Genomic DNA, 66,525 nt, shown 5'->3' with positions numbered 1-66,525 from the left:
AATCAAATTTCAAAACAACATTGAAGCATATAAGATATGGCTATGTCCTGGAAAGTTGGCTGAAACTTGCAACGTCATTCTAGTCACTGTCATGACGTTGGCCTGGGGGATAGGTTTATGACAGTCAGAAATTCCTCTTCCCCCCTTTTTCCTCTCTCTACTCTACTGATGTGAAATTTGAAAACCCCTTGGTTAACATAGAGATTCTGGGAACATCAGAAGGTGGGGGGAAATGAACTATATTCGGGTAATCCGACCAAATCGATATGATGTCAGTTCGGTTGTCATCTGGGACATTCTGGTCAATGATAGGATGACATAAACTCTACCGTGGAAAGTCTGCACATTGTAGTTATTGGAGTCACATGGAATTGTTGTTCAATTGAAATGCTTGAATATAAAATTATTGGTGAAGAGATTAAATGTAATTTTAGCTTCCAAATGAGAGATTGTGGTTTTCATAAGGTTAGGGCTCTGCTCAATCAGTAGCCCGCCCCTGTGAAGAGACATGGGTTATAAAACTTTTCAGAAACACCCTTCTCGCTCCACTATATAAAGCCTTGACGAAAATGTAACCTCCTGTTCCAAGTACGTGAGGTCTGCAACCTCTGCGTTAAAAGAACTAACATGTCAACTACAGAACTAAGCCAACCTCAACGTGAGCTTTGGTTGCGAATGGTATAAACTTTGAACTCTTATTCACTACAGAAGTGATACCTCATAGCCGTTGAGTTAGCAACAGCAAACTCGGGCTAGGATAGAACAGACAGAGTATCCCGTCTACTACACAACGACGTTACTACAACTTATCCAATTGACCACCAGAGACATTCTTCAAAGGACTCGGTTTGACAACACGGCCTTCCATCTACCACCAACCTACCGAAGCACAGCTCAGAGTAAATATTTATTGCATTTTCCTTTTCCAAATGGGCGGTAATTTAGAATGCATAAGATGCTGTATGTAATTCTGTGTGATTAGTTAGGTATTTAGTAAATAAATAATTAAACACAATTTTGTATTGCTGATTCAACTTGTTAGCCAGGGTTCGTGAAGATAACCAAGAATTTACAACTTTCAGATGAGACTGAATTAAGGTGACGATTAATATTGACTGCTATTGATGTAAAATATTACTAGGTCTTTAAGAGTTTATTCGGAAGATAACAACTCTATAAATATTATTTTATGGTGCCCCGACTCTCTAGTTAATTACATTTACATGATTAGCTCAATCGGGTAATATTAATTACGGAGAAAGAATTTTATAGAATAGCATGTCTGTAGCTCAGTTGGTAGAGCATGGAGAAAGAGTGGGTTCGATTTTATATGAATGACTGTAAGTCGCATGTCATATATATTATATATTATTATATTATATCACTTAATCCGGCATAGCCAAAGGCACGACATCACATTAGCACACGTTAGCAACAACTATCCCCGTTTAGGGACACCAATCCCGTAGTATGGAGTTGGTCCACCCGTTGCTGCGAAAAAAGCCTCCACTCTTCTGGGAAGGCTTTTCACTAGATGCTGGAACATTCCTGCGGGGACTTGCTTTCATTCACCTCACAAGAGCATTAGTGAGGTCTGGCACTGATGTTGGGTGATTAGGCCTGGCTCACAGTCGGCGTTCCAATTCATCCCAAAGGTGTTTGATGGGGTTGAGGTCAGTGCTCTGTGCAGATCAGTCAAGTTCTTCCACACAGATCTCAACGTACCATTTCTGTATGGACCTTGCTTTGTGCATGGGGCATTGTCATGCTGAAACAGGAAAGGACCTTTCTCAAACTGTTGCCACAAAGTTGAAAACACAGAATTGTCTAGAATATCATTGTATGCTGTAACGTTAACATTTCCCTTAACTGGAACTAAGGGTCCTAGCCCGAACCATGAAAAACAGCCCCAGATCATTATTCCTCCTCCACCAAACTTTACAGTTTGCACTATGCATTGGGGCCTTTCAGAACAGGTGCATATATATATACTGAGATCATGTGACAGATCATGTGACACTTAGATTGCACACAGGTGGACTTTATGTAACTAATTATGTGACTTCTGAAGGTAATTGGTTGCACCAGATCTTATTTAGGGGCTTCCATAGCAAAGGGGGTGAATACATATGCACACACCACTTTTCTGTTTTTATTTTTTATTTTATGAAACAAGTTATTATTTTAATTTCACTTCACCAATTTGGACTATTTTGTGTATGTCCATTACATGAAATCCAAATAAAAATCTATTTAAATTACAGGTTGTAATGCAATAAAATAGTAAAAACACCAAGGGGGATGAATACTTTTGAAGGCACTGTATATGAATTTGGTCGGGTCGCCCAAAAAGTTACATATTGCAGCTTCAAGTCCTTATTGATTTGGACACCGAGGAACTTGAAGCTCTGGACCCGCGCTACTGCAACCTCGTCGATGTGGATGGGGGCCCGCTGTAGGCTGTCTTCGTCACCGGGGATCAGGCCTACCAGGTTGTCGTCAGCAAACTTGATGATGGTGTTGGAATCGTGCGTGGCCATGCAGTCATGGGTGAACAGGGAGTACAGGCGGGGACTAAGCACACACCCCTGTGGGGCCCCTGTGTTGAGGGTCAGCATGGCAGAGGTGATGTTGCCTACCCTCACCACCTGGGATGATGAAGTTGATGTGTGCCATAACCAGCACTTCATGATTACAGATGTGAGTGCAACAGGGTGGTAGTCATTGTGACAGGTAGCATTAGAGTTCTTGGGAACAGGAATGATGGTGGTCAGCTTGAGATGTAGGGATTACAGACTGGGACAAGAAGAGCTTGAAAATGACAGTGAATATACCTGCCAGCTGTTCTGCGCATGCTCCAAGAACACGCTCTGGAATTCCGTTCGGCTCAGCTGCTTTGCAAGTGTTGACCTAATTAACTCACGTTGGCCGCGGAAAGCGAGACCACCCAGTCCCCTGGATCGGTGGGGAACCTCATGCATGGCTTGGTGTTGTTTTTGTCGAAGCGTTCATAAAATGCATTGAGTTTGTCTGGTAAAGAAGCATCGTTATGCATATTACGGCTGGGTCATCCTTTGTAATCTATAATTTACTGTAGCCCCTGCCACATGCGACGGGTGTCTGAGCCTGTGTAATAGGATTCCACCTTGTTCCTATATATTGAACTCTTGAAGTTTAATAGACTTGACTACGTCACTGCCAGAAAGGATTTGAAGGGGCTATTAGACGTCCATTTAGACCCATTACCTGAATGAGCCTGGTAAATCTCTACATCACATAACTCATATAAACCAGGTTTATTCATGGGCATAAAGCTTGATACTCATATAAAGCAGGTCTACCGCAGTGTCCAAGCCTCCTCATTCATACAAAGCATGCATGTCTACACCTGCACTTCAGCCCTAATATACCCATACGAACAAGGTTAACACCTATGGGCTGTGGCTGTAAGTGAGGACTTGGTGGACTGTATATTCTTTAGATTAGGTTTAGATGTACTTTATGTGTTTGTTCCAGTGTGCTGGTAAGGGTACAAATGACAGACAGGTAGGATTCCAGTTGAGGTGGTTTAATAACACTGAAGATGGATAAGCATGGAACAGCACTGCATAGTATATGTAGTCTGGATGGGCTAAGGCAATTAGTAGCCTGGCAACTTGTTTCAAACAAAGTGTGTGTGTGGTATATCAACAAGGATGCACACTGGCCTTGGCTAACACAATGAAAGCTAACTGGTGAGAAAACACAAGGATGGCCAGAACTTTCTCTCCCTTAACATCTCTCAAGCTGATCTTTTCTGAGCTGGAGATTGCCCAGCATGCTCTGCTCCACTTCACTGGTGGTCAGAACTACAGCTCTGATATGATGAACTAACATTACTGATATGATTAACTACAAATACTTCACAGCCTTTTGTACAGTGGCCATGTCCAATATTCTGATAAAAACACATCTGCCCTTGTAACTATTTAGCAAAACTCACATAAACCAAGTCTACCCTTGTTCAAGAGACACTGAACAAAGCTATTGACATCAACTATTTATGTTATTGTATTACAGGTTATTGAGTTTAGGGGTCTATACATCACCAATTCCCCTTGGAATAACAAAATTAAATGTTTTATAGTCAAAAATGTCATATATATATTTTTAAAATTAATATCTTAAGCATAGTTTAAGGCTAATGTATCAAGTATCCATAACCGAACAATCTTAATCTACTGAAAAAAATGATCTACTATGATTAAATTTATATAATAGATTCGTAACTATTGTCCCATTGGTCACAATTGGGACCACACAGATATTTTCATATACCACAAGCATCATGAATTCAATGTATTGAATATGAAAGCACATATGTAAACTAGAGCCTTTAAACATTATGTTAACAATGAAAATATTGTTAAACGTCAACAATGTATTGATTTTAAAGCTGTTGAATGGAGACTTCTGGTGCCAAATCTGTCTGTAAAATACAATTTTGAAGAAAGCATATGAATCTTCTCTAAATGACACGTTGATAATGCATACAGTACATACGTTTTGTGCTGTGGCCTATGGGATTAAATGGGTTAATGACAACAAAAATGGAGGTAAAGTGCACAGATATGCAAAGTGCTGGCACTGGCAGGAAAGTAGCATGTTATTTCATGAACGAAAATGTTTTATAAGTACTTCATTAAGGTCGGACGTGTGGGGACCATACTTACGAACTCTTGCTTAAACGTCAAGTGTAAACCTTTTGGAACAAAAATGCTAAGTGTTTTTCTCATTAGAAAACATGTCACAATAAACCCACCAGGCCAAGAGTCACTAATTTCTGGGAACAATTAACGAATCAACCGATGAACGATGTAGACGTAGTTGCTCAACATGATAGGATGTAATCGAACACTTTTTCATGAAAGCAATAATTTCACACTATGGGCAATGTATTAACACTTTTACTTTATTATCACCTGGTCTACTTATAGGGAATTCTTGTTTTATTACACCTTCAACGGAAAAACCCAACCAAAACCACCCATTCCTATCATTTTCAGTGTTACATTGCACTAATATGGGAGAACAACATGTTTTTGTTTACAACTGTTTTATTTTGTCGTCAAATTATGTTGGTAACATATGAAAATCGTAGTGGAAATCTGTTGCAGCTCAAATCGACTACAAAACCGACAATGCAGTGCTCTCTATGGGCTGGCTGGCTAGCTAAGTAGCTACCTACAATAATTCCAAAGTCAATATCAGCATCTGATGTAGCTGTAGTTAGCTGTAAAATCTCCTAAACATCTCCTAAACAAACTGCCCTATCAATTTAGTCACAATGTTCAACATGCCGTCTGACATTCACAACATCATGAACTGAAGAGGCAAAAAAATAGGAGAAATGTGTTAGAGACCCTTCAAGAATATTGTAAAAAATATGATAAAATGGCTCATTCGAGAAGACAACCTCCCGCGTCATGACATTTGACATGTACTATATGATAGACGTTTTCGCGATCTAAAAGGTCGTTAACCTCAATTTTTTCCTTGTAACGATTTCGATGTATAACTGTTTTTTTCAACCTCTAACAAAAGCAAGATTAATAAATGAGTCCGAATCCCATGTCATTATCAGATCCCTCTTCCCCCTCCTTTATCTTTTCCTCAGCAGGACCAACCCTAGCTGCAACAGGATTCACTACAGCACCACCTACTGGCACGGAGGCCAATTTAGAGAGACCAGAGTTCAGGACTTCATTGATGTCTTTTCCATTCAATTCATTGCCAACATTGCCTCTTCGGCCTCGATTATTTTTACACTCCCCAAAATGGTATTGATGTCCTAAGAGGGGCTGGTGTTACCGCCAGGAAGTAGGCGGACACAACGCATTAAAATAAAAAAAAGTCAAAACAGACACGAAACGTCGGTCACGCTGATTTTTCCGTAAGGTATCCAGTCTAGTGACAGGCTTTATCCCAATGCTGCGTTATCCCGGCCGAATTGCTGTATAATGGCAATAGCGCAGGTACACATGAAAACATGAAATGACCCAGGGAATCGATAGAACATCACTCAGATGTACAAAAACAATATAACATCCAAAATGGGTGAATCTTTACATGAAGGTAGATATAGTTTATTAATTAATTAATATAATCTATACAGTTCAAGAAGTGAACAAATGTGGATCTTATTTCCTTATGCACAAACAATCAAGATCAACTTAAAAACAGCAACAACTATAAATATTGAGGGTTGGTTGGACAACATTATTATTCCTCAGAAGAACAATGGTGAAATGGGGATAATGACTGTTTCAGGCGGTTTGTTTTGAATGGACAGATGGGCTTTTGTTGTGCGTTTTAAAACCACAGGTGAAAAAAAGTTGGAAGAGTTTAGATCTCGTCTACGAAGGGCGTCTTGACGAGGTTTCCACTTGAAGCCATGGACTTCTTGCCCGACACAAACTTATTTGCAGCCTGAGAGAAGAAAGAAAACACATCTAACCACAAAAAACAAACAAACAAACTAGGAAACACAATATACCGTGCAAGTTGAGAGTGAGCTGCAGCAAAGACGGTAATATAGAAATATATTCACTTCCACTCAAATGTTCACTTCTTGTCCAATTCACATCAATGCATGACTAAATCAAAATGAAACTTATGTGGAAGTTAATATTCGCCAAAAACTGAATAAACGTACGTTGGCAACATCAGTTGCTGAGACTGAGTCGATCATCTGTGCGATGGCCTCGGGGGAGTGGTAGGCTCCTCTGGCCAGAGCCTGTGAACCCATGGCATCTAACAAACCCTCTGAGCTCTCCAACGACATCAGGTACTCAGCCTTCAGCTGGGTCCTAAAGGGGTAAAGAAACAGGCACAACTTAAGTCAATATGTAGAAATTCCCTTCTATTTGCAATACTTTTCTCGATTACATGTACTCAAATTCTATACTGAAGTCTGTGTGCATGTTAGCTTACTTGGCGCGGGTCAGGTCAGCTTCTGAGACCCCACTTGCAACAGCCTTCACCTGGCCAATAGCTGCCTTGATCACCTGTAGAGAGGAGGACAGGGATAGGTCAGTAAATGAATCAATGGGAGGTCAAAGTTAATCTTCATTATGCTCTTTCCTCATGCTAAATGAATGATCTTACATTACATTCTATGTAAAAGTAACTATCACTCACACGGTTCATCGGACTACTTAGCAACTGATTCAGAAAGCTGTTGTGAAGAGTTCAAATTAAGCTTTATGAATTCTCATAAAAAGTACCTTATTAGAAAGCAGTGGAAATTTAAGAGACATAATACTCACATCACCAGCTGCTGCAGACTGGGAGATGGTGTAGACTCCAAACAGGCCAGAGTCAGAGTAGTTGACATTGAAAGCAGAGGCCTAAAAGGAGGGGACACCAAAGGAGAATGACATTTGTTTTGCCACTCTAATACAACCATATGAAATTCTGCACGATAGAATACAATATCTATTCTGCACAAAACACTTATTTCAAAAGATTCCTCCACATATTGCATTCTCCTCTTGTATATAGCATTCTCCTCTTGTATATAGCCCAGCTATGAAAACACAAACACAATCCAATCTGGTGATTATGCCACTCACATCGAAGGGGTCTGCAGTAGCCTTAGCAACGCCCTGGATGAGTTTGGAGGTGGAATTGGAGCCTCTCTTGATGTGTGGCCCCGCCCCCAGGACATGCTGAAGTACAGAGAAGGCCATGACCTCATCTGTGCCCACCGCCGCCCCCTCAGACACCACTGCAGAGTGCACCAGGCTGGACCCATTCTGCACCCTTACCTCACCTAGAGAGGAAGGGAGAGAGGGAGACGCAGAGAGAGAGGAGAGAGGGAGACGCAGAGAGAGGAGAGAGGGAGACGCAGAGAGAGAGGAGAGAGAAAGGCAGCAAGAAACGTAGAATTCAGGGAATTTTCCATGCCAGAGGAAAATGAGGTTTCATGCTTTTAGCAGATAGTGGAATAAGTCTTACCGCCTCGGTACTGAGCCTTTGTCCCAGCGGTGCCCATCCCACTGCGGATGTTGAGGAACTGTTCTCCTACCTGCTTCAGAACATTGTGGTCCACACCTGAACACATAGAATGCATGTAAGAATACAATAATATATATTTTTTAAATATTACCTTAACGCACAGCTACCTGGAGAAAAATAATTTGATAAAAAAATATGTTTTATTAAATATACATGTTTAACACTTACCAAGCCCAACCAGAGCCATTCTTGCACTTGTGAAATTGTTCTGGATAAAATTGTGCATCTGGAGGGGCAAACATCAGAGGGTTAATCAAAACCATAAACGTAATGCTGTACTTCGTGAAGTAGAGCATGCTGGGTTGTGCATCAGGAGAGGAAGATGAACGTCCATAGCATTAGTCCCAACTCGATGATAATGCAGGGACCAGGATGTTGAGTGTCTTACATGGTCAGCGTCGACGTGGCCAACCATGTAGTCTGGGCAGTAGAGGGAGTTGGACAGCGTGTTCTTGTAAGCAGCTCCATGTAGACCCTCAATCACACCTGAGGAAAATAACCGCAAGGCCCTTCAGACGCAGTGTGATGACAATTTGCAATCTTTTGACATTCAGCATAATGTAATCTAGAGCCGTTAACAGAAAGTATATTCAAATAAAGAAACAAACAACCACATGACTGACTGAGTGTGTATGTGTGTGCTAACCCATCTGGGGGGACTGTGCAGCCAGGGCCCTGTCCATCTTGACCCTGGAGGTGAGGTCAGACACCTCCCATGGCCTGAACTCTGGTGCTGTGGTCACATTGATCAGGTACTCCATCACTGTGTCACTGCATTAGACAACACACAGAAAGGAGAATAACAATGATTTATTCACCATATATTAGATCTATGTTTGTGTACACATATGTATACGTGAGGCAAGCAACACTTACATGTGGTCTCTGAGACAGTCAACAGAGTAGATCATGTTCTCTCTGGATGACGTCACGCTGCATCGAAAACACACACACACAGATACACTACATGACCAGAAGTATATGGACACCTGCTCGTCGAACATCTCATTCTAAAATCATGGGCATTAATATGGAGTTGGTCCCCCCCATTGCTGCTTTAACAGCCTCCTTTCTTCTGGGAAGGTGTTCTACAAGATGTTGGAACATTGCTGCGGGGACTTGCTTTCCATTCAGCCACAAGAGCATTAGTGAGGTCAGGTACTGATGTTGGGCGATGAGCTTGTGTGGCCTACCACTTCGCGGCTGAGCCGTTGTTGCTCTTAGACATTTCCTCTTCACAATAACAGCACTTACAGTTGACCAGGGCAGCTCTAGCAGGGCAGAAATTTTACGGACTGACTTGTTGGAAAGGTGGCATCCTATGACGGTGCCACATTGAAAGTCACTGCGCACTTCAGTAAGACCATTCTACTGCCAATGTTTGGCTATGGAGATCGCATGGCTGTGTGCTCAATTTTATACAACTGTCAGCAACGGGTATGGCTGAAATATCCGAATCCACTCATTTGAAGGGATGTCCACATACTTACACTATATATACGAAAGTATGACATCCATGGCAGTGGTACAGCTAGTCAGAAAATATGCTAAAGAGATTCTCTGGTAATTTTGTATACTTTTTAGCCAGTAGTTGTGAAAGTAGCACCCATGAACCAAAAAAGTCACATACGTATGTGCACCACGGCATTGTTCTCTCTCTCTCTGCTGTGTCCACAGAACAATCAGGCCCATCCTGCAACCTCATTGGATAATGCTGGGCAGGCCCCTTGGCTAGAACTCAAACTGCTAGGGAGCTGGCCCACTTGGGGGAAAATGGCACGGCACAGCTTCAAGAAAACAGTCACTTTCAAACTAGGGATTTCGTGGCAAATTGAGGTAAAACAGTAATTCTTCTCAGATGATGATGCATGAACTACCCATTGACACATCCAGCCAAAAGCTGGAGGTTTAAAAAAATACGTTGTTAGTCATCAAAGTAACGGAACATGTCTTTAATTAAGTATCCCAAACAATCTAAATCAAAGGTATGTTTAGTTCTCTTTATGTTTGTATGAGGATGTACACTAAATCACAGACACTGACCCTAGACTTCCTCCAACTGCTTCCACACCATGACAGATCCTGAAGGCTGAAGCACCTTTGGTAGTCTGGAAAAGAGCAGCAGAGATTGGGATGAACCACATCACTAGTTCCTAAGCAGTATTGAGTACATTGAACAATCACTCGAGCTCATGGATACATCATGTTGATGGAGGGTTAATGAACCAGAACCAGGCGTACCAGGTTGGCAGCCAGACGGAGCAGGTGGGTGACCCCCTGGTTGTCCGGGGACTCATATCGACAGCCAGCTTTCACAAACACACCGATCCTGGAAGCCGGGGAGTAGTTGTCCAGTGAGGCTATCACCAGACCGCTGGGCAGTTTAGTCACCTGGAGGAGAAATATCAGTTAGCATCACACCTACAGTGCCTTCAGGAAGTATTCATACCCCTTGACTTATTCCACATTTAGCTGTGTTACAGCCTGAATAATAAAATCTACACATAATGACAAAGTGAAAACCTTTTTTGTGTGAAAAGGAAATACAGAAATATCTCATTTAAATAAGTATTCACACCCCTGAGTCAATACATGCTAGAATTACCTTTGGCAGTGATTACAGCTGTGAGTATTTCTGGGTAAGTCTCTAAGAGCTTTGCAAACCTAGATTGCACATTATTATTTTTTATATTTATATTTCTTCAAGCTCTGTCAAGTTGGTTATTAATCATTGTTAGACAGCCATTCAAGTCTTGCCATAGCTTTTCAATCCGATTTATGTCAAAACTGTAACTAGGCCTCTCAAGAACATTCAATGTCATCTCGGTAAGCAACTGTTTTGAACTACACACTCTCCCATTAATGTACCCAACTCCCTTTTCACTCTATAAGGAATACAGATATTCACAAATAATCTAATTAACTAGGTTTGTTATTTTCTGGTGCCTCTATGAAATTGCCTCTGAGTTGTTCTATGAATTATTAATGTATGAGGTATTATTGGTGGGGTTACCCCTGTGCTGTGACTTGTGGTCATATGGCGTGTCTTGTCCTCTCTCTCCACTGATCATCTGGAAAACAGGCTACACTCTAGGCAGTCTCTTCTGCTGATGTGTGTCTGGTAGCAGTACGCTCTCTATCCTGACTATTATTGCACACAGAGTGAGTCCTTGCAAATGAAGTGGCTTCTTAAGCAAATGTTTTCTCCTGAACTGATTTAGGTTTGCCATAACAAAGGGGTTGAATACTTAGACTCAAGACATTTAAACTTTTCATTTTGTATTAATTAGTAAAAATTTCTTGACATAATTCCACTTTGACATTGTGGAGTGTTATATGCAGCCCAGTGACATCTCAATTGAATCCATTTTTAATTCAGGCTGTAACAAAACAAAATGTGGAAAAAGTCCAGGGGAGTGAATACTTCCTGAAGGCCCTGAACATGTGTTTTATGCAGTTACGATGTCACAAAATGTTAACAGAGCAGTGCAGTGTGACACGTCTTAGCTCTAGGTTCTGTTATAGCATGTTCACATAAAAGGCAACAAATGGGTGGAAAGCATCACATTACAAATCTGAAATGCCTTTGCTAGTTTTACTTCAACTATTACAAATATAATCAGCACAACATTTCACTGGCAGTTTGTAGCAGTACATAGAGATTCTATGTGGTATAATAAAAGCAGACCAATATCTCAAAGGAAAAAAGGCCTGTGTAAATACACTGGAGTTAGAGTAAGACAGATGACAATCTCCACCCAGACCACCACATACATGAACATATTGGTATGAGGGCAGCCCCTGTGGAGAATTTGAGGCCTGAGAGGCTGGGCCCGGTTTCCCGATAGTGATGGAATTTAGGCTTCTGAGTGTTTAAACAATGCATCTTTCCTACAACATCCGGAGATAAAACTTGCGTTTCCCAAAACACTACGCTAAGAGAACAGTTGCTAAATGCACCATTGGTACGTTTTCGATACTGATAGGATCGAAAAGAAATGGAGCGCTGCTCTCGGATCAGCATTCTCCATTCAAATCTTACCTTAACATTAGAATTATTCCACAATACTGACGACGAAGCAGCTCCTATATTAGTCCTACCACCTACGGCTGCATATATTGAGGCGGCTTATTCTACGGCTTGACCAATAAAAATGCTATCATTGTGCACGTTAGGCTACATATCATGTAATATATTGAGACAAATTACAGACAGAGCACAAGTACCAAAACATAACCAAATTGATTGAAAATTAAATGTAGCCTGTTTCAATATGATTTAATGCATTCATCTCAGTTTTCATTTGAAGCATCTTTTTATACGTTGCTTGTTTGTATCAATTGGAAAGACATTTGAGCGTTGGACTAGTAACCGAAAGGTTGCAAGATCGAATCCCCGAGCTGAGAAGGTATAAATCTGTCATTCTGCCCCTGAACAAGGCAGTTAACCCACTGTTCCTAGGCCGTCATTGAAAATAAGAATTTGTTCTTAACCGACTTGCTTAGTTAAATAAAGGTAAAATCTAAAAAATATATATTTTTTTTAAACATTGGCAACTTTGTATTTGTAGTGAACTTTGTTCTGAAGTTATCAGCGGTCAGAAAGACTCTGATAAACCATGTGATTCTCTGTTTAGCTGAGATCTTCGGTTTCTTCTGTGCATTAAGTGACACGGGAGGGCAAAAAAGCATCTAATTAGGCACGTAGCTGTGGTCTGAGTCAGGCGTTAGATTACGAGCATTTTCAAGTGCAACGTTAATAACGATGCTTCTGGGAAACAGCTCAGAGATTTCATGATACTCCTTCAATGGTTCTAACGATGAACTTAGCCTTAAGATACTTTTGGGAAACTGGGCCTTGGTCTGTCCGGGTGGCTACAAAAAAATGTATTCGTGAGGAGAGAGAAACATGTCAACACCCACTGACCTGCACATCCTGAGGCTGAAACTTGACATGCTCGGCAGCAACATCCAACTTCCGGGCAGCCTGGGCTGAGTAAAGCCTTGTCTGTAATAGAGAAAAGATACAAGGTGACTTAATATCCTACTAGTGTTTTATGGTGGGTCTGGACTCTGGATAGAGAGAGACAATTAGATGATTGAGAATCAGAAACAGAATGATGGTTGAATGCAGACTGGACAGATGTGGATGGACCTTATGGTGGCACAGTGGTATAATAATATTCAAATGTTTCATGTTTAATAAAAAGGCACATTCCGTATTTTCTGTTTCCATTCAACAGTGCAGCCCGGTCACTCAGTTTGTTTTGGTTTTGGAGGACTGTGGAGGAGGATCATGGAACGTGCAAAAATCAAAGAATAGGTATATTCACCATGCTGGACCATGATGACGCTTGAGCCGCGATAAACTTGGCTGTAAGGGGGAAATTAGCTACCTAGAAAGTCTGTCTCCAGTTCAACTCATTCATAGACGCTAACTACCTTTAGCGCACTATATAGTATCTTCTGGCCGGGGGAATTTTGTTAAGAGAAATCCTTTTCATAAAACAAAATGTTAAATTACAGGGAAAGGTGACTTATCAATATATTCACCTGTGTTTGCCCCCCAAAAATGTAATGATAATTAGCTGCAAATGTGGCTATCATAAAGAACTACAAAATCCAATGGCTACTGAATCGAGGCAAAGGTAAGAATCTCTGGATTAACTCATGTTAACCATTGGTGGAAAAAGTACCTTAATAGAAAATGACTTAAGTAAAAGTCACCCAGTCAATTCCTACTTGTAAACGGGGGTATTAATGTAACCCAGTTAATGTATGTGAGAGCGTGACAGCAAAGTTTACTTATGCATTAGCTAGCTAGGAAAGCAAACTTGTGAGAATGTTATGGTATTCATTGATATTGGAACTTTTAAAACATCAAGTTGTAGCCAACTGAATAACGTTATGTCCTGATTCATTGAATGACACGACAGTGTGTGCCAGCTATTTGCATCATAGTGCACAGTCCAGGACACATGACCACCTGCTATGAACTACATTTGACTTTCAAGGGAGAATCACACCGAAGGCTTGATGTCAAACCAACAGCTGCTAAACCCTATAGCGACCCCCGGTGAGACTGATAAACAACGGAACGAGTATCCTCTGCACGATCCGATCTTCTGATTGGACAGACCGCGAGGGACAAATTTGACAACGCATTGAAAACGGGTAAAGAGTAGATCAAATATTCCACAAATTGTAACGTTAGCTTAATAACCACATTTTCGACCCACTATCAAACGTTTAGGCTGGGTTTATCATCATTGTGTTAACGTTCGCTTCCTCGCTAGTATGTTTACGTTAGCTACCTAGTGTCATCACAATTCGTGGTGAAAGGGGATACCCAGTCAGTTGTACAAATGAATGCATTCAACTGAAATGTGCCTTCCGCATTTAACCCAACCCCTCTGATGCAGAAAAGATCGGGCGGCTGCATTAATCGACATCCACGTCTTCGGCGCCCCGGGAACAGTGGGTTAACTGCCTTGCTCAGGGACAGAACGACAGATTTTTACATTGTCACCTCGGGGATTTGTTCCAGCAACCTTTCAGATACTGGCCCGAGCACTATCCTCGCCAACCAAGCCCCACAATCTATAAGTGGTATCGAAAACGTCTCCTGAATAATCAACTCTTCAATTTATGAAAATGGCAAATGAGTTCTTACCGATAACTGACTTATTCCGCGAATCCCCTTCATCTCCCCTTTAACCTTACACCAGAACGATGAAACAATATGGCTGACACGGGAATGTCGTACCCAGAATTCCTAGCGCGCCAACTTCTTCTTCTGGGGTTTAAAAACGTGCACTAACAAGTGTATTTACCACCACTGTTTTTAAATGTGCTAAACAACTTTTTATCTACCTTGTAGGATTCTACAAATATTGTCCACATTTTGTGAAAATGCACAACATGCATCAATGGGAAATAACTGGTAACAAAACGAAGCAAAAAGAAGAACATGGGCGGGTCAAAAATTCACTTCCTGCCCAGTAGCAACCAAAGCCCCCATTCGTTCCACGCTCAGTCCTAAACACGTGTTGTTAGAGTAGCTGCGTGTTGAAGTTCCTCTAGCTTTTGAGAATCGAAACAAGCTGTTTTAGCTACATAACGATTTATTATTGAATTTCCCAAAACCTCAATCGTAGACGTATAGTCCTCCGTGAAGCATTCGCCGAGAGGAGAAATATCAGAAATAAACGGAAGCAAGCATGGTGAGTATTTTAATAGACCGCTTCAGTTAGCATTTCTAGCTACCGTTAGCTAACTACTTGAATACCGGTAATAACGTAACTAGCTAACGTTACCTAATTGATAAGGATAACGTTATTTCGTTCTCATCTAGTCTCTAAATCTTCTAACAGTTTTTGTTTGTTCTCAGACTGAAGCCGAAGTGAATCCCAAGGCCTACCCCCTGGCCGACGCCACACTTTCCAAAACCATCCTGGACCTTGTGCAGCAAGCCTCCAACTATAAACAGTTGAGGAAAGGGGCCAATGAGGGTGAGAGAATCCTACATTAATTCCCAATTGATAATATATAAGTAATGTACTGGAAATATTATACTCCTTACTGCAAGCATCATTATACCAGCTTCTAAGACATCTGGCCCAATTGCACAGTACATGAGGTTGAGTGTGCTTGATATCTGACCACAGATTAGCTGTTTCAAATCCTGCTCAGATTACCACTTCAAACACGTATCTATGGAGTTCTAATCTATCAAAGACATATATCACTAACCCTTAACTCTTGTCTGCCCTCTTCCAGCCACCAAGACATTGAACCGTGGTATCTCTGAGTTCATTGTGATGGCTGCTGATGCTGAACCACTGGAGATCATCCTCCACCTGCCGCTGCTTTGCGAGGACAAGAACGTCCCCTACGTGTTTGTGCGCTCTAAGCAGGCCCTGGGGCGTGCCTGTGGGGTCTCCCGCCCTGTCATCGCCACCTCAATCACCATCAAGGAGGGCTCTCAGCTGAAGCCCCAGATCCAGTCTACCCAGATGGCCATTGAGAGACTGCTGGTCTGATCTGGTTGCTGCTCTGCTCTCTATAGTATTGGATAGTCTAAAGGACTATGTCAGGCAATTTAATTGTGTGTTCTTTTGGATAGTTGAATTGAATTGTCTTTGGAAGATACATTGTATTTTGTCAGGGACATACTATGTTATGTAATTTACTCTTGTTTTGTGATAATAAAACATTTCTTTTTACTAATGTGTGATATGTAATTGTGTTCAATTTTGTAAGTGCCATAAGACTATTACAGTGTAAAATAATACTGTATACAAGAGCAAATAGTTGAGTACTTTTGATGGAGGGATGAACCAACTAGAAAATTATTTGTTCGTTATGAACTAATTGAACTCATTGATAAACTTGTTTTTCTAGTTGGTTCATCCCTCGAGTTCTCAACCAATTTATCTTGCATACAGTATTGTGCTGGATGATGAGTAATTACTACATGTCTGTTGCGGAACAGCAAGGGTAATAAAAAATATGAAGGGTCCCTCGAACTACCTTGGCAGAATCAATATGTGCCCATTTGATCTTCTTGTAGAGCGTTTGTAGAACATATCCTAGCGTTCACGCAACCGTTTGGTGTCTTGAACGCAGCGTCTGAGCTGGAATAATTTACCCAATACCGAGGTCACGTTTCAACAAAGTTGAACTTTTGGACTCGCATCACTGATCATAAACTGTCTGTACGCTTGAGTTGAGCAAAAGCTTTAGCCACCATGGCTGAGCCACCCGTTCTTATACGACAAGATGAGGTTGAAGGTTTGTTGCATTATAAAGATTTGATCCCGCGACTTGAAGTAGCACTGGGGAAGTTTTCCAAACTGGACAGCGCAGAAGTGATCCAGCCCGTTCGTACTACGGTCCCGTTACAAAAATACAATGGGTGGGTTTATTCATTCCCCTATTTATCATTGGTCGGTAATTAAGTAACAATACTGTTCCAAAAATGTTCTGGACAGATTTCTGGGGCTGATGCCTGCGTATTTGGTGCATGAAGACATCCTGTGCACAAAATTGGTGTGCTTCTACAAGAGAGAGAGTGGGTCAACTCTGCCATCAACTCAAGCCACAGTGTTGCTGTTTGATCCTGAGTATGGGAATGTCAAAGCTGGAGTATGCCTATGATTATTGAACAGTGGCCATTAGATGTTATTTATCATTTGTGATTAGCAATACAAGTAAAGTTAAATACTTCAAGGATTTAGCACAGCTGGTTATAATAGAGGTCAATTCAGTAATAACATCGGTCTCAGTGTGGTTGACATCTGCAGGTCATGGATGGGGAGGTCATCACAGCCAAAAGGACAGCAGCAGTGTCTGCTATTTCTGCCAAAGTAAGGCCCTCTCTTTGTGGCCTAGGCAGGCATGCATACTCTCTTTATTGGTGATTCCTCACTACCTGTCAATAACATTGTGCTGTTCTAACGTTGGAATTTTTGGAACCCCCCTTGGAACTGTCCAGCTGTTGATGCCAGCCAAGTCGGAGGTGTTGACCATACTGGGAGCTGGCCATCAGGCCCTCAGCCACTACAACGTCTTCACAGAAACCTTCTCCTTTAAAGAGGTATCAGAGTGATTCCGTGTTTCTGAATGGGTGATTAGAGAGATCCACTGGTGTGTTGTGGCTATATCCTCCAGACATAAGGCTGGGTTCTGGTTAGAAATATCTTGTGGGTCATGAGAAAATATGAAAGACCATTGAGGGATCATGTCATTACAGGTCCGCGTGTGGAGCAGGAGGAAGGAGACGGCGGAGAGGTTTGCCCAGTCCACCCAGGGTCACGTTACAGTATGGGAGTCAGTGGAGGAGGCAGTGAATGGTGCAGACGTCATAATCACTGTGACTGGGGCCAGTGAACCAGTGCTCTTTGGCCAGTGGGTCAAGCCAGGTGCCCATGTAGCAGGTGAGGAAACTCCTGACTGAAGATGATAGTGCCATGCTTTAAGACTTTGATGTGTGAAGATAACATACTGTATATTTATTTTTTTATTTAACCAGGAAAAGCCCATTGAGACCCAGAGTCTCTTTTTCAAGGGAGACCTGGCCAAAAAGGCAGCAACAATCAAAACATTTCAGAATTAAAACATACAACAGAACATGATCCAGCCTATAAAAATCATTTACACTCCTCTGTAACAGTCTCCCATCATTATTTTAAATGAATTCAGTGGCACTAACATATCTAGATGAAGCATGGATTATAGACTATTCCATGCCTCTGGTGCACAAGAAGAGAAGGCAGTCTTGCCCAATACTGTGAATGTCCTGGGGACATTAAGTAGCAACCACCTCGCAGACCGGGTATGGTAACTGCTAGTGGTGAAGGAGACCACACTACAGAGGTAAAGAGGGAGTTTACCCAAAAGGGCTTTGTAGGTGAATACATACAAATGTATCTTTCTGCACATATAAAGTAATGTGTACTAACCTACCATTTGGTACAATGTGCAATGGTGGGTGAGTGACTTGGCATTTGTAATAAAGTGCAAGGATGCATGACAAACAGAGTCCAGTCTCTGTAAGACAGAGGAGGTTGCATACATATACAACAAGTTACCATAATCAATTACAGAGAGAAAAGTGGCCTGAACAAGCTTCTTTCTAGCCATAAGCGGGAAGCAAGCCTTATTACGAAAATAAAAACCCAATTTCAATATAAGCTTGGTCACAAGATTATCCACATGAACTTTTAAGGACAACTTGTCATCCAACTAAATACCATGGTATTTGTAGGATGACACCTTTTCAATGGATAAGCCACCAGATGTGACAATGCTAACGTTCTCTGGCAGAGTTCTAGCTCTGGCAAAGGTCATGAATTGAATTTTCTTTCAAGACCAGTTTGAGGCCATAAAGGCAGGCCTGCAGTGACTGAAAAGCAGTCTGGAGCTCTTCAACAGCCGGAACCAGAGAAGGAGCACATGAATATATGACTGTATCATCTGCATATAGATGTAACTTTGCTGGTTGCATCCCATTTCCCAAATCATTAATAAACATTGAGAACAACACAGGATATAAAATGGAACCCTGGGGCACACCGCTATTAATCTCAAGAATGCCAGACTTGTGATTGTCAGTTATACACGTTGTGTTCTGTCAGAAAGATAGTTCCTAAACCTATTTACTGCCCCTTCACTGAGACCAGTGTTTCTGAGACTAGCTAGCAACGATTCATTGTCAACTGAATCAAAGGCCTTTGATAAATCCACAAGCAGAGCAGCACAATGTTGCTTTTTATCAAGTGCATTTATTATGTAATTTGCCACAGCCATAGCTGCAGTTGTGGTGCTGTGCCCCGATCTAAAGCCAGACTGAACCCCGCTCAGTATGTTCTTTTCAATGAAGATGCTTTTTAACTGTGAGTTCACAGTTAAGGGATTCATAGACTTTAGCCATGATAGGGAGTTTGGAGATAGGACGATTGTTATTGGCATCTGAGGGATCTCCACTCTTTAGCAGTGGGGGACATAATCTGCTTTCCAAATGCTCGTATGGAATTGGTCAAGAGACTCAAGTTGAACATGTGAGCCACAGGTTCAGTAATAATACCAGCTACTATCTTTAAGCGGTAGGGGTCAAGGTTGTCTGAACCTGCAGACTTTTTAGTGTCCATTGCCTCTAGTGTTTTATAGACCTCAGTATAAGAAACAGGCTCAATGTTAAAATGGTTCACGTGAGGGCCTATATCATAGTTTACTGTAACAGAGCTTACATTAGAGGCCTGGGCCCCACCATTATCAACAAACTGAACCAGCAGATATGAAGTGCTTGTTAAAAAACCCTACAATATGGGCTTTATCTTTCACTTCATTAGAATCCATTATTAAATGGTCAGGAAGGCCAGAGGATACATTAGAACCTGACACTGATTTGATTAGCTTCCAGAACTTGGTAGGGTTGTTTAGGTTCTCTGTGACTGCATTTAGATAGTAATCAGATTTGGACTTCCTGATCAATCCTGTGCATTTGTTTCTTTGTGCTCTGAAGGAGGCCCAGTCAACAGGAGCATTTGTATGTCTAGCTTGAGCCCAAAAGACATTTCTCTTTCTAATTAATTCTTCCAAGTTATCTGAAAACCAGGGATGGTCCCTTCCACTGATTCTACATTTCTTCACAGGGGCATGTTTATCGCAAATCGACACATATTTCATATACAAATAGTCCCAGGCAGTGTCAACATCGGGAATCAGACTTACTCTGTCAATATTATGGTACAGATCATGTAAGAACGCTTGCTCATCAAACTGTCTAAAATGTCTTTTAAAAATATAATGGGATTTGGCTTTGGTCATTTTGTATTTCTAACACAAGCAATTGCACAGTGATCACAGACATTGCAGAATATCCCAGTTGATGTGTATTTGTGAGGGGTATTCGTTAAAATGTCCAATAGCATTGATTTGATAGGTGCTCTGTGATTCGGTCTTGTCGGCGCATTAATTAGAGCGAGATTCAGTTATTTAAGAGTCCAATACAGATGTATGCACGCCCCAGTTCAAATCTCCTCAAATAATGAATTGAGTCATGTCGCTTGTGCAGGACATCAGCAAGACAGGACATCTCTCTTTGTTCTTAATGTAATGTATCATTGTTGTGTGTGTGTGTGTGTGTGTGCGCGTGCATCAGCTGTGGGAGCCTGCAGGCCAGACTGGAGGGAGCTGGATGATGTGTTGATGAGGCAGGCTGAGGTGTATGTAGACAGCAGAGAGGGAGCAGTAGCAGAGTCAGGAGACATCATCCTGTCTGGGGTAGGTTGTGAGACTATTGGTATTCTGTATATGGGTTTCTTCTGGCTGTGCCTACTGAATGCAATCTTGGTTTATGGAAGTTATACAAGTAGGTAATCCCAATTAAAGGATAAACATGTTTAACATGATTTGGTGTGCTAATGAATACTTCATCTCCAGGCCAAAGTGTTTGCAGAGCTTGGAGAGGTTCTCAATGGAACAAGACCTGCCCTTAGAGAGAAGACCACTGTGTTCAAATCCCTTGGTAGATTGTCTTTATCCTCTATTCAAATCCTGTAACATGTTCCTTCGTTGTGCTTTTTCCATAGTTTTATTGACCCTGTTTGTATACAACAGGAATGGGGATTCAAGATGCAGTCTCTGCCAAGCTTGTGTTTGAACAGTGGAAGAACAAACACTGAAGACCTGAGGATAATGGGATGGCCATGGATGTGATCACTTACATTCCCACCAGTTCTATATTAAAGGGAGTTGGTGGAAAGATAGTGGGAGTTACTGTGTTATTCCTATATCTGCACAACAGAAAGTAAAAAAATGACAGGCAGATTTTAAATGAATTTATTGGCTTTAAAAAATATTTTTTTTAAATCAGCAGATTAAACTACTATTGTCAAAACTACATTTAGCCAAAGAAAAATCAGGTATAATTTATTTCATTGTGCTGTTAACACTGGTAATAGCTCAGAACAGCCTTACTCAGTTCAAATTAAAAAGAGTACTTTGAAAATTCACTGGTAGGTGAACTACTGTTTATTTTAAATACAGCAATTAGAAGCTACAATAAGACAAAGACAACATGGTCAGTTACAACTTCTGAATTCTTTTAAATTGCTCAGTTTTTAGTGATACAGTAATAGGTTCGCCTGGATGTAGTCCCTGTTCAGCTATTACATTCCTGCCATTGGCCAAATGAAAGGAGTGGAATGTTAGCTAGAAGGACTGGTACCCAGACTAGTAATAGGCTGCTCTGATGACAAAACAACACAGTAATGTTTACATAGCATCATGATGTTAGTGATGATAAAGCTTAATGTTAAAATGAGTTCACAGCTATGTTGTTTCGAGTAGCAAACAAAGTCCAGATTCTTCACACAAGAACTAGACCTTCTGTAAAGGACTGGATAGATGGCATCTGCTGACAGAATACGTTCTTAAAGGGAATGAGGATGAATTCTACCTTATAACAAAGGCCTATAACAAAAAGGTTGACACACGCAGGTGTTTGGAGTGTAAATCTGGCAGACTACACAGTACAGTTCCATTACTGACAATACTCGTACAATGGATGCATTTTGTGTTTATGTACAGAAAAGTTTTTGAAACCGTTGTTTAATCCAACAAGAGGGATCCATCTAAATTGGTCTGACAAAGAACCATTCTCCATCCACTTTCTAACAGGTTCTCCTATTCACCTGTTCAGGTGCATCTGTATAGACACCTGTAGAATGTAAAAATACAATTTTATCAGATCAAGGGGCAAGTACTGTAAGTTGATATTTAGATTGATCTAATAAGCATTTAATCCACCTAGGTATAAAGTGATCACTATTATCCATTATTGACAGTTATTTTGACGATGTATTCGATGGATAGATAAAATCTACCTGACGAGAAACAATTGATCTAAATTTACTTGATCTACATAGAGTATGATTATAGAACATAGAAGACACTACTACAACACTTTGTTTTTAAGAGTTTACTTCAATTTCTCTTGAACCATTTAAAGGATATTTTAAGATTTTGCTAATTATGGTCGCACACATGGTACAAAAGAAAAAAACAAGAAGAAATCATTACATTTAGTGTACATGGAGCTACAAGAAAGTGATGACCGTTATATGCGGTAGGAATTTTGGCAACACCTCAATTATACACAATTCAAGTCTGTAAACAAACTATATGGACTCGAGAAGAGTGGAAAGAGACTAAAATTGAAAAGAGCAATTAGTATCTTCCAAGAACATTTTTTTAAAAAAGTTATTTTTAGAAGGCAGCAGGAATTTCACAAAGCTCTAATTCTAGGATTTGTATAATAAAAATCATATTTAAGTACTATGTACTAATTACAATCCGAGAGAGAAAAAAAATGACATCTGTAGAATCTTCCCTCTTAAGACACTCCCCCACCCTCTTCTTCCTCCCCCCAACCAATAGGTGAGCTCAGACTGCAGTGTGACTTCCTACTTCCTGTCTGCGGCGTTTAGAGTAGTGAACACTTTCTCTTCCTCTTCTTGACGGGCGGGGGACACAAGACCGCCCGGATGGCTTCGTCAAACACTGTCTTAAGGCCACGCTGTGTCAAGGCTGAGCATTCCAGGTACTTTACTGCTCCTGTAGAGGGGAGACAGGCCGGCATTCAACATCACAGCAAACCGGGATTTCATTCATTAAAATCCTGAATTGAATAATAGCTAAGACTATCCCATCCGGTTGCAAATGAAGCTATGGAGAAACTCCATTGACCTTGCTGTGTTGTCCAGTAAAAAGTTTGCTCTATGTCCAGGATACTGGGCCCTCAAGTATTACTAAGAAGTAAGCCTTGTCCGAGCCAGAACAGCTCATATCTGTTATTTGTTATCTGTTGTTTTTGTAGAGTGATGCAGCTTGATATACAAGTACACCCCCTGGACAGGACACTAAAGTACTATTAGTATACTAACCAATCTCTTTTGCCATGGCCAGACCCTGGGGGTAGGTAATGGGGGTGAGTTTCTTCTCCTTCAGCTTCTCGATGGTGTCCTTGTCATCTCTCAAATCCAGCTTGGTGCCCACCAGGATGATTGGGGTGTTGGGGCAGTGGTGTCTCACCTCTGGGTACCACTATGGAGGACAGGGCCAAGACAGTCAGGATAGGATCAGGATGTTACTGTAGACTAGACGCCTATCTATCAAGTACATCAGTTGTTTTGAGAATGTGGATAAAATCCACCCTGTCAAGCAATGACCATGTTGATAACTTAATACAGCTCCAGGCATGTTATGCTTTCCTTAACCCCTGTTCTGAGCATCTGAGATTTAATGCAATCTGACACACGTCAAATCAGTTTCCTTGATCTTCTGATCTTGTGTGAAGATAATGTTCTATACACTGATCTTTACAGGAAGCCTACTGATCGTAACAGTTTGTTGAGGGCTGATAGTTGTCACCCACTTCCCTTGAAAAATAGTTTGCCCGACAGCCAATTCTGTCGAATCAAAAGAATTTGCAAAAAACAAATCCGATTTCGACAGAAATATGGCCGAGACGCAAAGAAAGTTCAAGGAGAGGGGCTACAATAATGATCAGATTAATATTGCCTTTGAGAAAATTCAAAACAAAACATGACCTTTTTCAAGGTCAGTCTCTCAAAAAGACGCATTCTTGTGTTCTAACTACCCGCTATTCAAAGTGCTCTGAACAAATTAAGGGATTGTTCAAACATTGGCACATCCTAAAATCCGATGGTAATCTCGGTAATGTGTTTTCGGACCTTCCCTTGGTCGTATTCTCGCTGGGCAGAAATCTCAGAGACCAATTGATACACTGATTTACCACCCCAAGATATTCTTGAACAACGTCTATTTGCACCCCTACTGGATGTAAATTACAAATGTAATGGCTGTGCTCAATGCAATGGCACTTAGAAATGTAGATCCTTCAAACACCCAAAAACAGAGAAATCGATCCCAATCAAAGGTATTATTACGTGCTCCACTAAGGCAGCTATTTATCTTATAACTTGTCCTTGTGGTAAAAATGATGTAGGTAAAACAAAGTGCAAATTAAAAGTACGTATCTCAGAGCATTGCAGCACCAAACTTTACTTATCCAGTTGCGGCCCACTTCTTGGAGGCAGGCCACTCGATTTCGTCTCTGCGTTATATTGGCATCGAACATGTCACCCTCCCTAGGAGGAGGTAACCTTGATAATTTATTGTTAAAACGAGAGGCTGCCTCGATCTTTAACTTAAAGACCCTTGCGCCCTTCGGTCTCAACATATACTTTGATCTGAAGCCATTCTTGTGATTATTGTGACTTTGCCATTGTAATAGTTTGTAAGCTTGTGTAGTCAAATTAATCTATGATCGTATGCTATCCATTTGTTGTTTTATGCTGTTCTTTGTATGACATTTCTAGCTACCGTTAGCTAACTACTTGAATACCGGTAATAACGTAACTAGCTAACGTTACCTAATTGATAAGGATAACGTTATTTCGTTCTCATCTATTCTCTAAATCTTCTAACGGTTTTTGTTTGTTCTCAGACTGAAGCCGAAGTGAATCCCAAGGCCTACCCCCTGGCCGACGCCACACTTTCCAAAACCATCCTGGACCTTGTGCAGCAAGCCTCCAACTATAAACAGTTGAGGAAAGGGGCCAATGAGGGTGAGAGAATCCTACATTAATTCCCAATTGATAATATATAAGTAATGTACTGGAAATATTATACTCCTTACTGCAAGCATCATTATACCAGCTTCTAAGACATCTGGCCCAATTGCACAGTACATGAGGTTGAGTGTGCTTGATATCTGACCACAGATTAGCTGTTTCAAATCCTGCTCAGATTACCACTTCAAACACGTATCTATGGAGTTCTAATCTATCAAAGACATATATCACTAACCCTTAACTCTTGTCTGCCCTCTTCCAGCCACCAAGACATTGAACCGTGGTATCTCTGAGTTCATTGTGATGGCTGCTGATGCTGAACCACTGGAGATCATCCTCCACCTGCCGCTGCTTTGCGAGGACAAGAACGTCCCCTACGTGTTTGTGCGCTCTAAGCAGGCCCTGGGGCGTGCCTGTGGGGTCTCCCGCCCTGTCATCGCCACCTCAATCACCATCAAGGAGGGCTCTCAGCTGAAGCCCCAGATCCAGTCTACCCAGATGGCCATTGAGAGACTGCTGGTCTGATCTGGTTGCTGCTCTGCTCTCTATAGTATTGGATAGTCTAAAGGACTATGTCAGGCAATTTAATTGTGTGTTCTTTTGGATAGTTGAATTGAATTGTCTTTGGAAGATACATTGTATTTTGTCAGGGACATACTATGTTATGTAATTTACTCTTGTTTTGTGATAATAAAACATTTCTTTTTACTAATGTGTGATATGTAATTGTGTTCAATTTTGTAAGTGCCATAAGACTATTACAGTGTAAAATAATACTGTATACAAGAGCAAATAGTTGAGTACTTTTGATGGAGGGATGAACCAACTAGAAAATTATTTGTTCGTTATGAACTAATTGAACTCATTGATAAACTTGTTTTTCTAGTTGGTTCATCCCTCGAGTTCTCAACCAATTTATCTTGCATACAGTATTGTGCTGGATGATGAGTAATTACTACATGTCTGTTGCGGAACAGCAAGGGTAATAAAAAATATGAAGGGTCCCTCGAACTACCTTGGCAGAATCAATATGTGCCCATTTGATCTTCTTGTAGAGCGTTTGTAGAACATATCCTAGCGTTCACGCAACCGTTTGGTGTCTTGAACGCAGCGTCTGAGCTGGAATAATTTACCCAATACCGAGGTCACGTTTCAACAAAGTTGAACTTTTGGACTCGCATCACTGATCATAAACTGTCTGTACGCTTGAGTTGAGCAAAAGCTTTAGCCACCATGGCTGAGCCACCCGTTCTTATACGACAAGATGAGGTTGAAGGTTTGTTGCATTATAAAGATTTGATCCCGCGACTTGAAGTAGCACTGGGGAAGTTTTCCAAACTGGACAGCGCAGAAGTGATCCAGCCCGTTCGTACTACGGTCCCGTTACAAAAATACAATGGGTGGGTTTATTCATTCCCCTATTTATCATTGGTCGGTAATTAAGTAACAATACTGTTCCAAAAATGTTCTGGACAGATTTCTGGGGCTGATGCCTGCGTATTTGGTGCATGAAGACATCCTGTGCACAAAATTGGTGTGCTTCTACAAGAGAGAGAGTGGGTCAACTCTGCCATCAACTCAAGCCACAGTGTTGCTGTTTGATCCTGAGTATGGGAATGTCAAAGCTGTGAGTATGCCTATGATTATTGAACAGTGGCCATTAGATGTTATTTATCATTTGTGATTAGCAATACAAGTAAAGTTAAATACTTCAAGGATTTAGCACAGCTGGTTATAATAGAGGTCAATTCAGTAATAACATCGGTCTCAGTGTGGTTGACATCTGCAGGTCATGGATGGGGAGGTCATCACAGCCAAAAGGACAGCAGCAGTGTCTGCTATTTCTGCCAAAGTAAGGCCCTCTCTTTGTGGCCTAGGCAGGCATGCATACTCTCTTTATTGGTGATTCCTCACTACCTGTCAATAACATTGTGCTGTTCTAACGTTGGAATTTTTGGAACCCCCCTTGGAACTGTCCAGCTGTTGATGCCAGCCAAGTCGGAGGTGTTGACCATACTGGGAGCTGGCCATCAGGCCCTCAGCCACTACAACGTCTTCACAGAAACCTTCTCCTTTAAAGAGGTATCAGAGTGATTCCGTGTTTCTGAATGGGTGATTAGAGAGATCCACTGGTGTGTTGTGGCTATATCCTCCAGACATAAGGCTGGGTTCTGGTTAGAAATATCTTGTGGGTCATGAGAAAATATGAAAGACCATTGAGGGATCATGTCATTACAGGTCCGCGTGTGGAGCAGGAGGAAGGAGACGGCGGAGAGGTTTGCCCAGTCCACCCAGGGTCACGTTACAGTATGGGAGTCAGTGGAGGAGGCAGTGAATGGTGCAGACGTCATAATCACTGTGACTGGGGCCAGTGAACCAGTGCTCTTTGGCCAGTGGGTCAAGCCAGGTGCCCATGTAGCAGGTGAGGAAACTCCTGACTGAAGATGATAGTGCCATGCTTTAAGACTTTGATGTGTGAAGATAACATACTGTATATTTATTTTTTTATTTAACCAGGAAAAGCCCATTGAGACCCAGAGTCTCTTTTTCAAGGGAGACCTGGCCAAAAAGGCAGCAACAATCAAAACATTTCAGAATTAAAACATACAACAGAACATGATCCAGCCTATAAAAATCATTTACACTCCTCTGTAACAGTCTCCCATCATTATTTTAAATGAATTCAGTGGCACTAACATATCTAGATGAAGCATGGATTATAGACTATTCCATGCCTCTGGTGCACAAGAAGAGAAGGCAGTCTTGCCCAATACTGTGAATGTCCTGGGGACATTAAGTAGCAACCACCTCGCAGACCGGGTATGGTAACTGCTAGTGGTGAAGGAGACCACACTACAGAGGTAAAGAGGGAGTTTACCCAAAAGGGCTTTGTAGGTGAATACATACAAATGTATCTTTCTGCACATATAAAGTAATGTGTACTAACCTACCATTTGGTACAATGTGCAATGGTGGGTGAGTGACTTGGCAGCATTTGTAATAAAGTGCAAGGATGCATGACAAACAGAGTCCAGTCTCTGTAAGACAGAGGAGGTTGCATACATATACAACAAGTTACCATAATCAATTACAGAGAGAAAAGTGGCCTGAACAAGCTTCTTTCTAGCCATAAGCGGGAAGCAAGCCTTATTACGAAAATAAAAACCCAATTTCAATATAAGCTTTGTCACAAGATTATCCACATGAACTTTTAAGGACAACTTGTCATCCAACTAAATACCATGGTATTTGTAGGATGACACCTTTTCAATGGATAAGCCACCAGATGTGACAATGCTAACGTTCTCTGGCAGAGTTCTAGCTCTGGCAAAGGTCATGAATTGAATTTTCTTTCAAGACCAGTTTGAGGCCATAAAGGCAGGCCTGCAGTGACTGAAAAGCAGTCTGGAGCTCTTCAACAGCCGGAACCAGAGAAGGAGCACATGAATATATGACTGTATCATCTGCATATAGATGTAACTTTGCTGGTTGCATCCCATTTCCCAAATCATTAATAAACATTGAGAACAACACAGGATATAAAATGGAACCCTGGGGCACACCGCTATTAATCTCAAGAATGCCAGACTTGTGATTGTCAGTTATACACGTTGTGTTCTGTCAGAAAGATAGTTCCTAAACCTATTTACTGCCCCTTCACTGAGACCAGTGTTTCTGAGACTAGCTAGCAACGATTCATTGTCAACTGAATCAAAGGCCTTTGATAAATCCACAAGCAGAGCAGCACAATGTTGCTTTTTATCAAGTGCATTTATTATGTAATTTGCCACAGCCATAGCTGCAGTTGTGGTGCTGTGCCCCGATCTAAAGCCAGACTGAACCCCGCTCAGTATGTTCTTTTCAATGAAGATGCTTTTTAACTGTGAGTTCACAGTTAAGGGATTCATAGACTTTAGCCATGATAGGGAGTTTGGAGATAGGACGATTGTTATTGGCATCTGAGGGATCTCCACTCTTTAGCAGTGGGGGACATAATCTGCTTTCCAAATGCTCGTATGGAATTGGTCAAGAGACTCAAGTTGAACATGTGAGCCACAGGTTCAGTAATAATACCAGCTACTATCTTTAAGCGGTAGGGGTCAAGGTTGTCTGAACCTGCAGACTTTTTAGTGTCCATTGCCTCTAGTGTTTTATAGACCTCAGTATAAGAAACAGGCTCAATGTTAAAATGGTTCACGTGAGGGCCTATATCATAGTTTACTGTAACAGAGCTTACATTAGAGGCCTGGGCCCCACCATTATCAACAAACTGAACCAGCAGATATGAAGTGCTTGTTAAAAAACCCTACAATATGGGCTTTATCTTTCACTTCATTAGAATCCATTATTAAATGGTCAGGAAGGCCAGAGGATACATTAGAACCTGACACTGATTTGATTAGCTTCCAGAACTTGGTAGGGTTGTTTAGGTTCTCTGTGACTGCATTTAGATAGTAATCAGATTTGGACTTCCTGATCAATCCTGTGCATTTGTTTCTTTGTGCTCTGAAGGAGGCCCAGTCAACAGGAGCATTTGTATGTCTAGCTTGAGCCCAAAAGACATTTCTCTTTCTAATTAATTCTTCCAAGTTATCTGAAAACCAGGGATGGTCCCTTCCACTGATTCTACATTTCTTCACAGGGGCATGTTTATCGCAAATCGACACATATTTCATATACAAATAGTCCCAGGCAGTGTCAACATCGGGAATCAGACTTACTCTGTCAATATTATGGTACAGATCATGTAAGAACGCTTGCTCATCAAACTGTCTAAAATGTCTTTTAAAAATATAATGGGATTTGGCTTTGGTCATTTTGTATTTCTAACACAAGCAATTGCACAGTGATCACAGACATTGCAGAATATCCCAGTTGATGTGTATTTGTGAGGGGTATTCGTTAAAATGTCCAATAGCATTGATTTGATAGGTGCTCTGTGATTCGGTCTTGTCGGCGCATTAATTAGAGCGAGATTCAGTTATTTAAGAGTCCAATACAGATGTATGCACGCCCCAGTTCAAATCTCCTCAAATAATGAATTGAGTCATGTCGCTTGTGCAGGACATCAGCAAGACAGGACATCTCTCTTTGTTCTTAATGTAATGTATCATTGTTGTGTGTGTGTGTGTGTGTGTGTGCGCGTGCATCAGCTGTGGGAGCCTGCAGGCCAGACTGGAGGGAGCTGGATGATGTGTTGATGAGGCAGGCTGAGGTGTATGTAGACAGCAGAGAGGGAGCAGTAGCAGAGTCAGGAGACATCATCCTGTCTGGGGTAGGTTGTGAGACTATTGGTATTCTGTATATGGGTTTCTTCTGGCTGTGCCTACTGAATGCAATCTTGGTTTATGGAAGTTATACAAGTAGGTAATCCCAATTAAAGGATAAACATGTTTAACATGATTTGGTGTGCTAATGAATACTTCATCTCCAGGCCAAAGTGTTTGCAGAGCTTGGAGAGGTTCTCAATGGAACAAGACCTGCCCTTAGAGAGAAGACCACTGTGTTCAAATCCCTTGGTAGATTGTCTTTATCCTCTATTCAAATCCTGTAACATGTTCCTTCGTTGTGCTTTTTCCATAGTTTTATTGACCCTGTTTGTATACAACAGGAATGGGGATTCAAGATGCAGTCTCTGCCAAGCTTGTGTTTGAACAGTGGAAGAACAAACACTGAAGACCTGAGGATAATGGGATGGCCATGGATGTGATCACTTACATTCCCACCAGTTATATTAAAGGGAGTTGGTGGAAAGATAGTGGGAGTTACTGTGTTATTCCTATATCTGCACAACAGAAAGTAAAAAAATGACAGGCAGATTTTAAATGAATTTATTGGCTTTAAAAAATATTTTTTTTAAATCAGCAGATTAAACTATTGTCAAAACTACATTTAGCCAAAGAAAAATCAGGTATAATTTATTTCATTGTGCTGTTAACACTGGTAATAGCTCAGAACAGCCTTACTCAGTTCAAATTAAAAAGAGTACTTTGAAAATTCACTGGTAGGTGAACTACTGTTTATTTTAAATACAGCAATTAGAAGCTACAATAAGACAAAGACAACATGGTCAGTTACAACCTCTGAATTATTTTAAATTGCTCAGTTTTTAGTGATACAGTAATAGGTTCGCCTGGATGTAGTCCCTGTTCAGCTATTACATTCCTGCCATTGGCCAAATGAAAGGAGTGGAATGTTAGCTAGAAGGACTGGTACCCAGACTAGTAATAGGCTGCTCTGATAACAAAACAACACAGTAATGTTTACATAGCATCATGATGTTAGTGATGATAAAGCTTAATGTTAAAATGAGTTCACAGCTATGTTGTTTCGAGTAGCAAACAAAGTCCAGATTCTTGACACAAGAACTAGACCTTCTGTAAAGGACTGGATAGATGGCATCTGCTGACAGAATACGTTCTTAAAGGGAATGAGGATGAATTCTACCTTATAACAAAGGCCTATAACAAAAAGGTTGACACACGCAGGTGTTTGGAGTGTAAATCTGGCAGACTACACAGTACAGTTCCATTACTGACAATACTCGTACAATGGATGCATTTTGTGTTTATGTACAGAAAAGTTTTTGAAACCGTTGTTTAATCCAACAAGAGGGATCCATCTAAATTGGTCTGACAAAGAACCATTCTCCATCCACTTTCTAACAGGTTCTCCTATTCACCTGTTCAGGTGCATCTGTATAGACACCTGTAGAATGTAAAACACTATTTTATCAGATCAAGGGGCAAGTACTGTAAGTTGATATTTAGATTGATCTAATAAGCATTTAATCCACCTAGGTATAAAGTGATCACTATTATCCATTATTGACAGTTATTTTGACGATGTATTCGATGGATAGATAAAATCTACCTGACGAGAAACAATTGATCTAAATTTACTTGATCTACATAGAGTATGATTATAGAACATAGAAGACACTACTACAACACTTTGTTTTTAAGAGTTTACTTCAATTTCTCTTGAACCATTTAAAGGATATTTTAAGATTTTGCTAATTATGGTCGCACACATGGTACAAAAGAAAAAAACAAGAAGAAATCATTACATTTAGTGTACATGGAGCTACAAGAAAGTGATGACCGTTATATGCGGTAGGAATTTTGGCAACACCTCAATTATACACAATTCAAGTCTGTAAACAAACTATATGGACTCGAGAAGAGTGGAAAGAGACTGAAATTGAAAAGAGCAATTAGTATCTTCCAAGAACATTTTTTTTTAAAGTTATTTTTAGAAGGCAGCAGGAATTTCACAAAGCTCTAATTCTAGGATTTGTATAATAAAAATCATATTTAAGTACTATGTACTAATTACAATCCGAGAGAGAAAAAAAAATGACATCTGTAGAATCTTCCCTCTTAAGACACTCCCCCACCCTCTTCTTCCTCCCCCCCAACCAATAGGTGAGCTCAGACTGCAGTGTGACTTCCTACTTCCTGTCTGCGGCGTTTAGAGTAGTGAACACTTTCTCTTCCTCTTCTTGACGGGCGGGGGACACAAGACCGCCCGGATGGCTTCGTCAAACACTGTCTTAAGGCCACGCTGTGTCAAGGCTGAGCATTCCAGGTACTTTACTGCTCCTGTAGAGGGGAGACAGGCCGGCATTCAACATCACAGCAAACCGGGATTTCATTCATTAAAATCCTGAATTGAATAATAGCTAAGACTATCCCATCCGGTTGCAAATGAAGCTATGGAGAAACTCCATTGACCTTGCTGTGTTGTCCAGTAAAAAGTTTGCTCTATGTCCAGGATACTGGGCCCTCAAGTATTACTAAGAAGTAAGCCTTGTCCGAGCCAGAACAGCTCATATCTGTTATTTGTTATCTGTTGTTTTTGTAGAGTGATGCAGCTTGATGTACAAGTACATCCCCTGGACAGGACACTAAAGTACTATTAGTATACTAACCAATCTCTTTTGCCATGGCCAGACCCTGGGGGTAGGTAATGGGGGTGAGTTTCTTCTCCTTCAGCTTCTCGATGGTGTCCTTGTCATCTCTCAGATCCAGCTTGGTGCCCACCAGGATGATTGGGGTGTTGGGGCAGTGGTGTCTCACCTCTGGGTACCACTATGGAGGACAGGGCCAAGACAGTCAGGATAGGATCAGGATGTTACTGTAGACTAGACGCCTATCTATCAAGTACATCAGTTGTTTTGAGAATGTGGATAAAATCCACCCTGTCAAGCAATGACCACGTTGATAATTTAATACAGCTCCAGGCATTTTATGCTTTCCTTAACCCCTGTTCTGAGCATCTGAGATGTAATGCAATCTGACACACGTCAAATCAGTTTCCTTGATCTTCTGATCTTGTGTGAAGATAATGTTCTATACACTGATCTTTACAGGAAGCCTACTGATCGTAACAGTTTGTTGAGGGCTGATAGTTGTCACCCACTTCCCTTGAAAAATAGTTTGCCCAACAGCCAATTCTGTCGAATCAAAAGAATTTGCAAAAAACAAATCCGATTTCGACAGAAATATGGCCGAGACGCGAAGGTTCAAGGAGAGGGGCTACAATAATGATCAGACTAATATTCAAAACATGATCTTTTTCAAAGTCAGTCTCGCAAAAAGACACATTCTTGTGTTCTAACTACCCGCTATTCAAAGTGCTCTGAACAAATTAAGGGATTGTTCAAACATTGGCACATCCTAAAATCCAATGGTAGTCTCGGTAATGTGTTTTCGGACCTTCCCTCGGTCATATTCTCGCGGGGCAGAAATCTCAGAGACCAATTGATACACTCTGATTTACCACCCCAAGATATTCCTGAAAAACGTCTATTTGCACCCCTACTGGATGGGAATTACAAATGTAATGGCTGTGCTCAATGCAATGGCACTTAGAAATGTAGATCCTTCAAACACCCAAAAACAGAGAAATCGATCCCAATCAAAGGTATTATTACGTGCTCCACTAAGGCAATTATTTATCTTATAACTTGTCCTTGTGGTAAAAATGATGTAGGTAAAACAAAGCGCAAATTAAAAGTACGTATCTCAGAGCATTGTAGCACCAAACTTTACTTATCCAGTTGCGGCCAACTTCTTGGAGGCAGGCCACTCGATTTCGTCTCTGCGTTATATTGGCATCGAACATGTCACCCTCCCTAGGAGGAGGTAACCTTGATAATTTATTGTTAAAATGAGAGGCTGCCTCGATCTTTAACTTAAAGACCCTTGCGCCCTTCGGTCTCAACATAGACTTTGATCTGAAGCCATTCTTGTGATTATTGTGACTTTGCCATTGTAATTGTTTGTAAGCTTGTGTAGTCAAATTAATCTATGATTGTATGCTATCCATTTGTTGTTTTATGCTGTTCTTTGTATGACATTTTAATATTGTATAATTAACCAATGATATTAGGCCACTCGGCCATGATTACAGACACCTGTGTCTTTTAACACTATATAAACGAGTCATCCTGCAGTGTTTGTGATTATACCCTGATGAAGAAAGCTTGGCTGTCGAAACGTTGGTAATTACATTTTTGCATCTGAGCTCCTAGAGTGTGCAGCTCTCTTTTATTTTCAAAATAACTCAATACTTAACAGAAAAACTAAACTGAAACAAAGTGGAGACTATGACTCACCTTGGCACGGACGTTTTCAAAGGAGGCAGGACTCACGAGAGAGAAACAGATCAAAAACACATCCTGTTGGGGAGGAAATAACCAGCATTATTTATTTGGTCATATGTGTACAGCATTACAAGATCAAACATGAAAAATTGACACAAAATATTAATCTCCATAAATTGTAGCTATGAATGGTACAAAAAAAACATACATGACACAGACAACAGAGTTCATGAACATCATCAAATCACTGCAATACAACTTTACTGTTATCTAGGAGGACAAAGTTTCCCTGAACACTCAATTGCTGGGAGGAGTCAGAATGTGGGGCAAACAGAGCACTCTTTCACTTCCTTAATGTCTGCTCCAGACATCGTTTTAGTACTGTGGAAAGCAGGCTGTACTCTCCTCCTCATACAGACCTCTGAGCCATAAGAAACGCTCAATATGCCTTTCCCTAACGCCCTGATTATCTTGTTATATTATTCACAATGTTGTAGGGATTGATTCTTTATGCAGAGCTGACAGCAATTTTAAAACAACTTCCTCTTTGCTCACCTATTATGATAATCCATATGCGCGCCACTAGAAATCCCTGCATTAGCATGTTTCTGTTAGCCAATACATCCTGCCAAAATACACCATATTACTGACCTGCCTGGACCTTGTAGGCTAAACTGCAGTGAAAATACCCATAACCGATCCAAATGATTGCCCAATAAGGCAGGCTACATAGTTATTTTTCTAAATTAATATGCATGAAAAACGCCAGGCTTTTTTGAGCGATTATTGAAATAATGGCAATTCACAGCAGTTTGCAGTCTAGAGTTTTATACTCACTTGAAAACAAGAAAATTATTAATTACATTGTCGTAGCCTAGGTTGGATACATTTCTAGTCCCTAAAAAAACAGAATCCATAGAGTAGCTTTTCGAGCTGCGTGCCTGGGGACTGGGAGCTTAGCCTCGGGACCGCACAGTGTAGGCTACCTATGATTTCCATTTCTGATAACTATGTTTTCTTTCACTGCGTAAATTGACTGGATATATTCACTGCAGTATGAAGCCTAACATTGAGCTGATTAATTAAGGGCTTCTAACTTAGGCTATTAGTAAAGAAAATAGTATATTGGAAGAGATGCACACTTGCTCGCTGAATGTAAAATAAGCTACAGCATTAAGAACACACAGGGTGTGGGAAAGGAAAAGCCCATATTTTCCTTGTAGGCCCATCTTAACACCGATAGGCTACATCCTGCCAAAATACACCATATGAGTCACCTGCTAATGTACCTTTCTAGCCATTCTAAATTGTCGAGAATTGGATCCGTTGGGGTACAATGGTTGCATAATCAGGCCTAGGGTTGCATAATCAGGCCTAGGCTGTATGCAGTTATTTCGGCATGAAACAAAACAGGACGTTTGAGCGTTTATTCAAACTAGCCTATATCACTGTAGTTTACAGCCTTATAGACAATTGTGTACTGACATGGTAACAAAAATGAATTCCTCATTGCACTGTTTTAGCACAGGTAGAATAATTGTCTTGTCTAAAAATGTAGCCCTAATCAATAGTGGAGCTTTGCATTCAAGGGGAACAGAGCGTAGCCTGGAGGAACTCACAGATCTGACATTTCATAATCTGTTAACTTATTTTTCTTGCACTTTGACTGGTTATTATTTAGCCTACAGCCCTAATATTTAGCTAATATCTAGCTTCTTACTTCAGCTACACATCAGACATCACTAGCCTCTCTTTTCCAGCTGTTTAGGCTATAGGCTATGCAAGCCTCTCCACGATAGCCATTCCTCAGCTCGTAAAATTCCAGGAAAAAAGCTATAGAATATTTATCTTGATATTTTTTTTATACTAGGCTTAACAGCCTATAACATTAAATTGCTGAACGTAAAACAGGCCTACAGTTGAGGTGAGAAAGCACGTTGGAGTGATCACATTCGGCCAGTTATGATAACATTGTTACACTGACGCATGCAAATAGTTGCATGGGACAGACAGATGAGCACAGTGAAAAAGACAACCGAAAGGAATTGACAACCATTAGAAAATCATAAATCACTTGCAAACTACTTGAGGAACATGCCAATGACATACTGTAAAAAATATGTAGGCTCAACAGCGTTTGTTGATGAATTGCTACATTTCAAATATGAGTTAATATATTATTTTTTATTAGGCCTACATGTACATTGAGGTATTATTTGCAGAACACACCCTGAAATTACTGAACGGTCGAGTTACCATTTTTTAATAGGCAGCACGATGTGTTGATCAGTTCATTGACATCTGTAGGACTGTAGAACGATAAACCTTCCCCTAGTGTGGATGCTCACCAACGTTTTAGTTATCTAGCCTATAGTTTAGCGTTATTGGCTTTGTGGATGGCCCTTAACTCTGACACAACTAACGTTATCACAACAGTACAACTAGTAGATCTAGCTAACGTTAGCGAACTTTGAGGAAATAAATACAAAATTAAACTTGTTTACTTTACTTTTATGCTCTATGAATTGACTCCAAATAATTTACCGCACCAAGTTTGCAACCGGTGAACTGGCACACTGCAGTAAGGAAGTAAAGAGAAAGTCGAATCCCATCACATCCGTTGTTTGGCTGTACCCATAGAAACGTCTGAAAATGTGTTTGATACTTTGAGACGCAGTAAAGTCGCTTGACTGTCTTCATTGCTGACACTAGTGACCTAGAGGACACAGTACATTTATCCTGTTGTTTTACCGTCTGTGGATAGGACAGTGGTCTGAGTCTGTCGTAGTCTTCCTGTCCTGCTGTATCCCATAGACCCAGATTCACTGGTTTCCCATCTACCATCACATTGGCAGAGTAGTTGTCAAAGCTAGAAAGAGATACACCACATTGACATCAATGGATATGATCAGCACACCACCAAGAAATAAAGGCAACGAGTTCATTTCAATGATTCGACAGGCCAAATATAGAATTTCCTGATCATCAGGAGAAAACCCCCACATCTGACTATAAAATATAACAGTTCTGAATGTTAATGTTGGCATTCTACGTTTCTCGTGTGGGGCACCTGCTACGATGAGGGAGTGGGGGGATAGAGTGAGTGTACTTACACTGTGGGGATGTATTCCCCGGGGAACGCGTTGGTGGTGTAGCTGATGAGCAGGCATGTTTTACCCACAGCTCTGGAGGAGAGAAGCATAAAGAGATGGAGGAATGAAGAGGAGAAATAAGCGACCTGGCTTCAGTTTTGTTTTTGTCAATTTCAAAACTGAAAGGAGAACTTGAAATGGGGTGTAACTGGCAAACTTAAGACAATGAGTTAAACTGAAAAATGTCTGTAGAATGACACATTTGAGTCCCAATCACAATGTCCTAAATAAGATTGGATGGTGTAGCTCAGTAAGAACATGCAGCAGACATTTAGGTTGGGTTGCACCATCATGGATACTGTTAAACTGGGTTAAAATCAAGGTTTATCTATAAATCTTGTTGCACCAAACTTGAAACCTAGTTCTAAATTACTCCCTATTTCCCCACAATTTTGTGTTATCCAATTGGCTGTTACAGTCTTGTCTCCTCACTAAAACTCCCGTATGGACTCGGGATATGCGAAGGCAGAGAGCCGCGCATCCTCCGAAACAACCCAACAAAGCCGCACTGCTTCTTGACACAATGCCCACTTAACCCGGAAGTCAGCCGCACCTGTGTGTCGAGGGAAACAGTAACACCTGGCGGCCGTGTCAGCGTGCCCGGCCTGCCACAGTAGCCGCTAGTGCACGATGGGACAAGGACATCCCTGGTGGACAAACCCTCCCCTAACCCGGACGACACTGGGCTAATTGTGCGCCGCCCCATGGGGCTCCGGGTCGCGGCCGGCTGGCAAAAGAACTTGGACTCGAACCCAGAATCTCTAATGGCACAGCGATGCAGTACCGTAGACCACTGCACCACTCAGTAGGCTTAAATTAATCCTAGTTAAATGTAATCTTTCTTATAAACAAAATTCAAATGTAATCGTGTTGCTCCACTGTTTTAAAGTCAAATGTTAAAGTGGGTTAGGGATTAAATCTAAACTGCCACTGGAGGATGTTTAAATTTATCATGTCAGTGTATGTGCTGTGTTTTCAGTGCGATTAACAATTTCAGCTCCTGCGGCTTATGTTTGTAAAACTCAACTAGCCAGGTAACATTAGCTAATTTCACAAAATTCAAAAATCTCCAAAACTCACTTTGCCATCTATCTAGCAAACTAGCAATGACCAGTGCTGGTTTATTTCCATATGAATAAAATTAGAACATATTGCTATGTTGAATGTATTATGACACGTGTCACTAATCATAGTTTAGTTATTTAATTAAGTGGTCCTTCTGTAGCTCAGTTGGTAGAGCATGGCGCTTGTAACGCCAGGGTAGTGGGTTCGATCCCCGGGACCACCCATACGTAGAATGTATGCACAAATGACTATAAGTCGCTTTGGATAAAAGCGTCTGCTAAATGGCATATATATTATTATTATATTGATAATGCCCAAGAAGCCGGTGTTTGGAGGATATATTGGCAAACCGTGCAAATGACAGATGTACAACTCACATATGTACTACGTACATTTGGTCAGGTCTCCCAAAAAGTTAGTTGCGGTATGTAACCTTTTGGGCGATCTGACCAAATGTACATAGATGTGAGTTATAAATGTCATTCTCATTGTAAGCAAGTCTAAAAATATGTTCTGTGTGCACTATTTTTATGCTGCCCATTCTTAAATTACATTTGTCTTTCACTTTGTTTTGTTCACCAGCTGAAAATACAGAATTTCTGTTTATGTAAAATATATATTAACAGCTGTTAATATGGTACAATTATTCTCTACACTATACTTGCTTGTTTTGTCACAAACTGAAATCAGGCAAAGTTGCTAGCTATAAACCTAGATATACAAAATCTAAATTAGGTCTAATTTAAGATTCATTTAAACCATATTTGGGCAACCCACCCTAAAGGATTGCTAGCTTGCTAAGCACAATTTAATAGGCAATGATAATTTGGTAGGTGCGTATTGATACGGATGTGTGAATGTTTTTTTTTGCATATCCCCGTCTGAGAAAATAGTGCATATAGCTGCGTAACCATAAACAGCAAACGAGAATGCTGAACAGTTAGCAGTAGGTAGCAATTACGCTAGCTAAGCTAAATTACACCATGCCACAAGTTTACAGACGAATGTGTTGTTAGCAAGCTGGAAAGTGACAACAGTTGTCACCAGTTAGCTAGCAAAGTACCAAGCAAACTAAGGGCTACTAGAAACAATTTTGATATTATAATTTATATTCTACATCATAACTTATATTGTAAGACATTTTATAAACATAGCGAACTAGACAAATGTAGGTTAAACTTACCCGTCCCCCACTACAACACACTTGATGGCCTGCATCTGACGCCTCTCTCAGCTAGCTAGCTAAAATTTGAGTTTATCGGTTAGCTGGTAAACCACTCGTTAGTTGCCCCAACGGGGAAAAACAAGGTTTGAAGCCTCGATTATAAGGCCCAAGTCACGATAGTTTGGAAATTAGTATAATTCCTTCAAATCAGTGTCCTCAACAATAACTTGGTGGAATTCTAAACTTGTAAAACAAGCAGCCACCACCCAAAAAATCTCTGGTGCTGAACTTGAAAAAACGCCCTCAGACAACGGAAACTGTAACTCCCATTCCATGCAAGTCATTTCCGTTTACTGTAGATTGGATAGAGGAATTTTTAAAGGGCTGTCAAGAGACGCCACCAAGCGGTAAAGTTTAATATTTCTACAGCCACCTTTAGGTCCTTAACGTTAGAGGGCAGTATTTCCTCATCATTTAATATTGTAAAGATTTCAGGGAGGCAGGCATGAGACGAGACAGTCAAGACAAGTCCAGATGCAATACCTTGTGTGTTATGATTACATCACTCCGGAACTATGTCATTAGTTGTCCTGTGTTTTATCCTAAGAAAAAGGTTGTGTTTATCCACATTTATATAGATGAAAAATTGCATTTTATCTAAATTAACAGATTTAAAGGGAGTTTATCTCCTGCTGACTGTGGATCCATGTTGTAAGACATCTGAGTAAGACAGTATAAAACCAGTTAAGCTGTAATTTTGAGCTCTCTCTCTCTCCCGCCCCTGTTCCCCCCATCCCTCCCTCATTATCCCCTTCTCAACAAAACTATTAAAGTGGCTTGAGTTCATCTTTAATTAATCAGTGTCTTCGTGGTAACTCAAACCCTGTCTTCCCATCCCCATGTACACTGAACAAAAAACTAAAATATAAAGGCAATATGCAACAATTTGAAAGATTTTACTGAGTTATCAGTCAATTGAAATAAATTCATTAGGCGACACATTCCCTTCACATAGAATTGATCAGGCTGTTGATTGTGGCCTGTGTAATGTTGTCTCACTCCTCTTCAAGGGCTGGATATTGATGGGAACTGGGACACGCTGTCGTGCACATCAATCCAGAGCATCACAAACATGCTCAATGGGTCTCGTGAGTATGCAGAACTGTGGAGGTCCTGGGCTGGCGTGGTTGCACTTGGTCTGCAGTTGTGAGGCTGGTTGGACATACTGCCAAATTCTCTAAAATGAATGAAAATTAAATTATCTGGAAACAGCTCTGGGGGGTATTCCTGCAGTCAGCATATGAATTGTGCACTCCTTCAAAACTTGAAACATCTGTGGTATTGTGCTATGTTACAAAACTTCATATTTTAGAGTGGCCTTTTACTGTCCCCGGCACAAGGTTGTGTGTCTAATGATCATGCTGTTTAATCAGCTTTTTGATATGCCACACCTGTCAAGTGGATGTATTATCATGGAAAATGAGAAATACTCACTAACAGGGATTTATACAAATCTGTGCAAATAAATTGAGAGAAATAGGCTTTTTGTGTGTATGGAAAATTTATGGGAACTTTAATTTCAGCTCACTTTACATGTTGTGTTTATATTTTTGCTCAATATATTTTTACCCAGAGAGATCTTATTATATTACTAGAGGGGCTATGTCATGAACCCTCAAAGTTCCGTAATGAGGCCAAAATTACAGCAATCTTGGTCAGGGAGAAATTCAAAACCAGTCTAATTGGAATGAATGTCAGCAGCTTCATAGGAGATGCATTTCCTGCTTTTAATTATGTAGGAAAATAAAAGAAAGGCAGATGATGTATCAGAAATGGTGTAATGGAATTATAGTCAATCTAAAATACTGTCATATAATTATAAACAGAGTTTATACAGGTTTTATACATATTTTCTGCATAAATAGCCTCTAAAATATACGTAAACAGACCATGAATGTCTCAGATGTTGTTTTCTTGGAAAGCTTTGAGTGTTATTATATGATACAACATCAGTACTTGTTGCATTTAAACCTTTCTAAACTCAGTCTTCAACTGATTTGAGCCAGGCTATGGCTGTGGATTGACTGCATCACTTGAATGGAATGTTGGCATATTGGCAGTTAATTAAAAAAATTAATGGAATTATTCCTCTAAAATTGTCTGGCTAGCTAAAACACATACAGTGTAGATAAATTCTTTGCATTCATTGTTTTACACAATATCTTATCACAGCACTGGCAAAGCCATGGTTGACCAACTCCCTGACTAACATTGCTGACCTCTGGACCGCCATAAGAAGGGTCATGTCCGTTTTATATTCTAATTCCTAATTCTATGTTTATACCCCTCATCAGAATCGTGCAGGAAGGATTATGTTATTGGAGGATTTTGAAGCGATTGACACATTAATAGGATAGACAACAGCATTAAGTGGTGGGTTAAAGCAGAGGAAAGGGATTAATGCAGGATAAACATGCTTGTCACAGAGACTAGGGGCCAGCACTAGCACTAACACACATATGTGTCCCAATGCAAATGTGGAGCATTGGAGACATGTAAGATGCTCAAAGAGGAATTGTGTGGGGTTTGTGTAGAATCCGTGGGTGTTGGTAACTTTGTTAGATGCACTACCTTAAATGCACTACGTCACAGAGAATCCCTACCTCTGCATATATATATATATATATATATATATATATATATATATATATATATATATATATATATATACACTGCTCAAAAAAATAAAGGGAACACTAAAATAACACATCCTAGATCTGAATGAATGAAATATTCTTATTAAATACTTTTTTCTTTACATAGTTGAATGTGCTGACAACAAAATCACACAAAAATGATCAATGGAAATCAAATTTATCAACCCATGGAGGTCTGGATTTGGAGTCACACTCAAAATGTAAGTGGAAAACCACACTACAGGCTGATCCAACTTTGATGTAATCTCCTTAAAACAAGTCAAAATGAGGCTCAGTAGTGTGTGTGGACACCACGTGCCTGTATGACCTCCCTACAAATGCCTGGGCATGCTCCTGATGAGGTGGCGGATGGTCCCCTGAGGGATCTCCTCCCATACCTGGACTAAAGCATCCGCCAACTCCTGGACAGTCTGTGGTGCAACGTGGCGTTGGTGGATGGAGCGAGACATGATGTCCCAGATGTGCTCAATTGGATTCAGGTCTGGGGAACGGGCGGGCCAGTCCATAGCATCAATGCCTTCCTCTTGCAGGAACTGCTGACACACTCCAGCCACATGAGGTCTAGCATTGTCTTGCATTAGGAGGAACCCAGGGCCAACCGCACCAGCATATGGTCTCACAAAGGGTCTGAGGATCTCATCTCGGTACCTAATGGCAGTCAGGCTACCTCTGGCGGCCCCTGTGCGGCCCCCCAAAGAAATGCCACACCACACCATGACTGACCCACCACCAAACCGGTCATGCTGGAGGATGTTGCAGGCAGCAGAACGTTCTCCACGGCGTCTCCAGACTCTGTCACGTCTGTCACATGTGCTCAGTGTGAACCTGCTTTCATCTGTGAAGAGCACAGGGCGCCAGTGGCGAATTTGCCAATCTTGGTGTTCTCTGGCAAATGCCAAACGTCCTGCACGGTGTTGGGCTGTAAGTACAACCCCCACCTGTGGACGTCGGGCCCTCATACCACCCTCACGGAGTCTGTTTCTGACCGTTTGAGCAGACACATGCACATTTGTGGCCCGCTGGAGGTCATTTTGCAGGGCTCTGGCAGTGCTCCTCCTGCTCCTCCTTGCACAAAGGCGGAGGTAGCGGTCCTGCTGCTGGGTTGTTGCCCTCCTACGGCCTCCTCCACGTCTCTTGATGTACTGGCCTGTCTCCTGGTAGCGCCTCCATGCTCTGGACACTATGCTGACAGACACAGCAAATCTTCTTGCCACAGCTCGCATTGATGTTCCATCCTGGATGAGCTGCACTACCTGAGTCACTTGTGTGGGTTGTAGACTCCGTCTCCTGCTACCACTAGAGTGAATGCACCGCCAGCATTCAAAAGTGACCAAAACATCAGCCAGGAAGCATAGGAACTGAGAAGTGGTCTGTGGTCACCACCTGCAGAACCACTCCTTTATTGGGGGTGTCTTGCTAATTTCCTATAATTTCCACCTGTTGTCTATGCCATTTGCACAACAGCATGTGAAATGTATTGTCAATCGGTGTTGCTTCCTAAGTGGACAGTTTCATTTCACAGAAGTGTGATTGACTTGGAGTTACATTGTGTTGTTTAAGTGTTCCCTTTATTTTTTTGAGCAGTATATATATATATATACACATACATGTAAATATATGTGTATATTTATACTGTAAATTCACTCATACGCTACAGTTCTATGCCAAACTATCTATTTTGTATATAAAATATGTCAACTTTGTGTAAATTCCTCTGTCTGTTTCTGCGTCTATATGTCGTCTATTGCTAGTGTAACAGTATAATTTTAAACCGTCCCCTCGCCCATACCCGGGCGCGAACCAGGGACCTTCTGCACACATCAACAACGGTCACCCACGAAGCATCGTTACCAATCGCTCCACAAAAGCCGCGGCCCTTGCAGAGCAAGGGGAACTACTACTTCAAGGTCTCAGAGCAAGTGACGTAACCGATTGAAACGCTATTTAGCGCACACCGCTAACTAAGCTAGCCGTTTCACATCCGTTACACTAGCTGCACCATATCACCAAGTAAAAGTCTGGGTATGTGTAAATGTACTTGGTGAAAAAAGGTGATTCTGATCCTGATGCATAGGTAGGCTCCTCTGATAAAGCTATGGAAAGCTACTGAATGTAAAGCATGCAGATCAGCAACACTACAGTATAGCCCAGAATCAACTGTTCTGCTAGAGCTATAGAGAGTAGAGCAAACACACCATTTATGGTGTCTCCTTCTCATGGTATATAACACTAGCGTGGAAATGATAGAAGTTAATTCATGCAAATAGATCTTTCTCACTCTCCAAGCTCAGGATCTGAGTGTTTGTCACCTGGTCATTATGTTTCCCATTATGTTTTTGAATCATCTCTCAACTACCGCATTCAAAACGCAAAGTTCATTTGCATAACAGTCTGTGGGGAATCGTCATGTAAATGTTTGCACGATTGCAGTAATTGGCACCATGCGAGAGCATGGATTGTCTGGATGACATTTTAGAACGCTGGAAGAGTCAATGAGGGAGTTCGATCAATCTCGCCCGGGCAGCGGTATTGGCTTGTTATGTGTCAGCTAAAAGTTGATTGCATTCGATTTGGAATTGGGTTGCCTCCCGGTCGTGAGCCAGGTGCTCCGTTCATAGCCCAACACGAAGATGGCTTCAAAACAAAAGTTACGTAATTAAGCACGTGTAGTAATTAGTAGGATTCTGTGTTTTCCCATGCAAAAGTGATTGCTTTTAATAAAAACGCTTTATCTGCCTTCCCAATGAAAAATAGAATAGAAAATTCAAACATTTATTTTATGGAACAGAGATGTTGTATGTTTCTGGTCGATGCACCATTGTTGACAATATTACCTAGTGGCACAGATTTGCCTACTGTTCCATTTGAGAATGGTGCTCCTCCCTCCCTGCATTCGCCTGATGACCTTGCCCAGTGCCCTGCATAATCGAATCCGCCCACTGGAACTATCCAACCTTCTGATGGATACAGATTGTGGTAAAGATATTATTCCTTAGGAGAACTGAACCCTCTGCCATGGTGTTATTCAGTTCAAATCCAATAAAATGTTATTGGTCACATACACATAGTTAGCAGATGTTCAAATCAAATTAAATGTATGTATATATCCCTTCTTACATCAGCTGATATCTCAAAGTGCTGTACAGAAACCCAGCCTAAAACCCCAAACAGCAAGCAATGCAGGTGTAGAAGCACGGTGGCTAGGAAATGCCAAAACCTAGGAAGAAACCTAGAGAGTAACCAGGCTATGAGGGGTGGCCAGTCCTCTTCTGGCTGTGCCGGGTGGAGATTATAACAGAACATGGCCAAGATGTTCAAATGTTCATAAATGACCAGCATGGTCAAATAATAATAATCACAGTAGTTGTTGAGGGTGCAACAGGTCAGCACCTCAGCAGTAAATGTCAGTTGGCTTTTCATAGCCGATCATTAAGAGTATCTCTACCGCTCCTGCTGTCTCTAGAGAGTTGAAAACAGTAGGTCTGGGACAAGGTAGCACGTCCGGTGAACAGGTCAGTGTTCCATAGCCAGATATAACAGACTGACCCTAGTCCTTCACAGTTTTATTTGAGACGACTGTACAACCATCAAAATTAATTGTTAGATTCAACAGAAGATCTCTTTGTTTCTTGGGACCTAGAACAAACATTTCTGTTTTGTCCGAGTTTAAAAGTAGAAAGTTTGCAGCCATCCACTTCCTTATGTCTGAAACACAGGCTTCTAGCGAGGGCAATTTTGGGGCTTCACCATGTTTCATTGAAATGTACAAGAGGTAAAATATATAGTGAAAACAATAGTAGTCCTAAAACGGAACCTTGAGAAACACCGAAATGTACAGTTGATTTGTCAGAGGACAAAACATTCACAGAGACAAACTGATATCTTCCCAACAGATAAGATCTAAACCAGGCCAGAACTTGTCCGTGTAGACCAATTTGGGTTTCCAATCTTTCCAAAAGAATGTGGTGATCGATTGTATCAAAAGCAGCACTAAGGTCTAGGAGCACGAGGACAGATGCAGAGACTCGGTCTGACACCATTAAAAGGTAATTTCCCACTTTCACAAGTGCAGTCTCAGTGCTATGACGGGGTCTAAAACCAGACTGAAGCATTTCGTATACATTGTTTGTCTTCAGGAAGGCAGTGAGTTGCTGCATAGCAGCTTTTTCTAAACATTTTGAGAGGAATGGAAGATTCGATATAGGCCGATAGGTTTTTAAATAGTTTCTGGGTCAAGGTTTTTGTTTTCAAGAGAGGCTTTATTACTGCCACTTTTAGTGAGTTTGGTACACATCCGGTGGATAGAGAGCCGTTTATTATGTTCAACACAGGAGGGCCAGGCACAGGAAGCAGCTCTTTCAGTAGTTTAGTTAGAATAGGGTCCAGTATGCAGCTTGAAGGTTTAGAGGCCATGATTATTTTCATCATTATGTTAAGAGAAATAGTACTAAAACACTTGAGTGTCTCTCTTGATCCTAGGTCCTGGCAGAGTTGTGCAGACTCAGGACAACTGAGCTTTGGAGAAATACGCAGATTTAAAGAGGAGTCTGTAATTTGCTTTCTAATGATCATGATCTTTTCCTCAAAGAGGTTCATGAATTTATGAAGTGAAAGCCATCCTCTCTTGGTGAATGCTGCTTTTTAGTTAGCTTTGCGACAGTGTCAAAAATAAATTTCCGATTGTTCTTATTTTCCTCAATTAAGGTGGAAAAATAGGATGATCGAGCAGCAGTGAGGGCTCTTCGATACTGCACGGTACTGTCTTTCCAAGCTAGTTGGAATACTTCCAGTTTGGTGTGGCGACATTTCCGTTCCAATTTTCTGGAAGCTTAATTCAGAGCTCGGGTATTTTCTGTATACCTGGGAGCTAGTTTCTTATGAAAAATGTTTTTAGTTTTTAGGGGTGCAACTGCATCTAGGGTATTGCGCAAGGTTAAATTGAGTTCCTCAGTTAGGGGGGTTAACTGATTTTTGTCCTCTGACGTCCTTGGGTAGGCAGAGGGAGTCTGGAAGGGCATCAAGGAATCTTTGGGTTGTCTGAGAATTTATAGCATGACTTTAAATGCTCCTTGGTTGGGGTCTGAGAAGATTATTTGTTGTGATTGCAAACGTAATAAAATGGTGGTCTAGTCTATTTTTTTTGTAAATTGAAATTTGCTATTGTAAATGTTAGCAACACCTCAGCCTTTGCGGGATGCACGGTGGGGGGGGGGGGGGGGGGGGGATATGGTCACGAGTGTAACCAGGAGGTGAGGCCTCATTTAACACGGTAAATTCATCAGGCTTAAGCCATGTTTCAGTCAGGCCAATCACATCAAGATTATGATCAGTGATTAGTTCATTGACTATAACTGCCTTCGAAGTGAGGGATCTAACATTAAGTAGCCCTATTTTGAGATGTGAGGTATCACGATCTCTTTCAATAATGGCAGGAATAGGGGAGGTCTTTATTCTAGTGAGATTGCTAAAGCGAACACCGCCATGTTTAGTTTTGCCCAACTTAGGTCGAGGCACAGACACGGTCTGAGTGGGGATAGCTGAGCTGACTACACTGACTGTGCTAGTGGCATACTCTACTAAGCTGGCAGGCTGGCTAACAGCCTGCTGCCTGACCTGCACCCTATTTCATTGTGGAGTTAGAGCCCTGTCTATGTTGGTAGATAAGATGAGTGCACCCCTCCAGCTAGGATGGAGTCCGTCACTGCTCAACAGGCCAGGCTTGGTTCTGTTTGTGGGTGAGTCCCAGAAAGAAGGCCAATTATCTACAAATTCTATATTTTTGGAGGGGCAGAAAACAGTTTTCAACCAGCGATTGAGTTGTGAGACTGCTGTAGAGCTCATCACTCCCCCTAACTGGGAGGGGGCCAGAGACAATTACTCGATGCCGACACATCTTTCTAGCTGATTTACAGGCTGAAGCTATGTTGCGCTTGGTGACCTCTGACTGTTTCATCCTAACATCGTTGATGCCGACGTGGATAACAATATCCCTATACTCTCTACACTCGCCAGTTTTAGCTTTAGCCAGCACCATCTTCAGATTAGCCTTTACGTCGGTAGCCCTGCCCCCTGGTAAACAGTGTATGATAGCTGGATAATTCGTTTTAAGTCTAATAATGCGGGTAATGGAGTCGCCAATGACTAGGGTATTCAATTTGTCAAGCTAATGGTGGGAGCCTTCGGCGTCTCAGACCCCGTAACGGGAGGAGTAGAACTAGAGAAGGCTCGGCCTTAGACTCCGACTCGCTGCTTAATGTGGAAAACCGGTTGAAAGTTTCTGTCGGCTGAATGAGCGACACCGGTTGAGCATTCCTACAGCATTTCCCTCCAGAAACCATGAGAAAGTTGTCTGGCTGCGGGGACCGTGGGAGGGGATTTATACTAACGTTACTATCTGTACTTACTGGTGGCACAGACGCTGTTTCTGTCATGTTTTGTCTTAGATTGTCTTGTCATTTTGCTTTTCCCTCTGTTCATTTTCCCCCTGCTGGTCTTTTTAGGTTCGTTCCCCTTTTTCTCTCTCCCTTCCTCTCTCTCTTCTCTCTATCGTTCCGTTCCTGCTCCCAGCTGTTCCTATTCCCCTAATCAATCATTTAGTCTTCCCACACCTGTTCCCGATCCTTTTCCCTGATTAGAGTCCCTATTTCTCTCCTTGTTTTCCGTTCCTGCCCTGTCGGATCCTTGTCTATTGTTCACCGTGCTGTGTCTATGTATCGCCCTGTCGTGTCGTGTTTCCCTCAGATGCTGCGTGGTGAGCAGGTGTCTGAGTCTGCTACGTTCAAGTGCCTTCCCGAGGCAACCTGCAGTTCTTGATCAAGTCTCCAGTCTGTTCTCGTCATTACGAGTAGAATTATGCCTTTTGATTGTAAAGTTACTTTACTGGATTAAAAACTCTGTTTTCGCCAAGTCGCTTTTGGGTCCTCATTCACCTGCATAACAGAAGGATCCGACCAAAGAATGGACCCAGCGACTACAGATGCTCGTAACACTGCCGTCGAGATCCAAGGAGCCATGCTCGGCAGACACGAGCAGGAATTGTCTGCTGCTCGCCATGCCGTGGAGAACCTGGCCGCTCAGGTTTCCGACCTCTCTGGACAGTTCCAGAGTCTTCGTCTCGTGCCACCTGTTACTTCCTGGCCTGCCGAGCCTCCGGAACCTAGGGTTAATAACCCACCTTGCTACTCCGGGCAGCCCACGGAGTGCCGCTCCTTTCTCACCCAGTGTGATATTGTGTTCTCTCTCCAACCCAACACATACTCTAGCGAGAGAGCTCGGGTTGCTTACGTCATTTCACTCCTTACTGGCCGGGCTCGAGAGTGGGGCACAGCTATCTGGGAGGCAAGGGCTGATTGTTCTAACAATTACCAGAACTTTAAAGAGGAGATGATTCGGGTTTTTGACCGTTCAGTTTTTGGTAGGGAGGCTTCTAGGGCCCTGGCTTCCCTATGCCAAGGTGATCGATCCATAACGGATTACTCTATAGAGTTTCGCACTCTTGCTGCCTCTAGTGACTGGAACGAGCCGGCGCTGCTCGCTCGTTTTCTGGAGGGACTCACGCAGTGGTCAAAGATGAGATTCTCTCTCGGGAGGTTCCTTCCAGTGTGGACTCTTTGATTGCTCTCGCCATCCGCATAGAACGACGGGTAGATCTTCGTCACCAAGCTCGTGGAAGAGAGCTCGCGTCAACGGTGTTTCCCTGTTCCGCATCGCAACCATCTCCCTCCTCTGGCTCAGAGACTGAGCCCATGCAGCTGGGAGGTATTCGCATCTCGACCAAGGAGAGGGAACGGAGGATCACCAACCGCCTGTGCCTCTATTGCGGATTTGATGGACATTTTGTCAATTCATGTCCAGTAAAAGGCCAGAGCTCATCAGTAAGCGGAGGGCTACTGGTGAGCGCTACTACTCAGGTCTCTTCATCTAGATCCTGTACTACTATGTCGGTCCATCTACGCTGGACCGGTTCGGGTGCTACATGCAGTGCCTTGATTGACTCTGGGGCTGAGGGTTGTTTCATGGACGAAGCATGGGCTCGGAAACATGACATTCCTTTCAGACAGTTAGACAAGCCTACGCCCATGTTTGCCTTAGATGGTAGTCATCTTCCCAGTATCAGATTTGAGACACTACCTTTAACTCTCACAGTATCTGGTAACCACAGTGAGACTATTTCTTTTTGATTTTTCGTTCACCTTTTACACCTGTTGTTTTGGGTCATCCCTGGCTAGTATGTCATAATCCTTCTATTAATTGGTCTAGTAATTCTATCCTATCCTGGAACGTTTCTTGTCATGTGAAGTGTTTAATGTCTGCCATCCCTCCCATTTCTTCTGTCCCCACTTCTCAGGAGGAACCTGGCGATTTGACAGGAGTGCCGGAGGAATGTCATGATCTGCGCACGGTCTTCAGTCGGTCCCGAGCCAACTCCCTTCCTCCTCACCGGTCGTATGATTGTAGTATTGATCTCCTTCCGGGGACCACTCCTCCTCGGGGTAGACTATACTCTCTGTCGGTTCCCGAACGTAAGGCTCTCGAGGATTATTTATCTGTGTCTCTTGACGCCGGTACCATAGTGCCTTCTTCCTCTCCGGCCGGGGCGGGGTTCTTTTTTGTTAAGAAGAAGGACGGTACTCTGCGCCCCTGCGTGGATTATCGAGGGCTGAATGACATAACGGTTAAGAATCGTTATCCGCTTCCCCTTATGTCATCAGCCTTCGAGATTCTGCAGGGAGCCAGGTGCTTTACTAAGTTGGACCTTCGTAACGCTTACCATCTCGTGCGCATCAGAGAGGGGGACGAGTGGAAAACGGCGTTTAACACTCCGTTAGGGCATTTTGAGTACCGGGTTCTGCCGTTTGGTCTCGCCAATGTGCCAGCTGTTTTTCAGGCATTAGTTAATGATGTTCTGAGAGACATGCTGAACATCTTTGTTTTTGTCTATCTTGACGATATCCTGATTTTTTCACCGTCACTCGAGATTCATGTTCAGCACGTTCGACGTGTTCTACAGCGCCTTTTAGAGAATTGTCTCTACGTGAAGGCTGAGAAGTGCTCTTTTCATGTCTCCTCCGTTACTTTTCTCGGTTCCGTTATTTCCGCTGAAGGCATTCAGATGGATTCCGCTAAGGTCCAAGCTGTCAGTGATTGGCCCGTTCCAAGGTCACGTGTCGAGTTGCAGCGCTTTTTAGGTTTCGCTAATTTCTATCGGCGTTTCATTCGTAATTTCGGTCAAGTTGCTGCCCCTCTCACAGCTCTTACTTCTGTCAAGACGTGTTTTAAGTGGTCCGGTTCCGCCCAGGGAGCTTTTGATCTTCTAAAAGAACGTTTTACGTCCGCTCCTATCCTCGTTACTCCTGACGTCACTAGACAATTCATTGTCGAGGTTGGCGCTTCAGAGGTAGGCGTGGGAGCCATTCTATCCCAGCGCTTCCAGTCTGACGATAAGGTTCATCCTTGCGCTTATTTTTCTCATCGCCTGTCGCCATCTGAGCGCAACTATGATGTGGGTAACAAGAACTGCTCGCCATCCGCTTAGCCCTAGGCGAATGGCGACAGTGGTTGGAGGGGGCGACCGTTCCTTTGTCGTTTGGACAGACCATAAGAACCTTGAGTACATCCGTTCTGCCAAACGACTTAATGCCCGTCAAGCTCGTTGGGCGTTGTTTTTCGCTCGTTTCGAGTTTGTGATTTCTTACCGTCCGGGTAGCAAAAACACCAAGCCTGATGCCTTATCCCGTCTGTTTAGTTCTTCTGTGGCTTCTACTGATCCCGAGGGATTCTTCCTTATGGGCGTGTTGTCGGGTTGACAGTCTGGGGAATTGAAAGACAGGTTAAGCAAGCACTCACGCACACTGCGTCGCCGCGCGCTTGTCCTAGTAACCTCCTTTTCGTTCCTGTTTCCACTCGTCTGGCTGTTCTTCAGTGGGCTCACTCTGCCAAGTTAGCTGGTCATCCCGGTGTTCGAGGCACTCTTGCGTCTATTCGCCAGCGCTTTTGGTGGCCGACTCAGGAGCGTGACACGCGCCGTTTCGTGGCTGCTTGTTCGGACTGCGCGCAGACTAAGTCGGGTAACTCTCCTCCTGCCGGTCGTCTCAGACCGCTCCCCATTCCTTCTCGACCATGGTCTCACATCGCCCTAGACTTCATTACCGGTCTGCCTTTGTCTGCGGGGAAGACTGTGATTCTTACGGTTGTCGATAGGTTCTCTAAGGCGGCACATTTCATTCCCCTCGCTAAACTTCCTTCCGCTAAGGAGACGGCACAAATCATCATCGAGAATGTGTTCAGAATTCATGGCCTCCCGTTAGACGCCGTTTCAGACAGAGGCCCGCAATTCACGTCACAGTTTTGGAGGGAGTTCTGTCGTTTGATTGGTGCGTCCGTCAGTCTCTCTTCCGGGTTTCATCCCCAGTCTAACGGTCAAGCAGAGAGGGCCAATCAGACGATTGGTCGCATACTACGCAGCCTTTCTTTCAGAAACCCTGCGTCTTGGGCAGAACAGCTCCCCTGGGCAGAATACGCTCACAACTCGCTTCCTTCGTCTGCTACCGGGTTATCTCCGTTTCAGAGTAGTCTGGGTTACCAGCCTCCTCTGTTCTCATCCCAGCTTGCCGAGTCCAGCGTTCCCTCCGCTCAAGCGTTTGTCCAACGTTGTGAGCGCACCTGGAGGAGGGTGAGGTCTGCACTTTGCCGTTACAGGGCACAGACTGTGAGAGCCGCCAATAAACGCAGGATTAAGAGTCCAAGGTATTGTTGCGGCCAGAGAGTGTGGCTTTCCACTCGCAACCTTCCTCTTACGACAGCTTCTCGTAAGTTGACTCCGCGGTTCATTGGTCCGTTCCGTGTCTCCCAGGTCGTCAATCCTGTCGCGGTGCGACTGCTTCTTCCGCGACATCTTCGTCGCGTCCATCCTGTCTTCCATGTCTCCTGTGTCAAGCCCTTTCTTCGCACCCCCGTTCGTCTTCCCTCCCCCTCCCGTCCTTGTCGAGAGCGCACCTATTTACAAGGTACGTAGGATCATGGACATGCGTTCTCGGGGACGGGGTCACCAATACTTAGTGGATTGGGAGGGTTACGGTCCTGAAGAGAGGAGTTGGGTTCCGTCTCGGGACGTGCTGGACCGTTCACTTATTGATGATTTCCTCCGTTGCCGCCAGGATTCCTCCTCGAGTGCGCCAGGAGGCGCTCGGTGAGTGGGGGGGGTACTGTCATGTTTTGTCTTAGATTGTCTTGTCATTTTGCTTTTCCCTCTGTTCATTTTCCCCTGCTGGTCTTTTTAGGTTCGTTCCCCTTTTTCTCTCTCCCTTCCTCTCTCTCTTCTCTCTATCGTTCCGTTCCTGCTCCCAGCTGTTCCTATTCCCCTAATCAATCATTTAGTCTTCCCACACCTGTTCCCGATCCTTTTCCCTGATTAGAGTCCCTATTTCTCTCCTTGTTTTCCGTTCCTGCCCTGTCGGATCCTTGTCTATTGTTCACCGTGCTGTGTCTATGTATCGCCCTGTCGTGTCGTGTTTCCCTCAGATGCTGCGTGGTGAGCAGGTGTCTGAGTCTGCTACGTTCAAGTGCCTTCCCGAGGCAACCTGCAGTTCTTGATCAAGTCTCCAGTCTGTTCTCGTCATTACGAGTAGAATTATGCCTTTTGATTGTAAAGTTACTTTACTGGATTAAAAACTCTGTTTTCGCCAAGTCGCTTTTGGGTCCTCATTCACCTGCATAACAGTTTCATCCTTTCCTACACTGAAATTACCCTTGCCTAACGATTGCGTCTGAAGCTGGGCTTGCAGCACAGCTATCCTCGCTGTGAGGCGATCGTTCTCCTGTATATTATGAGTACAGCGACTGCAATTAGAAGGCATCATGTTAATGTCACTACTTAGCTTCGGCTGGTGGAGGTCCTGACGAACCATATTCAGATAAAACGTCCGGAGTGAAAAAGTTGAATGAAAAAAAGTTGAGTGAGGGAAAAACTAGAAATATAAACGGTAATTAAAAAGTAAAAACCGTAAAGTTGTCAGGTAGCAATGTAATGTTATTGTGAGTGTAGCGAAATGCTTGTGTTTCTAGTTCCAACAGTGGAGCAATATCTAACAAGTGATCTAACAATTCCACAACAACTACCTAATACACACAAATCTAAGTAAAGGAATGGAAGAAGAATATATACATATATGGATTAGAAGTGACCAAGCAGAATAGACAAGATGGTATAAAATACAGCATATAAATATGAGATGAGTAATGCAAGATGTGTAAAATGTATTAAAGTGGCATTGTTAAAGTGACTAGTAATCAATCCATTTATTAAAGTCGCCAATGATTTCAAGTATGTATGAAGGCAGCAACCTCTCTATGATAGTGATGACTGTTTAACGGTCTGATGGCCTTGAGATAGAGGCTATTTTTCAGTCTCTCTGTCCCAGCTTTGATGAACCTGTACTGACCTCACCTTCTGGATGGTAAAAGGGTGAACAGGCAGTGGCTTGGGTGGTTGTTGTCCTTGATGATCTTTTTGGCCTTCCTGTGACATTGGGTGCTGTAGGTGTCCTGGAGGGCAGGTAGTTTGCCCCCGGTGATGCATTGTGCAGACCGCCCCACCCTCTGGAGAGCCCTGCTGTTATGGGTGGTGTGGTTGCCGTACCAGGTGGTGATGCAGACCGACAGGATGCTCTCAATTGTGCATATGTAAAAGTTTGTGAGGGTTTTAGGTGACAAGCCAAATTTCTTGCGCCTTCTTCTTGGTTCTCCCCAGACCTGACTGCCCTTAACCAACACAAAAACATCCTATGGCGTTCTGCATTAGCATCGAACAGCCCCTGTGATATGCAGCTTTTCAGGGAAGCTAGAAACCATTATACACAGGCAGTTAGAAAAGCCAAGGCTATCTTTTTCAAGCAGAAATTTGCTTCCTGCAACACTAACTCAAAAAAGTTCTGAGACACTATAAATTCCATGGAGAATAAGAACACCTCCTCCCAGCTGCCCACTGCACTGAAGATAGGAAACACTGTCACCACTGATAAATCCACTATAATTGAGAATTTCAATAAGCATTTTTCTACGGCTGGCCATGCTTTCCACCTGGCTACCCCTACCTCGGTCAACAGCACTGCAACAGCACTGCACCCCCCACAGCAACTCGCCCAAGCCTTCCCTATTTCTCCTTCTCCCAAATCCAGTCAGCTGATGTTCTGAAAGAGCTGCAAAATCTGGACCCCTACAGATAAGCCGGGCTAGACAATCTAGACCCATTCTTTCTAAAATTATCTGCCGAAATTGTTGCCACCCCTATTACTAGCCTGTTCAATATCTCTTTCATGTTGTCTGAGATTCCCAAAGATTGGAAAGCAGCTGAGGTCATCCCCCTCTTCAAAGTGGGGGACACTCTTGACGCAAACTGCTACAGACCTATATCTATCCTACCCTGCCTTTCTAAGGTCTTCGAAAGCCAAGTGAACAAACAGATTACCGACCATTTAGAATCTCACCATATCCTCTCTGCTATGCAATCTGGTTTCAGAGCTGGTCATGGGTGCAACTCAGCCACGCTCAAGGTCCTAAACGATATCTTAACCACCATCGATAAGAAACATTACTGCGCAGCCGTATTCATTAATCTGGCCAAGGCTTTCGACTCTGTCAATCACCACATCCTCATCGGCAGACTCGACAGCCTTGGTTTCTCAAATGATTGCCTCGCCTGGTTCACCAACCACTTCTCTGATAGAGTCAAATCGGAGGGTCTGTTGTCCGGACCTCTGGCAGTCTTCTCGTTATACATCAATGAGGTCGCTCTTGCTGCTGGTGAGTCTCGGATCCACCTCTACGCAGACTACACCATTCTGTATACTTCTGGCCCTTCTTTGGACACTGTGTTAACAACCCTCCAGGCAAGCTTCAATGCCATACAACTCTCCTTCCGTGGCCTCCAATTGCTCGTAAATACAAGTAAAACTAAATGCATGCTCTTCAACCGATCGCTGCCTGCACCTGCCCGCCTGTCCAACATCACTACTCTGGACAGCTCTGACTTAGAATACGTGGACAACTACAAATACCTAGGTGTCTGGTTAGACTGTAAACTCTCCTTCCAGACCCACATCAAACATCTCCAAAGTTAAATCTAGAATTGACTTCCTATTTCGCAACAAAGCATCCTTCACTCATGCTGCCAAACATACCCTTGTAAAACTGACCATCCTACCAATCCTCGACTTGGCGATGTCATTTACAAAATAGCCTCCAATACCCTACTCAACAAATTGGATGCAGTCTATCACAGTGCCATCCATTTTGTCACCAAAGCCCTATATACTACCCACCATTGCGACCTGTACCCACTGGCTCCATGTCATCTACAAGACCCTGCTAGGTAAAGTCCCCCCTTATCTCAGCTCGCTGGTCACCATTGCATCACCCACCTGTAGCACGCGCTCCAGCAGGTATATCTCACTGGTCACCCCCAAAACCAATTCTTTCTTTGGCCGCCTCTCCTTCCAGTTCTCTGCTGCCAATGACTGGAACGAACTGCAAAAATCTCTGAAACTGGAACCACTTATCTCCCTCACTAGCTTTAAGCACCAGCTGTCAGAGCAGCTCACAGATTACTGCACCTGTACATAGCCAACCTAGAATTTAGCCCAAACAACTACCTCTTTCCCTACTGTATTTATTTTATTTATTTATTTTGCTCCTTTGCACCCCATTATTTTTATTTCTACTTTGCACATTCTTCCACTGCAAATCTACCATTCCAGTGTTTACTTGCTATATTGTATTTACTTTGCCACCATGGGCTTTTTTTTTGCCTTTGCCTCCCTTCTCACCTCATTTGCTCACATCGTATATAGACTTGTTTCTACTGTATTATTGACTGTATTTTTGTTTTACTCCATGTGTAACTCTGTGTCGTTGTATGTGTCGAACTGCTTTGCTTTATCTTGGCCAGATCGCAATTGTAAAGGAGAACTCGTTCTCAACTTGCCTACCTGGTTAAATAAAGGTGAAAAAATAAATATATATATATATATCCATCTATACCAGGATTCCCCAAAGTCGGTCCTATCCCCTCTGAGTGAACTTGTTGGTTTTGCCCTAGCACTACAGAGCTGATTAACCTACTCATCATAAGGCTTTAATTATTTGAACCAGCTGTGTAGTGTATGGCCACAGGACCAACTTTAGGAAACCCTGATCTATACAATGACGCAGTCGTGTCGGTATAGGATTCCTGATGGATTTTCAAAAAATTCTATGTAAGTGTAGGCTGTGTGTGACTGGCTCACTGATTTTTTTATCCAGACCAATTTAAGGATATGGACGTGTCATCTCAGCTGACCATCAACTTAACGCCTCATGTCCACCAGATGCATCAAACTCTTTGCGTTCTGGCATTCATTGTCAATGGAGCAGTCTGAAACGCTATGTTGGGGGTCTCGCACTAGGCTGCGGTGCATTCTCTACCTCATGAGTTCAGCATTGATTTACCATGCGGTGATACAAACGAAAGTAGGCCTGCACAAGCAGACTCCAACAAGTTTTTCAACTTTAGTTTATATCACCGCATGGTAAATCAATGCTGAACGTACCGCAGCCTAGTGCGACACCCCCAACATAACGTTTTGGACTGCTCCATTGACAATGAATGACTTCCGCCAGAACCAAAGAGTTTGATGCATCTGGTGGACATGAGGCGTTAAGTTAAATTGCAGCATTCAAAACAACTGGGAACTCTGAAATCACCGACTTCAGTGCGCTCAAGACAACTGAGAACTCTGAAAAGAAATGAGCGCCGAATGGGGAAAAACCTTTTGAATGGTCATCCAACTCGGAATTTCAAGTCGGAAACTCAGGTATCTTTCTAGAACGCCAGCATTCCGACCTGCAGATCACTGACATCATCATTTGACCTATTTTTTTTAGTTCCCATTTATTTTGAAAGCACCATACTTTCATAAATTTTCACGGACAAAAGTCTAATTGGCCGACAGAGACTAGCCAATTAAAAAAGAGGAACACGTGCATGGTCCAAGGACCAACATTTATTCATTCTAGTTTGATGTCATTTCTCCACGGATCAGTCAGGCCAACTCCGTTACAAATGTACAGGTAACTACCAAAATAATATCGAAACACTTAAGTAAATTTTGGATACAAAGTATATTGAAAGCAGGTGCTTCCACACAGGTGTGGTTCCTGATTTAATTAAGCAAATAACATCCCATCATGCTTAGTTAGGGCCATTTATAAAAATCCTGCGCAGGCCATTATTTTAGCTACCATGGCTATACCCCCATAGGATGACAATGCTGCCATCCACTGAGCACGAGTGGTCACTGAATGGTTTGATGAGCATGAAAACGATGCAAGCCATATACCATGGTTGTCTCAGTCACCAAAGAATAATACCTGCCAGTCCATGACAGCCTGTCCAGCCAAGCCAACCATCTCAGCAGGATACACGCTCGCACGCACACACACACATATGCATACACACATCCACAAAGGCTTTCTCTATTCCAGCGATGCCTGCTGGAAAGCCATATACAGCTGTGTCAACACTTTGAAAATATACAGCGCAGTAAATCTGCACCGGAAATGTTGTCTTTGCATCTCAAATTAACTTCTATCAACCATATTTGTTCTTCCCCTAACAAACCCCCTCTAGCTTTACCCTTCCCTGGTTACTTTATGGATTATAGTCATAAACCGTATCTCGCTCTTGTATGATGGTGGCAGAAGGATTCCCTACTGTTTAAGCAACCTCATTGTTGTATGTAAGCCAGAGGCTCTTGCTGTGAGGCTGCCTGCATGAAAATAGACCTACTAATGAAAGTACATGATCATTAGGCTGTTTGTGTGAGAAACATATTTTGTAATGAGTTGTTTAACGTATGGAAGCACATTCATCAACCAGCAGCAGAGTTCTTTGTTGTTGCATTGTTAATCAGCAACCAGGACATTTTCAGTGAGAAAAAATTCAGCCATAACCAGTAACCACCGTTTCAGTGATGCGTCCTGCTCAACTGTGTACTGTGCCGTTTCGCAAACACACCTCAAATACAAATCAGATCCAAAGTAAATTATACAGTAGAAGGAATGTTCCTGTTTGTAGGGGGATGGGAAGTGTCCTGTCCAGCAGGTGTCCTGTCCAGCAGCCTTGCTCTACTTTAGGTCTAAGGTCATCACATTGTGAGAAGGAAGGATGTCCCCCACATTTCCCTTTCCCTCCAGCTCTGTCTCCCACTCCCTCGTCTGACCGTTTCACCCTCTCCCTCCCTCTGTGAGAAAGGAAGCTTATCACATTCACTTCACTGTGTGTGGTGTAGTGGGTCGACACACATACTCAGATGGTTTCATTTGCTTTAGAACTACGGTGGAGTACAGTAGTTCTTGGAGAGTAGATGGGCATGCTTTTTTCCATGTCCGATGAGTCTGAGCTATGAGCTACACCCTAAACGTTGTGAGAAGAAAACACACAAAAGTTACTGTAAAAAGGCACTGATTTGATCTAATGAGTGTGGATGTGGATGGCTGATCTGTGATTTGTGACAAGACAGGTGGTTCATCCTTAAACTCAGCTGACTTAGTGACTCATCACTTTCCACATTCTTGACAAATATATCACAATATTCCCGCCCTGCCTGGAATCACTGCCATGAGATTCAATCTGATTTCTCTGTCAATGAACTGATTCTCACAACTATTCAACCATGGTTGTTGAGTCTAATGCCAGTCATGGACATGCAGCAACATTATGTGGACACTCAGGGAGAGTCCCTAAAACTCACAGAGTGACTGGAGATATGATAGTCACAGTATTTCCTGGACAGTTGACTGAGACTCAGCCAGTTGGTTGTAGTCAAGAGGTGCCCCATTATAACCTTCTGGGTCACGTAACATGTTATCTTGCTCAAAAATGTTGCCTAAACTTTACCAAGAGCAGCAATAGCGCAAGATATACTAGCTGAGGAAAACATGTCTGTGTGTCCCCTACTGTTTTACAAAGTAATGTTTCATCAGGCCCTACACCCAAACAAGGGCACTGCGTTCATCCACCTCTGGCCTGCTCGCCTCCCTACCACTGAGGAAGTACAGTTCCCGCTCAGCCCAGTCAAAACTGTTCGCTGCTCTGGCCCCCCAATGGTGGAACAAACTCCCTCACGACGCCAGGACAGCGGAGTCAATCACCACCTTCCGGAGACACCTGAAACCCCACCTCTTTAAGGAATACCTAGGATAGGATAAGTAATCCTTCTCACCCCCCCCCTTTAAGATTTAGATGCACTATTGTAAAGTGACTGTTCCACTGGATGTCATAAGGTGAATGCACCAATTTGTAAGTCGCTCTGGATAAGAGCGTCTGCTAAATGACTTAAATGTAAATGTAATGTAAATGTAATATTGGTCCATTGGAGAACAGAAATCAAACATGAGGGTTGGTCTGACTCCACAAATTCTTCAAAAGGGAGCAACATTTCATGCAGAAATGTGATATATTCTCGCTGTCTTCTTGAAAGAAGGAAGTGTACATTTCATAGACAGAACAGTGTGCAAGAGACTGAAAAGACAGCATTCAGATAGCAGTGAGGGCTTGCTAGTGGGGTGGTGGGAGGCTGTGTAGCAGCCCTCAGTTCAGCTCCCAGGCAGGGTGGCAGATGAATATTATCATATATGACGGCTCAGCACAGCCTAAGTTAACTCACACACACACACACACACACACACACACACACACACACACACACACACACACACACACACACACACACACACACACACACACACACACACACACACACACACACACACACACACACACACACACACACACACACACACACACACACACACACACACACACACCGGACCATGTTAACTCGGTCAGCTTCCCACCATTCCCCAGGACTGATGCCTTAATCTGACAGACATATGCTGCCTCAGGAACATAACAGCCTCCAGCTAAATATGGAATGAAGAGCATCATGTGGATGTTCCTTTAGCCTCTGATTGTCAACAAAAACATAGCATTAAGTTGGACAGTTTGGTTGAGGGTGGGGAGATCAAAATGTATCATAAATCCAAGACAATAAAGTCATTTGAAAATGAAAAAAGGCGACAGAAATGTCATGGGGGCATGGACTTCAGCTGTACCTTAGCAATGACAATGGATTGAGAGATTTGAGACCCATTACATTAGTTTTTATTGATTTCAAGAAAGAGCAGGAATTGTGTCTGATTGAGAGTGCTTTTCATTACTCCACCCTTCCACAACCACACACAGCAACATTTTTAAAGGGAGTAAAACTGGGGGGGAAACAGAGCCTTTCCTGGACCAGGCCGGACATCTGTTCTCAACACAGGAAATCATTCTCCAAAATGGAGGCCCCACACTGTCTCCCTGTGTGTGTGTGTGTGTGTGTGTGTGTGTGTGTGTGTGTGTGTGTGTGTGTGTGTGTGTGTGTGTGTGTGTGTGTGTGTGTGTGTGTGTGTGTGTGTGTGTGTGTGTGTGTGTGTGTGTGTGTGTGTGTGTGTGTGTGTGTGTGTGTGTGTGTGTGTGTGTGTGTGTTGGATTGAACTCTAGATCTATTTTTTTCTCTCTGTTCTTCTCCTTTGATGAGTGGTCCTCAGTGCATCATTTAAACCAGCTAGCAGTACTCTCTGCATCACAGGCATCCTCTGTTGTAGCTGAGATAAAACAGCTGTGTCACAGTGGAAGAGAAAGACAGGGAGAGAAATAGAGAGAGATAGAAGGAGGAGGGAAAAGAGTGAGGAGAAGTGGAGAAGAAGAAGGGGGGAGAGAGAGAGAGGGGGAAAGACAGGACGAGAGAAGGAGTAGGAGAAAGAAAGGAGCGTCAAGGGGAGGTTTGATTTGGTGTGTAAAGGAGGATGGGATTAAGTCTATATTGGCCTAACCTCTGTTCACTGTCTTCTGATACAAACTTCATCATCTCCCAAATCTGACACATCATGTACAGTACTGTAGGACTTGCCCTCAGGAGATAACCCCTTAAACTCCTGGAAGATTCTCAACTGTGTCACAAAAAGTTTTCTCCCCTTAAGTTTCTTTATAATATTGCGTGATTTGAAATCTAAACTGCTTTGTGCTTCTAGCTAAGGGAGGCCTCTGCATATCAATAGGACTGTATGGGGTCTTTCTGTGAATTAGCTGTAACCATCCACGCTCAAAAGCAGGGAGGAATCTTCATTTGTTTACCCCTGCAGCCTTTGTGAGAGGACCATTCATTTTCTGTTCCAGTAAACGCTTGTCGCATGTTCATTACAGACAGCACAGTTGCATCATTATCCTGGTCAGATAAACATCTCCTGGTTGTCTTCTGTGTCAGTGATTGCATAAATGAATGTGAATATCATAATTTGTATGATCCTATATTATATTGTGTGGATATCATGATCCATATCATCCTATGTACTTTACACTACATAACCAAATGTATGTGGACACCTGCTCGTCAAACATCTCATTCCAAAATCATGGGCGTTAATATGGAGTTGGTCCCCCCTTTGCTGCTATAACAGCCTCCACTCTTCTGGGAAGGCTTTCCACTAGACGTTGGAACATTGCTGCGGGGACTTGCTTCTATTCAGCTACAAGAGCATTAGTGAGCTTGGGCACTGATGTTGGGCGATTAGGCCTGGCTTGCAATCGTGGTTCCAATTCATCCCAAAAGGTGTTCAATGAGGTTGAGGTCAGGGCTCTATGCAGGCCAGTCAAGCTCCTTTACACTGATCTCAACAAACCATTTCTGTATGGACCTCGCTTTGTGCACAGGGGCAATGGCATGCTGAAACAGGAAAGGGCTTTCCCCAAACTGTTGCCACAAAGTTGAAGGTACAGAATCATCTAGAATGCCATTGTATGCTGTAGAGTTAAGATTTCCCTTCACGGGAACTGAGGGGACTAGCCCAAACCATGAAAAACAGTCCCAAAGAAGAATTATTGTCCTGCCAGAGGCAGTTTGGAACTTGGTAGTGAGTGTTGCAACCGAGGACTGACGATTTTTACAGGCTTCAGCACTCGGTGGTCCTGTTCTATGAGCTTGTGTGACCTGCTCCTAGACATTTACACTTCACAATAACTGAGCTTACACTTGACCAGAGTAGACATTTGATGAACTGACTTGTTGGAAATAGCATCCACGGTGAAAGTCACTGAGCTCTTCAGTAAGGCCATTCTACAGCCAATGTTTGTCTATGAAGATTGCATTGCTGTGTGCTCGATTTTATACACCTGTCAGCAACGGATGTGGATGAAATAGCTGAATCTACTAATTTGGGGATGTCCCTTTACTTTTGTATATATAGTGTATTTGTATTCAATGTGTATTCGTATAATATACTATACTACTGTTTGTATACTATGTAGGACTAGCCTAGATATCATGATATGATAAAGAGAAAGAGAACGAATGAAAAAAAGGTAAAACATTATAAGGGTATATTGCCTTTGTGTAAGAGAAGCTGTAAGAGAAAGTCATACCAAGTTAAAGGAACAATCAATGCCGACTGACTTCCTCTTAAAAAAAACAACTGTTTTTTTATTGTCACATAAACCAGATAGGTGCAGTGAAATGTGTTGTTTAGCAGGATAAAGCTATAGAACTACGGCACCCCTGGAGCAAATTAGGGTGAAGTGTCTTACTCAAGGATACATCTACAGATTTTTTACTTTATCGGCTCAGGTATTCTAATCAGCAACCTTTCGATTACTGACCCAACACTCTAACCACTAGACTACCTGCCGCCCTTTCTAATTTCATTATGTAATAGTTATGTCATGGCTGTTCTACGGTCAACACGCGTCAGTGTGGAAATGATGTAAGGGGTGTGGTGAAGTGAGGTCAGTTTTCTATAATTGTTACACAATCCTTTGGCAATCCATGAAACGGGAGCGATCCAATGTATTCCTATCCTCACAGTATGGTTCATTGTGTATCAGTAACTAAGGAGAGATGGGAAAAGGCAAGAAGTAGTTTAAGCCAACAGTATGGGGCCAAATTAGATTTGTTTTATACTCTAAGGGATTGGATCTGTCCCAAGACTTGGTTGTTTTTCCTTGGAAACCCATTCAATTCTCACTGTATGCTGTCTTTCATCCCATCCACTCCTCCTCCAAACCCTGAAGCAGTAGGTCTAAACCAGCCGTAACAACAGAGCACCCTCCCCTCCCTTGACCCTTCCAATCTGTACAATGGCTCTTCCTCTCAACTGCCATTGTGCAATGACATGAGTCCTCTGGACGTGTAGGTGGACTTAACATGTACTCCTGTGAATGAGTCACACGTGCCCTTGACGGTCGGATGCACTGAAGTCATGATGTCAGTACTATGTTGAGGATTGACAGCAGGAACTGCCAGGAGTTCCTGTAACATGCTGAATATATATAATAATTTACTATGTTTAACTGTTGTTTTAATCTGTGATGTCACCAGTGAGAGGAGCCTCTAACATTCCCCAAAGAAATAGGAGAGATACAGCAGACACTTTGATTTGATCCTTCGAGCCAACACTCTGAGAGCAATTCAATAATCGTGTCATACATGATGCCATTTCATTATTCATTTGCAAATTCCAAACACATTACGAAAGATGAATATATTAATGTCATTATCACCATCAAATGACAACAGGGGCGTAGGCACTGGTGGGCCTGGGTGGGTGCAGAGCCATCCACTGGAAAGCCAAGCCCATCGAGTGTTCAGTGTTCCAAACGGGACATGAATTGTTATTTTACCTGAGTACAGCACTAGACTTGGGCAGGAGCTCACCAGGACCAGCACCGCAAATGTTATTCTGCTTGAGTTCCTGCACCTCCTATAGAATATTAGTGCAATAGTAAATATAAACGGTACCTGCACCCAACATGAGTACTGGAACCTATTTCAATCCAAGTCAAGCACTGGCTTAAACACACATACACCCTCAGATGGAAGGGGGTGGGCAGGTGGGGAAATGAAAGGAATATTGGCAATAATAATAATAATAATAAATTTTATTTGGCAGATGACTGTCAGGACACTCAAGGACATCTTACATAAAATCTAGTGCTGCACATAAAATCAATCATTTAGGCCTATGTAATGAATTTGAATTATGCTTGATTATTTATTGGAAAAAAAACAATAAAAACAAATCAGCTTAAAAATGTGCAAAATAACGGGCAGGTTATGGCACTTGTCACTTGCACTGATACCATATGCAGTAAACAGTAGCCATCACTGTGTAGGCTTGGCTACACTGTGTAGGCTTGGCTACACTGTGTAGGCTTGGCTACACTGTGTAGGCTACTCCCCATTATCTATCTAGCTAAGACTCACTAGCCAACTTGGCTAGCAAAAACAAGTACAATGGCTAAACAAAGCTCACAGGTACATTGTTTGTTGTAGAAAATGTCAACTTATTTGATATCAGTGATTTTGTCATAAAGGGCCTCCAGTCCCTCTCTATATCAATCACTGATCGCATTGATCTAATCAAGCGCATTAAATACAGTTTCAGTACATTCAGAGACAATGATCAGCACTACAACGCTGTTTTCTCTGCTAACGCAAGCAATGCAAGCGGTACCAGAGCGCCAAGT

The 66,525-nt window shown here is 42.4% G+C and overlaps 7 protein-coding genes across 7 annotated transcripts; 4 read left to right on the top strand and 3 right to left on the bottom strand.

The window, feature by feature from the left end:
* Positions 1–6,097: 6,097 nt before the first annotated feature.
* LOC124040201 (cytochrome b-c1 complex subunit 2, mitochondrial-like) lies at positions 6,098–14,872 on the bottom strand. Its single transcript, XM_046357141.1, has 14 exons — positions 14,732–14,872; positions 12,986–13,066; positions 10,300–10,449; positions 10,102–10,166; positions 8,935–8,991; positions 8,705–8,829; positions 8,447–8,544; positions 8,227–8,284; positions 7,999–8,094; positions 7,614–7,813; positions 7,308–7,388; positions 6,973–7,046; positions 6,695–6,848; positions 6,098–6,468 (listed from the first exon to the last, which is right to left on the bottom strand). The coding sequence occupies exons 1-14, from the start codon at positions 14,762–14,764 to the stop codon at positions 6,385–6,387; spliced, it is 1,356 nt and encodes a 451-aa protein (XP_046213097.1). The 5' UTR covers positions 14,765–14,872; the 3' UTR covers positions 6,098–6,384.
* A 205-nt stretch (positions 14,873–15,077) lies between these two features.
* On the top strand, positions 15,078–16,291 carry LOC124040202 (NHP2-like protein 1). The gene is made up of 3 exons (XM_046357142.1): positions 15,078–15,281; positions 15,449–15,569; positions 15,838–16,291. The coding sequence occupies exons 1-3, from the start codon at positions 15,279–15,281 to the stop codon at positions 16,098–16,100; spliced, it is 387 nt and encodes a 128-aa protein (XP_046213098.1). The 5' UTR covers positions 15,078–15,278; the 3' UTR covers positions 16,101–16,291.
* Positions 16,292–16,733: 442 nt separating this feature from the next.
* Positions 16,734–21,329, top strand: LOC124040199 (ketimine reductase mu-crystallin-like). The gene is made up of 8 exons (XM_046357138.1): positions 16,734–16,975; positions 17,052–17,202; positions 17,364–17,426; positions 17,555–17,656; positions 17,813–17,996; positions 20,723–20,844; positions 21,004–21,088; positions 21,181–21,329. Exons 1-8 carry the CDS (start codon positions 16,809–16,811, stop codon positions 21,243–21,245), a joined length of 939 nt encoding a protein of 312 aa, XP_046213094.1. The 5' UTR covers positions 16,734–16,808; the 3' UTR covers positions 21,246–21,329.
* A 1,199-nt stretch (positions 21,330–22,528) lies between these two features.
* Positions 22,529–24,206, bottom strand: LOC124039028 (ras-related C3 botulinum toxin substrate 1). Its single transcript, XM_046354912.1, has 3 exons — positions 24,174–24,206; positions 23,508–23,667; positions 22,529–23,178 (listed from the first exon to the last, which is right to left on the bottom strand). The coding sequence occupies exons 1-3, from the start codon at positions 24,204–24,206 to the stop codon at positions 23,048–23,050; spliced, it is 324 nt and encodes a 107-aa protein (XP_046210868.1). The 3' UTR covers positions 22,529–23,047.
* Positions 24,207–24,987: 781 nt separating this feature from the next.
* Positions 24,988–25,936, top strand: LOC124039027 (NHP2-like protein 1; the record flags this gene model as incomplete). The annotated part of the gene is made up of 3 exons (XM_046354911.1): positions 24,988–24,993; positions 25,094–25,214; positions 25,483–25,936. Coding segments are annotated over 3 exons (390 nt in total), but the record flags the coding sequence as incomplete, so codon positions are not given.
* Positions 25,937–26,381: 445 nt separating this feature from the next.
* Positions 26,382–31,111, top strand: LOC124040198 (ketimine reductase mu-crystallin-like). Its single transcript, XM_046357137.1, has 8 exons — positions 26,382–26,620; positions 26,697–26,847; positions 27,010–27,072; positions 27,201–27,302; positions 27,459–27,642; positions 30,374–30,495; positions 30,655–30,739; positions 30,832–31,111. The coding sequence occupies exons 1-8, from the start codon at positions 26,454–26,456 to the stop codon at positions 30,894–30,896; spliced, it is 939 nt and encodes a 312-aa protein (XP_046213093.1). The 5' UTR covers positions 26,382–26,453; the 3' UTR covers positions 30,897–31,111.
* Positions 31,112–32,173: 1,062 nt separating this feature from the next.
* On the bottom strand, positions 32,174–40,546 carry LOC124040200 (ras-related C3 botulinum toxin substrate 1). The gene is made up of 6 exons (XM_046357139.1): positions 40,231–40,546; positions 37,944–38,015; positions 37,582–37,699; positions 34,843–34,905; positions 33,154–33,313; positions 32,174–32,824 (listed from the first exon to the last, which is right to left on the bottom strand). Exons 1-6 carry the CDS (start codon positions 40,263–40,265, stop codon positions 32,694–32,696), a joined length of 579 nt encoding a protein of 192 aa, XP_046213095.1. The 5' UTR covers positions 40,266–40,546; the 3' UTR covers positions 32,174–32,693.
* Positions 40,547–66,525: the final 25,979 nt, after the last annotated feature.

Source organism: Oncorhynchus gorbuscha, linkage group LG07 (assembly GCF_021184085.1).
Source record: "Oncorhynchus gorbuscha isolate QuinsamMale2020 ecotype Even-year linkage group LG07, OgorEven_v1.0, whole genome shotgun sequence".
NCBI lineage: Eukaryota > Metazoa > Chordata > Actinopteri > Salmoniformes > Salmonidae > Oncorhynchus > Oncorhynchus gorbuscha.
Note: the sequence above shows the minus strand (reverse complement) of the source record. Positions and strands in the feature narration are given on the sequence as shown.

What these genes read in the sequence shown, in the direction of transcription:
- LOC124040200 (XM_046357139.1), bottom strand. Translation starts at nt 40,265, where the DNA reads ATGCAGGCCATCAAGTGTGTTGTAGTGGGGGACGG. An exon ending in TTGAAAACGTCCGTGCCAAG is followed by an intron (nt 33,314 to 34,842) that starts GTGAGTCATAGT and finishes TGTCCTCCATAG; the next exon opens with TGGTACCCAGAGGTGAGACA. An exon ending in GGCCATGGCAAAAGAGATTG is followed by an intron (nt 32,825 to 33,153) that starts GTTAGTATACTA and finishes TCCCCTCTACAG; the next exon opens with GAGCAGTAAAGTACCTGGAA.
- LOC124039028 (XM_046354912.1), bottom strand. Translation starts at nt 24,206, where the DNA reads ATGCGTCTTTTTGAGAGACTGACCTTGAAAAAG. An exon ending in AGAGACTGACCTTGAAAAAG is followed by an intron (nt 23,668 to 24,173) that starts GTCATGTTTTGT and finishes TGTCCTCCATAG; the next exon opens with TGGTACCCAGAGGTGAGACA. An exon ending in GGCCATGGCAAAAGAGATTG is followed by an intron (nt 23,179 to 23,507) that starts GTTAGTATACTA and finishes TCCCCTCTACAG; the next exon opens with GAGCAGTAAAGTACCTGGAA.
- LOC124040198 (XM_046357137.1), top strand. Translation starts at nt 26,454, where the DNA reads ATGGCTGAGCCACCCGTTCTTATACGACAAGATGAGGTTGAAGGTTTG. An exon ending in CCGTTACAAAAATACAATGG is followed by an intron (nt 26,621 to 26,696) that starts GTGGGTTTATTC and finishes TGTTCTGGACAG; the next exon opens with ATTTCTGGGGCTGATGCCTG. An exon ending in GCCAGGTGCCCATGTAGCAG is followed by an intron (nt 27,643 to 30,373) that starts GTGAGGAAACTC and finishes CGCGTGCATCAG; the next exon opens with CTGTGGGAGCCTGCAGGCCA.
- LOC124040202 (XM_046357142.1), top strand. An exon ending in GAGGAAAGGGGCCAATGAGG is followed by an intron (nt 15,570 to 15,837) that starts GTGAGAGAATCC and finishes GCCCTCTTCCAG; the next exon opens with CCACCAAGACATTGAACCGT.
- LOC124040201 (XM_046357141.1), bottom strand. Translation starts at nt 14,764, where the DNA reads ATGAAGGGGATTCGCGGAATAAGTCAGTTATCG. An exon ending in GCGGAATAAGTCAGTTATCG is followed by an intron (nt 13,067 to 14,731) that starts GTAAGAACTCAT and finishes TCTCTATTACAG; the next exon opens with ACAAGGCTTTACTCAGCCCA. An exon ending in TCCGTCTGGCTGCCAACCTG is followed by an intron (nt 10,167 to 10,299) that starts GTACGCCTGGTT and finishes GCTCTTTTCCAG; the next exon opens with ACTACCAAAGGTGCTTCAGC.
- LOC124040199 (XM_046357138.1), top strand. Translation starts at nt 16,809, where the DNA reads ATGGCTGAGCCACCCGTTCTTATACGACAAGATGAGGTTGAAGGTTTG. An exon ending in AGTATGGGAATGTCAAAGCT is followed by an intron (nt 17,203 to 17,363) that starts GGAGTATGCCTA and finishes TGACATCTGCAG; the next exon opens with GTCATGGATGGGGAGGTCAT. An exon ending in TGTCTGCTATTTCTGCCAAA is followed by an intron (nt 17,427 to 17,554) that starts GTAAGGCCCTCT and finishes GGAACTGTCCAG; the next exon opens with CTGTTGATGCCAGCCAAGTC.